The following is a 72089-nucleotide window of genomic DNA, read 5'->3' as shown; positions in this document are numbered from 1 at the left end:
AACTCGTTATGTCAAAATCGTTTATTAAACTTTATCGTGTAATCACATATACGTACCGTTAATTTCTACTAATGACAGCGAACATATATTGACTTTTAAACAAGACCGGGTTCTTGTTTTTTTTCTTTAAACCTTTTTCTATTTATTTATTTATTTATTTTTAAACGCGATAGATTCTTGTCAGACGAGATGATAAAGAGAAGAATCGAATACACGATCCCGTTTAATTTTCATAGCTCGATACCTGCTCGCAGGATACGTATGCTTGTCGTGTAATGTGTTTTCATGGTTGTTAGAATCGGAAAAGCAGCGAGGGAAGAATTTTCATTCTTTTTTTTCTCTCTTTCACGACCGTTCGTGGATATCTATGTAGATCGTGTAAATTCAAAAAGGGTCTCCGGTGGGTCGGCGACACTAATTTTTCGCGTTTCAAGTCGTATTCCCGCGAATCCACATATTCTTGTCTTTATCGCATTCCACGAATTAAATATCGTAGTACGTATATAATACTGTAGAGTATTTTACTACTCTAAAGGGTTACACCTAACGCCAGCGAGATGTTTCCATGGTTTCTAAGAACCAGTCCCATGCTCGACTAGAAAGGTGGTCGCTTTCCAAAGCTCGTGACTCGTCGTGATTCTCCTCCGAGAGGTGGATCGCAGGTTGATTCGAGGACTTGTTGGTTCCTTGTTGTGCATATTTTTTTATACATACTATTTGAACAAATTCTCTAACACTATCTAGATTTTACAGTTACTATCCGACATGTTCGCACGCAATTCCTACAGATAAAGATGTTGTCTTCACACGACGCGATTATTTTTAACAGGAATAAAAAATATATTTCTAATCTGAAAGAGAAAAAAAACATTTTTTTATCGAAAATCATGATTTTACATAAAATTACTAAATAGTAATTATTATTATTATTATTAAGAGCAACGTATGCGTATGTACATATTATATTATGTACACGTTTTAATATATGGAGTCGAAAAAACGGGATATAAAAAGAACAAAACGATGCGAATGAAATGACATAATAAGACAAGMCATGGCAACGGATACCATGGCGCTAATGATTACAAATGGCCGATCCTTGGCTATGTACTTACGCCATTTAAAAGGACGAGTCGAGTGATCGATCGATTCCTCTTCCCAATATCGCTTGATTCGATTTAGGTTTCTCTCTCTTGTTCGTGTTGTGCCACGAAATTATCCACACACTCTTATTCCGAAATACAAATTTGGTGAATCCTCCATTTGCTGACTGACACACATACACACGTGCGCGATCCCCGTAACTCGATCAACGAAACGTGTATCAAACGTATTTGCTGTTTGTTTTTTTGTCTCTTCTTCTTTTCCCCCTGCCGAAAAAAACAATACGTTTTCATTAGATACAAGTTTTCTAATTGAAAATATGTTTAATTAATTATTTGTTCGAGTGAAAAATATTGATGAACGATCACACGATGGTAGAAAATAAATCGACTCAGATCAGGAACAAGGTTGGAATTGATACGATTATTATTGAAAGGAAAAGGAAATTGTCTCTTCCGAAAAATTTGAATTTAATTAATTGTTGGAATATCATGGGACCGAAATTAGCCGAGGAATTTGAAGGTGGTGATTACACTCATATTCCGTATTTTCTCGATACGAATGCTTATAAAATTGGATATATTTTTGTACCAATCGAGTCAAAGGTATTTTATTATCTAATCTAAATTATTTGACGTTAATTAAATGCATTATTTTACTGTCACGATGAGGTTAGATCAAGTGTCTTTGCGTTACGGAAAAGATTGTCAAAATTCTCGGTCCCCTTTCCGATTTTGTTGTAAAAAATGAAACGAATGGCGAGTTTAACAATTCGAAAATAAATCTTTCGAAAAGGCAACCGGATGCACCGAATTTACGGGTAAAAAAAACAATATATTACCCACTGCAATTAATCATCATTCGTGACCCACCGCGAAAACAATTTTCCATTATTTTTAGTTGATATTGGTCAATAAAAAAAAAGAGATTGTATTCACGGGATACGACTGTCAATTTCTCGATATATCCAAAGACACGAACGCCGAAGGTAACATAATGATCGATAGATCCTCAAACGCAGGCAAGTATGAGATTTATCGATCAGTTATTAACTCATTTTTTTTTTTTATTAACTCCATTCTTTCCGTGATGTTTATCGTAGATCTAACCGAAGCAAAGTGGTTCGGTTTAATCACAGGCGTGTTCGCTGCTCAAAGTTTCGAATTGAACAGTTCTCGAGAATTAGTTTCGAGAACAACATTTATCGGTGACGGTATGCACACCGTACTTTTCAAATACGAAATTTGCGAAATAAACGAAGAGGGACTCGTAACGAGAACGGTTAGTCTTATTCCACATAATAAAAATATAATTTTTATATATATTATAATATTTAATTCATCAATTTTTGTCATTGAATCTTAAGTCAGACAAAAAATTAGAAACCAAATGGACTACTATAATGCAAGAGCCACGTGACACGCTTCCAATTCCACAATTTATTTCTCAATCCGATCGACATTAAAACTTTAAATAAATATATATTTATGAATTTATATGTGGGATTTATATAAAGAATTACAATGACAACTTTAGATGAGGGACGCGTGTGCACATGAACGTTGAACGGACTGATTTATACGTAAGATTCGAGACAGCATTCAACAACAACAGCAACGGTCTGGCACACTTTGCCTTCAGGCTTCTTCTTCTTATTCTTCTTATTCTTCTTCTTCTTTCTCTTCTTCTTCTTCGATCGATTATGGTCGCGATAGTAGAAGGGTGCGGGAGTCGTATCGGACGAATGAATTATTGCGAGATATCGGCAAAGCTCGCGAAATTCAATAAAGTTGTTCTCCGAAAGAGAAAGAAAAAGAAAAAGAAGAAAAAGGAGGAAGAGGAGGAGGAGGATCGAGTGGATGCGGGATGCCGATTGAATTATCACCATTGAATTCCAAGTTTTAAGTGAGCGTACACAACGTTGCTAAAAACGAAGATAGGATGAAGACATTATGAATGTTAATTGTAGAAATCACGACATTTTCTTTCTCTATCATTCCCCTTTTATTCATTTAACTCACGTTATTTCCTTTTACTTTATTTTTTATCTTCTTCTTTTTATTTTAACGCGCGCGCCATTTCTCTCCCTTCTACTCATGATCAGAACACGAGAAGAAGAAGAAGTAGGAGGTGGAGTAGAAGGAGGAGGGGTAGAGGTTACATTTGCATCTCAATCTCATCGTTGATTTAACAGCGGTACCTCGCCATCGTTCTTGCCACGAGAAAGGTCGACTTTCGTATTTTTACATTAACGATACCTTGCAAATCCTCTTCCCTCTTTCTACCACCATCTTCTTCTTCTTCTTGGATATACTTTACTTCTCGTGGTATACCTTTAGGAAAGAAATAAGAATGCTAAGAATAAGAAAAAGAAGTTGAAGATGAAGATGAAGGAGTAGTAGAGTAGTAGTGGCCTTAAAATAAATACGGAATCCCGAGCATGAAGCAGGAAATGATCGGGAAGGAGGTCGAGGTTTGTCCTTGAAAGGCAAGGCACTCGACGGGCACCCACCACCACCCGTGTCAGCCAGGTCGTCGAACCTCCTTCTACTCTTTTTATTTCCTCCTTTTATTCTTAATGCATCTCGTAGAGTTACTACGAGATTTCTCATAAATTGAGAGATTACGTTTAAATTATTAGATGGGTTGTTTTATGAACGATCAACTTTCTTACTTTATCTCCTATAAATGAGCTCGGTTGAGGGTAAACTTTCCACAAACGCAACAAAACTTCTTTTATTTTCTCGAATAAAGTCTTTCCCTCCTCCTCCTCCCCCTCCTACGTGGTAAAAATCGAGCTTTAGATGTATTCAGCTGTAAAAAATGAGGAAATAGAAATTGAAGGAAAATTTTATTAGAGGAGGAGGAAAACTTTTTCATGTTTTTAGACAATGATATCAGTTATCAAACTTATTACGTATTAACCGATAGAATTTTTCTCAATTATTGTTAGAAATATCTCGCAACGAAACTATAAACATCGTGAATAATTTATGACAATCGTTGGAAGAGGTGAGGAGGATACGGAAGACACGTTGCGAATTGTCAAAAAGTGTGTTGCACTCGACACAACAAGGATGCATAGGATCGACTATAAACGGCATTATAATATATCGAATGTCTTCTCTTGCATATCTTTATATTTTTTTAAAAAAAAAATAAAAGAGCAACGATAACTCGAGGTCACATAATAAAGTGGTGTTTATTATAGCACAGCTCCCGCATTGCATAGCCATTGCATTCATGCAACATTACGGAGCAATACGCTTTTCTACTATATCATCTTACAAGTTAACTTTTATGACGACCCACCTGCTTCCATCCGTGGAATACGTAAATAAACGTACCTCTTATCGAAACGATCTTTATGCACCTGCGATACATCGCGCGAGAATAAAAGGGTATATACGTGAGATAACGTAATCATTTCTATTACCACCTTTCCAAACAAAGAGACCAATCCAGATGGATTTACGTAATTTTTCTCTATTTTTTTCTTTTTTTTTAAAGGTTAACTTTCATAGTATCGATAAAAATCAGACCTTATTGCAATTTATATTAATTTATTCTTATTTTATTGATCTCAAACATAAAAAGAAGACAGAAAAAGAAACATGTTCTATTCGTTTATAGTTTTCGAAATCGTTAAAACAAATGCACGAATTTCCGTAATCGTTATTTACCTAGTTGAAATTGTAAGTAGGTAATATGTACATAACGTATATATTGTACATGCTGGCGGTTACATTTATTGAATACAAGCTGCAGTTACGAACGGACAGGCTTAGGACAACTTCCGGTACGGAGGAGGAAGTTGTCATCGAGTATAGGCGCGTGCCGGGCACGCGACCACCCGATATAGTCATGCCGTTTTACTATGAACACCATGGTAAGTCCCGAGGCTTCTGATAATTAACGTTAATGGTAGGATCGTGCCCGGTCCCGATAATAATTACGTGATCGAGTTAGAACCTTGAACGAGACATACGTACGATCACAATTAACCTAAATCCATATATTATAATTTCGACTACGAAAAATATATTTATTTTTTCTGCATATTTACAAAATTATTTGTTTATGTTTTCTATTCTTTTAAATATACAAATTCGTTAACGAATTATTTTGAAATATAAATGAAATATAGGTTGGTAGAAAGGGTAAGAGAGGGATGCAGGTAACAAAGGTGACATACGTGTTGGTAGTAGTGCATAATGAATAGGTGTATCTGCTCAATAATTACAAACGTCGTGTGTTATCTTTAAAATCGTGCGGGTAGTACCCTGCAACGATGTAAATAGGCACCTGCGGGACGCGCGTGCCAATGCAGTCTTGCACACAAATAAAATATGCATTAAACGTTGTTGATCGATTCGACAATGCAATGACGTTTTTTCGTAACACGAACTAAAATTCAACTTTTGGATTTATTCTTGAGTCGTGAACTACGTCAATTTTTTATCAAGAGAAACATTCTTTATTTAAATTTAATATCGTATTTCGGCAGATCCTTTTCGAATAACGTTATAATTAATGCATAATTTATGTGTGTGTATGTATGATTAAACACGGTTGCATCGGTTGATCCCGCGATGCTAATATTCGAGTTAATTTTATCGTTTGACCCTAACCCGACCCCTTTAACTTTTGTATGCTTATCCCACGGACTCGTTTGTTTGAGGTACTTCCTGTTACCTACCGATGCTTCTAATTCTTCTTATTCTTCTACTTCTTTTTATTATTCTGTTTTAATTTTTTTACCATCAGCCACAGGATACGGGTAGGTCTGCTGGTTTTTATTGTGTATGCTGTTATAGGTTCCATTCCCGTTCGACATTAATTTATTAACTTTGAAACGGTACAGAAACTTATATACCTTTTTCGGTTTGTCTAATGGGAAATGTCAAGAAGGATTCTATTCCATTGAGATTTTTTTTTGTAACATCCGCTTTCTACTTCTTTTTTTTCCTTTTTTTTTTCTTTGTGAGAATGATTAATAAGAATAAACGTTTCGTATGAAAGTTAACGGAATTAATGTAAATAATATTATGCGAATTCTGTAAAGAAAAGTGTTATATCGTTGAGTAAAAGAACTTAAACTTAAGGTTCACCAGTAGCAACCACCTGCAGTTGATGGCAAACTAGTAAATAAGGTCCGAAGTGTACCTGCAGGGTGGCAAGGTAACGCAACCGAGCATGATTCCTTTACATGTGCTTCACCTTCGCGTGGAACGATAGAGTTGGGTTGCTTGATGCGCGTGCCAGGAGGACCCACTGCGTATACCTTCGTGGAGGACCTGCCCGAGACTCCTGGAATCATGCAAGCATGAATCCGCCTAAGGAATAGACCTCCTGCACCTGCACCCCCAAGACAGGGTGCACCATGCCACCACCACGACCATCACCACCCGACAACTGACCGGCCGTGCGTGATTCCTTGACATATGACTCTTCCAAGAATACTTTACACTTATCTTTTACAAAATTAATATCTTAGAAAGTTTACTTATTTATATAGAAATATGTATAAGTTTAAGTAAAGAATTAAATTTCTATGAATACGTATAGAATGGTACAACAAAAAAGGGCCTGATATTTTACGAACTTTTAGTTCTCATCGAGATGAGTAAAAAAGGTTTTATTAGTATTTTAAAATTAACCCTTTCATGGCAAATTAAAATTATTTTCTTTTCTATTGCACAAATGTCAAATAATTGATTTTTAGAAAGAGACTAACTGTAACAGTTAAGAAACACGTTATTTATAAAATATGGAAATTAAACTCAAGAAAAAGACGGAAGTAAAGTAAAGAAAGGAAAGGTGAAATACTTTTGGTCTCCAGCAGCAGGTCTTAGAGGGGGGCAGGCAGTCGGCCATGTCTCCTCATGGGAGGGTGTTCTTAAAAGTTTGCGGTGGTGTGTATTCACGTGAGCGTGACAGACAGGTGACACGCGCCGGACACGCGTACGTAGCTGCCGGTTACACTCGCGCAGAAAGTTAATTTGAAAATAAACAGTTGGAAAATGGACAAACATTGGTAGGGCACTTAAACAACGACATCTTTCATCCTAACTATTCTATTCGATTCTTCGATAATTTCGCATTGAATTTGATTAGAATTCGAACGATCAAATTTACTTTTCTCATTACGATAAACGCGTGACCGGAAACATATAACAATTGAATTACTTTCTCTAACTTTTTTATAGAAAGTCACGTGAAAGAATAGAATATTAATACTTTCACGAATTTATTTATCATGAACTATATATTAAACATTTATTATTATAAAATATTCTCGAGAAGTATCGTTGATTAACAATAAAGATATTGAACTAGTGTCTTTTTCCAATCTGAAAAATTGAGAAGTATGATAAAATATTAAATTAGTCAATATTGAAAATATTAAATATCTTTTACATAATATTTATTTCACAAAAAAAATAATAAATATTTGATGATAATATACATAACAGTTAAACAGGTGTCAAATTACGGGATATACGATATACCTATCTAGACCATTAATGTTAATTCAGCATTTTATAATACAATCTAACGAAAGTGGATAAAGCTGGTAGGATAAAACGATTCGTTAAGAACACTCATAGTAGTTATAGTAATTCAGAAAACAGGTTTACATTACTTTTATCGTGTAATCGTAGACGAGCACGTATCGGGCAATGATCGAAGGGCGGATTATGTCCTCCGGAGAACGGAAGTATCAAGATGAGAATAAGATAAGGAGATGTTCTATATCTGTTCACGATAAAGCATTTGTACCGCTTACGGGGTCCGGTTTAGCCGGATAGCAGATAATCGCCAGAACAACCTATGAGCTCGTTGGACAGGTGACATATCTTTCGAATTTAGCGGGCTTAGTTTGCTCTTGATCAAAGTACAAAAAAGAAAAAGAAAAATACGAGTACATAAAAATGTCATTTGAACGATATTCAATTAAATTTGAATTTTAATATCGATCCGTCTTGTTTAATTTAATAAAAATAAAACTAAGATTTAAAAAAATCACACACACGTTATGTTTCTTTTGAACAGGATCGACGATACCGTTGTTGTGTTCTACGAAGGAATGAAATTCAACGATAACGGTTACAATAACGATGTTATACCATGAATCGTGAGTTAGAATTAGAATGATAGGTATCGTTGTTCTCTTGGATCGCACTGAAACAACGAGTAAACTTTAGCCTAGTCATTCTCGTGAATAATTGACCACCAATCGTGGTCTCCAAATCGAAAAATCTTTCCCTGTATCATTCTCTTATACATTTTTCCCCCCTCTCTCTCTCTCTCTCTCTCTCTCTCTCTTCTTTTTTTTTCTTTTTTCTATGCGACAACATAGTAACGAGAAAAGTATTGGTCATTGTTGAACTAATCTTGCTTGGACACAATGACCTCTCTCATAAATCTACATTCGCGTATCCATTGTTCAAACGTAAAGTAACAAACATGTTTTCGTGTTTTCAAAAACGATCAATCGAATCACGTCAATCGATTTTTACGTTGATTTATTTAAATAACATTTGTAAGTTGATCGTTACCAAACTCACTTTCGCTAAAATCCTTTACACAGGAGTTTAATGTATATAATCTAATCGTTAGTTCCTTAATCTATTCACATTTATCCTAATTAATGATCGAGTCTTTGTCGAAAGATAGATTTTCGCCTACGCGGAATCGAGATATCAACTAGGATCCATAGATTCGATTTAAAGTTGGATAAAATGAGACAAAGTTCTACGATCAGTGGTCATATAAACTTTGGTAGTAGATGCATGACTGGGATATTCATAAATCTATTTGATAGTAGAAAGTCCTTCCATTATATTCTCTATCTTAGTTCTACAAAGTTATCCACTTGAAAAAGAGAGAGAGAGAGAGAGAGAGATGCAAAACGCGTGCTGGATACGTAATTCCTGTCAGGTAATAAAGGTAACCAGTACAGCATCTTGCTTTATCTTTCTTCTCTTTAATTCATGCTTAAATAGATTTTCCTCGGTATCATCTTTTTTAATTAAAAAATATTTGATACAAGTTGGATGGTTAATGTTCATGAGAAATAAATATGTTTAGCAGTGCATAAATATGACGACAGTATAAAATAATCATTTGATTTAACAATCACTATCAAAGCTAGTAATTTATAAACGTTTATCATAATTCTAACTATACTTTAACTTCTTCTTCTTCTTATTCTTCATCTTCTTTAGCGGTGTTTGACCCGTTGCCCTAGATAGCCGGAAGGGTTGGAGAAGGATAGTGGGCGTAGACGATTTTCCGAGCGAATATAACGAGGGAACTCGGGTGTGCTTACTTACTATCATTGGAGAGAACAAAAAACTATAATAGAACGAGATAGATGGAAAAAGAAAAAGAGTAACTGAGTGAGAGAGAAAGAGGCCGGCGGGCTTATTGTGTGCAGGAAATATCGAATTTCCTGCACGCGGCCGCGCGTCTGTTATAACGTCGAACAATGCGGAATGACACTAGTGGCACACACACACGGTGGTCGGGGGTGGGACACGGAACGCGTTGTGCCAGCGTCTATGGTGATCAATATAATTTAGGATCGAGTCAACGCTAACATTATAAAGGAGTAGTCCCTTTCTCGTTCGATCGTAAACCTGGCACGTTTCGAAGGTGATATCACACATAGAATTAGTTTACTCGATGACACATATCTCAAACAGGATCTTAAAATTGAAGATTATGTTTTTTGTGCATTTTTGATTGAATCCGTAAAGTACTTGTTTTACGATTTGCGTTTGATTTTTCGGATCGATGAAAGATTAATTCTTTTACTTTTACGTAAATTATGAAATATCGTTCGCAGTAATAAAAGATTAAGTGTTCGTCGTAGTGTTAATCAAAGATCAAAGAAAACCTTTAGACAAATCTTATAAATCGATTACTAGATTCGCATCGTCGAACACGAGACTAATTTTAAATGAATCCTATGAGACAAATGGACTCTCTTGTTTTTAAAAAAGTCCCACGCAATTGGAAGAACCAATGATGACGATGCGATATATCTCTGGTATTGGTAACTCGCGTAGTCAATATCACAGCTGTAAGAAGAACGAACTGCAGCTGTTTTCTTTCCCCCTTCGTAGTATCATCTACGTACCTTTGATCACAAGACTCTCTTTCTTCCTTCCTTCGCACCTAGAAACGATTCCGAGAAAGGGAGAGAGAAAACGAGAGCCCTCCCTTCCTTGCACTCTCTGCAGAACCGGAGAGTTAATGCGAATTATCAACGGTGACAGGTATACAAGACTCGGAACACGATCGAGTTGGGGTTCATCGGGTAGCTACGTATAAATAAGGTGAATTACAGAAATAAATAGAGCCGTCGAACGGGTATTCGACGACGTGTGCCGGCAACTCTTGGTTTGCAGCACCGTCCTCGTACGAGGAAGAATCGCTGCCACGCAAAACTGGAGGTGGAGGAGAAGGTGGAGGTGGTTTTTGCGGAGAGGGTGGACGAGGACGGAGTACCGGAACCTCGTGCGCGTGGGCGAGGGATCGAATGTCATACAAATCGCAGGTAACTTAAGCCAAAAGCAACGCTTGCTTGGTCGCCCGCTTGCTTGGTCGCCCGCTTGCTTGGTCGCCCTTTTGCTCGCGCCTAAGCCTCGACGCGTTGTCTCATCAATAACCAACCTCTGCATCGTCGGTATCGACGATCAACCAACCAACCAACCAACCAACCGACTGCTCTTTACGATCAAACTCGATAGATCGCGTTAAACAAAAATAAACCGTCCAAGTTTTTTCGGATGAAGAAGAAGAAGAAGGATCCACGAGGTTCAAAGCCTCCAAGCGTATCGCGATCACGTTAGAATGCATTCTCCTTTTTCGAATCTCGATCTTGTTAAGCGTTACTGATCGATAGTTTCTGATTTTAGCGATACACCAATTGTTAAGTGTGTTCCATAACTCTGATTTATTTTACATGTACCAAATTTAATTATATGTAATTAATTATAATCCACTTTTTTGTTTGTAACAAAAGATATATTTATTAATGTTCGTGATCGGAATTGAAGAAGAAGAAGTTTGGTGGACGAGGAAGAAGAAGAAGAAGGGTCAAGTTATGTAGACCTGGAGGGCTCTTAAGGTTCGTGCGACGGGAAAGAAAAGGGAGAAGGGGGGAGAGGGAATGTACGGCGAATATAAACTCCATGATATTCCATCGCCTTTGCTCCCATCGTAGTTCCCAGGCAATTCTATGAATACAAAATACGAGGTCGGTCGGTTGGTTGGTTGGTTGGTTGGTCGAACTACAACGCGAACCTTGCCTTCCTTCGTTCAATCATCTTAAGACACGCCCGCCATATTGGGTTTGCATAAGGTCGCCCGCGAGCCTCGTTGATCCTTTCGTGATCTTCTATCGTGAAATTAAAGTTCGACGAGACACGCGAAGGATCGACAGTTATATGCGAAAAATCTGTTTTTTTTCTTGACAAATGAAGTTGCCCAAGAAAAATTTATTATCTATGCTAGCTATTACGAGAACACATTTGAAAATTCAATCAACTAACAGTGTAACGATCAATTTTTTAATTAAAGAAATTTATTTGATCAGTGTATCACAACGACAAATAAAATGAAACGTTTTTCTTCGTTGTTAGAACCGAAAAATGTAACTAAATTTGGTGTGAAATGCCGATACGAATCGTATTTCTGCGAATCAACGTCGAGAAATGATGCTACGTGCATGAGTGCATGTGCGCGAGCAGTCAGGTGTGACGAAGCGCATACTAACAGAGGGCATAGGCTAACGACTACCACCTCTTACAATTGTTCCCTTCCAGAACGGACGAATCATGACGGATACACCTTTGCCATCCACATTATTGGAAACTTTAGTTAAACGAATTATACTAAACGATTTGATTTGATATTTCGACTCTTTATATACGATTGTTTAAAACATATTCTTTGTTATTTTTTTCTATTTCAACAGATTTCACTGTTTAATTCTTTTTCTTATCAATTTCTCGATAAATTTCAATTGGACATTATAATACATGCAATTAAATAAACTGTATTATTTTATATATTCAATCAGCATTTTTCGCATCGTAATGGAAAAAAAGGTATAAATAATGGGAAAAGGTCGGTGACTTAAAAAGCCGAGTATAGTTTCCAAGAAAATTTCCCCGTTTTGGTCTAAACTAAATACGCCGGTTACCGTCGATTTGATTTACATTAGACCGAGTTCTCATGGAGGTCGAAACGAGCTCTGAAAGACCGAACTCGAACGTGCTAACATGGGGTTTCCATTACTCGCTTGCTTCTACAGGAGCTACGGTAAAGGTACGTTAAGGTATGGTAAAAGGGCTGGTGGTGCCATCGCTGGTTTGCCGGTGCCACCGTTTCTCCTATAAAACAGAGTTAAGATTACCGAGGATGAGAAAGAGGATGAGGAAAAGGAGGAGGAGGACTCTCGGTGGCCCTTCTCGTCTCCCTCCTCTTTCGCGAGATTACAGGCCGGGACAGAAGCTCATCTGCCGGGGGTCAAAAGTCCTGTACCTGCTTGGAAACGCATTTTCCTACCACAATCCTTGTCTTCGTCATACGTGTTTGTCCCTTAACGAGGAATATCGCATCATTCCTATATTATATAATTAGATATTGTACATTAAATCACTAATCTACCCTTACAAAACAAATTTCTTGCCCTAAGAAAGAAATAAATAAATAAATAAAAAAGATCGGGGGTGACGATTTCGAATTAACATTGAAATTTTACTAAAACCTGTTATTAATGTCATGTGGTCAAAGTATTTCTCTTGTAGCACATCGAACGCGCGTGCAAGATACGGGGAGAGAGAAAAAGAGAGAATGAGAAACTGCGGGGGGAGGTGATGGGGAAAGACTAGGGGGAGGATGGGAATTGTTAAACGTCAAGGACCATACGAATGGATACACGCCTCCATCGCTTTATTTGGTATAATAAACGCGAGGAGGAGGAGGTCGAGAGGATGCTTTAGAACAGCCCAGCGATGCTCGAGCTCGTTCCTCGAGGCTAAGACGGTACTTACCCTAATAGTTGCCATTACTCTGACGCCAGTGGACTAACGCTTAAACTCCACCGCAGAAAGAGAGTCTAAAAGAGAAAGGGAAATAAACGACATGGTAGGAGGGCTGGGAGGAGGTTAGTAAGAAAGAAAAAAAAAAAGAAAGAAGAAAGAGGGCGTCATGACGCCACCGGCTTATTTCTCGCCATTCGTGGAAACAATATTGGTGTTACGTGTTAGCAAGCGAGAAAGCCCTTAAGTTAAGTTACTGTGATCTATGATCACTGTTAGAATATTGAGCCATTAAACCATACGTATACGTGGCAATAGACGTTCAAGTAATGAATAGACAACAGTCCCTTTTTGTATATGCGGTTAGAATATACTCGTTGCGTGCACGTTAAGAATTACCTCGAACCTATCAAGGTAAACGTTTCTTCTCACTTATACTTTGATACCTTTTAAATATAATATCTTACCGGTTTATTCTTACTTGACTAAGGTACCTAACAATTTTCATCTACCTACTACCCTAACTTCTCGATACTTACTTTCATATTATACATTCGTTGTAATATATATATATATAGAAAATGAATGGAGAGAATAGAAAATTTCTCGTCTAATAATAATTTGTAAGTGCATTTAGAAAAGCAGGTGACGATGTGTCAAGTGATTTGGTTGACTCAGAACCCCAGGATAGGAGGAAAAATACGAGAGGGGAAAGAGGGGAAGCCGCCCTTCGCGAATCTCGTTTCTTTTAGCGATGTTTAACGGAGCAGAGAAAAGTACGTTACGCATTCGCGAAATAAGGACCCCCTTCTAACTGCGGGACTAAGAAGTCACGTGGGAACGAGGGTTAATTAAGACTCGAAGGAAGGTAGGAAGGAAATAAAGGAAAAAGGCAAGGCGCATGCACCCCAAGCCGTGACACAAATCACGACACTTGACTATTGTTAACGCATGCTTTTTACTCCTGCTGCTGTTGCTGCTGCTGCCTCTTTCGTAAGGGCTAAGAGAGTGAGAGAGAGAGAGAGAGAAGCTTTCATTGCTCAGAAATTCGACCGTTGAGATCTTATCGTATCTCATACGGGAGATCTGCACAACAGGATCAAACCTCGTCGTTGTCGAATCGAATTCGGTCCCTAAGAATTTTCATCATAATACAATTTTATCGCTTTTCAAAAAGCCACTCTCCTCTGTCTTAATTTTTTGTAGGTACTGCGAATGAGGTATTGAGAAAATTGCACGACCAACCGAACCAGACAACAGACCTCTACCTTGTTTCTGTGTACTTACTATTCGATCTTTTCGCTCTCCTACAGTGTTTGCTTGTTTAGATCGAAATCAGAGTTCGGTATTGTCGAACTAGCGAGACCTTAACATCAGGGATTAAAGTATAATGCATCTTTTACACACTCAGTCCTTTGGAAGAAAAAACTGATGTGTGTATTTATGCACGCACGTAAGAGGTTATACTTCTTTAACGTACCAAAACGAACATAACCTCAATAAACCTAAAAAATAACTTCAATTATCTCGCATACCAATATAATAATCTAGATTTGTCGAAAAGACGATAATATGAATTATAAAATAAAATGAAGATATTAAATAACATTGATAAAAGTTTTAATTAATATGTACAATCCAATTTATTTATTTAGGAATTACTTCATGACGTAAATTTGAAATCGCTTTGCCCGCGCATCGTATAAATATCTCGACAATTTCGTGGTGTCGATTTTTCGGTTGCATCAAACTTCACTTTCCAAAACGCGCCAAAAGAAGTATAACTTCAAAAAATGACAATTTCATCCATCCATTTTAGTATTTCTTTCAGCATACTACAAGTATGGAAATACCAGACTGCATTTAAACGTGTTTTTTAAGATAAGAATAATGATTTCTTTTCAATGCAAGAATTATTATTACGTCGAGTAGTTAACAATTCACAATGCATATTAAAACAGGATATGATCCGTTGAAGAAAAATAAATCTATACACATATATATTTATAATCGTTCATTTTTTCGAAAACGACAAGAATAATATACCGAGAGGGGGGATAAATAACGAACCAAATGAAAAAGGATTTTCCTTAGGTGGTCGGAGGGGAAAATTAAATGAAAAAAAGCATCGTCGAATGCCAATTAAATGGCCGTTGACGTTTACGTTCGGTGGCTTTTGGGGAACAAGAGAAGGCACTTGTCCGATTTCTCGATGACGTTCTCATCTCTCAGTTCTGGTTGCTCGTGCTTCTCTTTCTTTGATCCACGATGCGTGTGTTGCTACGGAAATGCCACCCTGGTGATGGTGGTGGTGTTCGGCAACCCCTAAAAGCCAGCAGCCTCTTCTTTCTTTCGTTAAAGGCTCGTGATCTCGACGGGCACGTTCGTAAACCTGAAAATAATGAACCCGCATTTGGAAGGCAAAAGATGGAAGGACTGTAGGCAGGGGGGAGGGGGGTTGTACGATCGTTGGCTCGTGGATCGATACAACTACGGGGCGGTGAATAAAAAAGGGCTCGTTTAGCATCGACTAACCGGGGGGAGGGGGAAGGAAGGGAAAAGGGTTATATACGGTGTACACACACACATTGAAGAAAATAAAAGGAAAGAATGAAAAAGAAAGTAATTCGTAATAAAAAAAAAGTCCACCGTTGTGTCATTGTGACTAGTTTCAAGAGAGTCAAGTGGCGAGTTTCGAAAAGAAACCGGCACGACACTTTTTTACAATGAATTTTTCGAACTGTGACGATTTCTGTACGCTTCGTGTCGTTCGTTCAATAGGCAAAAGCCATTTTTCTACGATATTCTATAGAGGATAAGTGGAACCCCTTTAAAGAACATTAGATGTGTATCTTTTTCCTTTGCCAAATGGACAGACTGATTTAAATATCTCTCTCTGTCTCTCTCTCTTTTTTGATTCTATTAAAAATAAATCCTTATTGTTATTCTTTTGTCTCATTTTATGAATCGGATATATTTGTAAGAATAATACTTTCTTAGATCATCCGCTACCGAAATATTCTTCTCAAGGATAGATTAAAGAAAAGGGATTAGATTATTCTCTTTAATGATTTTTTAAAAAAAGGATTTGAAAGTGTGTAAGGACTATAATAAGACGTTTATGCGTAAGAACGAGCATACGTGTCCGAGCGTGACCTCACCTACATGATGATAGCACCGAACCTGTCGTCTTGCTGCTAAAGGAAAAAACGAAGCGATGAAGAAGTAGAAGAAGAAGAAGAAAAAGAAGAAGAAATAATTCCGACAAAAGCAACGCTTCCTCCATTCATCCCTTAGGAGAATACTATTTCATATGTTAAGCGTTCTACGTCCTGTGAAAAGGAAGCATGGAGATTCGTGCGAGCTTGAGGCGTGATACTGAATCAAACGTCTGGTAATAAAGGATGCTGCCGTTTCAAAGGACCGTGGGATCATTTTTGTGTTTGTTCTCTGTCCGTATTTTTAACGAAGGAAAGAGAAGTGGGTTGTAAGAAAAAATCGAATGGGAAACAAAAATTCATTAACAAAAGTAAACGAGTTAAGGATTAAACAAAAAATATATGATACTATGGGTTCGTCTTTTATCAGGACGTTGTAATACATGCATAATAAATTTTTTGATTTGACAAGAAGATTTTTGGAAAATCTTTTATCGTAAAATATCTACTAACAAACCCGAGAATGGGACAAAACGTATCAAAACCAACAGCAACCATCTTTCGAAGAATCTTTAGAAGAATCTTTTAAAGGAATTCCTATATTCGAGTAACTTAACCCACTTCGGTTGAAAGTATGGTGCTGCTGACCTTCTCGTATGCCAAGCTGAAAACAAGGTCCAGGATATACCTATACCTAAGTCTAGACTATATACTACTACAACAACGTGTATCGACCACACGAGAACCAAAGAAAGCTGCTTGCTGTTCGGTTTCTTGCGGTAAGAATGCCTTTCGCTTAGTTTAACAGCAATAACTACGAAAAAAGTGGCAGCGGCTTCTTCAAAGGATTCGCGTGCAAATAGACAAGGTAGTAGAGGACGGCGAAGACAATGAGCCGATGAAACGGATAGTACTACAACTACGACGAAAGGATCCTCTCCTACTAGAAAGTCCGATAGATGAAAAATCTGAAAAGATGAGGGTGCTTGCTTGCTTGTTTGCCTGCCTGCTCGGGGGCTCATCATACTTACTTGTGCATGATTTCATTTCGTGTCCGATACGATCCATCCAATCGTGATCAAATGAGACGAGAAAAGAGGAAAAAGAGAGAGAGAGAGAAAAAATCATTTCTTCTAAGACGTTTTCCTATCAATTTTTCTTCCAGGATAAAAACCATCAAAACTATTAGAGCATGTCTTCCTTTTCTTTTTCAAGATACGCAAGAGATATCATCCGGGGAGGGAATGGGGGCTTTTATTTGTTGTTTTATTTGTGTGGTTGTTGTCTCCTAAACTCGTAAGAAAAGGTTTCTCCAAAGTTTTCGTCTCATCGACAGACAACCCGTCGCAAGCTTAATGACATTCCACGAAAGTTTTACGATCGAGTTATACCACGTCCGAGTATACCTACGACCTCGCAGCATGCGATTCATACGAAAGTTATTCCACTCGGGATGTTCCTCTCTTCAGACCCCCTAAGATTCAAGCAGCATATTCGTACCGAGAAGAAGAAGAAGAAGAAGAAGAGAACGGCCACGTCATGAAGCAAGTCCCCGCACCGGGGTGGCTGAACCGCAAACGTCTTCTCGTAGCACCGTGTGTGGTTAATTCCCATTAGCGTGATCATTACAATTAACATTTTTTTTCGACGCCTGTACGTCAAGTGCTTTATCGGTCGCATAAAGACACCGAGAATATTACCCCTTTTTAAATATATTTTCTTTAATTATTCGCGTAAGAATATAATATAGTTCCTTTTTCAACAAATTCTAAGAATAATATCTCAAATTATTCTAATAAACTAAGAAAATCAAAAAGATATATATCGTTAGTTAACTTTATTCGAAAGAAAAAACATAAGAATTATCAAAATGATTAAACCTTATAATAATAATAGTTTATTATACTTTATATATTCTATAAGAGCGTATACGTGTCTCTGAATTGTATTTAATCAATCATGATTTTATCTTTTCTTTAGAAACTCTAGAACGGAGTGCGACTCGAGTACGATGGATTATCCTCTCCTATTCGTCGTCATCGTCATCGCAGCGGAACCAACAAAGTCTCTATCTCTATAATGAGAATAACGATCGAGAATAGCGAAATGTCTCCTAGGATAGATCCCCCATTGGACGTTGGATTGACGTTAAAGTCAATTACACGGTTACGATATTATCGACATTATCTTTAAATGCGTTGCCTTTATACATAAAACGCACACGCGAGTAACACTGAATACTTAATGATCTTGTATAAGTAGGTGGAAGAGAAAGAGAGGGTTCAAAATACACGCGTGTAGTGTGTCTCCTCCCGGAACTTCATTAACACAAAGCTGTTTAGCCGGTCTTAACCTCGTTTCTTAACAAAATAGGTAGTAGCGTTGTTAGAAGCAAAAGCAACAGCAGCAGCAGGTCTACTAGGATGCGATAACCTAATCCAAAAAATTAATTCCCTCATATACGGTGTGCGTAGTATGTGCCAGGTGTCGAAACGAGTATTTGCCCATCTATCCTGGCTCTCGTATCTACGTCTAGAAACCTTCCTCGTGTATGTGTGTAAATACGAATAGATGCGCGAGCCCGCATTCGTGTGTATATAAGAGAAAGAAGGAGTGACGGGGGAATGGGGGGGAGTAACGGTTGCCTGTTCACGTAATTAAAACAAGCGTGACGAGGCCTAAATGCTTCCGGTGCTCCGACACCGTCTTGCACGCCATAGGGATCTTTCCAGCCGGAAGCTGGATAAAAACTGCCCGGTGGTAGAAGCCTCGAGATCTTGGATATTATCCACGTGAATAGGGAGGGTGGGAGGGAAGAGAGGGTCGATAACCTTTCTCTCAATCCCTCTCTCATTTTTCATTCTCTTTATTTATTTCAATCAAATATTCATAAATCCCAAGAGTACTCTGTGGAAAATGATTCTCACGTGTTAATTAATTTATTTGAACGATTAATTAATACACGACAATTGTATTCACGTGCAAAGTCATCAGTTACTATTATTCCGTTTAATACTGTAGACGATTTATATATATACACACAATGGTATTATATCATTTTTATTCTTAAGTCTTTTCTTTGACCAATTACGTTTCGTAAAATTTCCTAAGGTAACATCGAAACGAGAGAGAGAGAGAGACAGGGGGAACATGTAATTATGCAATTCCTTGCTCGATCATGAATTATCGATCGTAGACGGATATGTTTGCGAGTTATTACGTACGTATTTGTTTAAGCTGACGTGACGATGAAGCAAGAAAGAGAGAAAGAATAAATGAAAGAAAGAAAGAAAGAAAGATAAAGAATGACGGAGATGAGGAATGTGTTGACGCGGACGGATGATCAATTAGAATGAAATTGCGCGTTCCTTGCTTGGTGATGGGGTAGAGTGTGGGTGAAAGATGAGAAGAAGAGACGGGAGTCGAGAAGAGAGTAGCTGGTTGAGAAAATAATGGGTAAGAAGGGATCGCGAGAATCCATTATCCTCCTTAACGGCAATCATCGGCAATTGTCTTGGTGTCAGACGTCCCATCAGAATCACGGGAGGCCTCCCGTGTATTCAGATTTTATTAGGCGAGTCTCTCTAAGAAGATACGACGACGAAACCCTCAGCCCACAATCTCGTGCCACCTTCTCAGATCCTCTCACAATGATAGCATTATCGTTGAACTCGGAAAGCTTTTTTCCTTCTCTTCCTTCTCTTTCTTTTCTTTGCTTCTCCTCGAAGGCATGTCAAACGAAAAAAAAAAAAAAAGAATTCATCAACAACAACACGATCTGACACCCGGCGCTTATGAACTTTCAAGTAAATCCGGAGAAATCGTTTGACCGAATAAACGAGTAAGTACTGGCGATGACTTTCGATGTGTGTCCTTTCAACATCGATACGTCGTTATCGACTTATTGTCTCCTACGTGAATGTTATTTAATTATAAAATGGATATTACGTTTCTCTCTACTTGTAAGTATGAATAAAATCTATATGAATGTGGTTGGTTGTGTTACGAGAAGTTAGGTAAAAAAAAAAATGAATAGTAACAAATGATACCTTTTTGTAGTTTCATTTGACGTTCAGTTAAACGGTCTGTATAGAAAAGATTATTATTTATTCGTTTCCATGGGAAATAAATTCAGTAGATATTGCTCAACACACTTATTGTTATGAGAAATGAGATGAGATGAGATGAGATGAGATGAAAGAAAGAGAGAATAGAGAAGAGAGGAAGCTTCAACATGCGACAGGTCTTATTGGTGGTGGCTAGAACGGTATACCTACAGCTTCCCTCCCAGCAAGACTTCACCTTTCCGTTCCTACGTAGACTTCGTGTTCCATCTACTTTCTTTCCCGCGTACAGGTGAACGCCGATTATACCTCAGGGGCGTGCGAAAGTGTTTTCGACGTTGTTCCATCGAGTCCTCTTCCTCCGGATCGTGTTACGGATCCCGATACTCTTGCACTTGCTTGCTTTTACCTAGTTGCAATATCCATCGAAATTCTATTCTATTGCGATATATCTTTTAGGTCGAAAGTTCATTTCGATTTAATATTTCGTCTAGGATAAGTCAAGACTCGATAGATATATTAATAGATAAATTCATTTAATTTTATAATATACTTGAAACGTTTAACCTTAATCATTACTAGTCTCGCATGTTATTGTAAAAACACTTTTACTATCAACGAGAGAGAAAAATTAAAAACTGGACGAAACGTGAAGAAAGGGTTGGTCCACGAATATAATAATAATAATCATTATTAAAATTTCTATCCTAAGTATCTACGCGGAAGGAAGAAAAAAAAGGTTGAATAGAACAAAAAAATCTAGAAAACAGTCACGTAGGAAATAGATCCTTACGGTGGCGCTCATGGTGTCGTTATAATAATAAATCGAGACCGAGTTGCATTTCCCATGGAATGACCGCCGCAAGGTGGTCCACCGAGTTTCTCAGCCCCCCTTCGTCGGGATCTCCTTCGAAGGAAGGCTCCCATGGGGTCCCGTGGGCCTACGAAAGAGCGAGAACGTGAATGAGAGTAAAAGAGAAAGAAAAAGAGAAAGAGAAAGACTAGAATGGAATAAGTCCGCACCTGCCCGCGACCGGCGAGCACCCTTCTTATACGAAACTTTTTTTCCTACCTACATTTAAAGGCTCGCGCTACTTGATTTTTAAGGTGAACGCCGCGGAACTTGTAAGGGATTTTGAGAATGAATTAAAAAAAAAAGAAAATAAGAGAGAGAGAGTGAGTATGAGAGTGAGAAAGAAAGAAAAAGGTACGAGTTTGACCCGGTGAATCGATAACGGCCGCTAATTAATTCGTGTTCCTCCTACGATAATTGGAGTAGCTATCCGTTGATCGATCCTTTTCTAGTTTCCCACGTAAAGCACCGGGGCCAGGAGCAACACGATGGTTGCACCAGTGGCGGCGGCACCGGCAGTAGCAAACAGAACATCGATGTTCTCCTCCTTTCCTCTTTGAAAACACACCGCACTAACAGCAACACATCAGGGGCCTCCTCATCTCTCCTCTCCTCTCTCCTCTCACCCTTTCTCTCTTTTTCTTTAAACGTCTCTCGATCCTTTCTCACGTGTCAACGACGCAGTAAATTTCATTCCTCCTCACGTGGCTGGTGGATGAATCCACCATGTGAAACTCCACCATTATCGATGGTTTTAAACGCCTTCTGAAGAATGGAATCTTTCTTTCTCTTTCTTTCTTTCTTTCTATCGAGAGCGTAATGATTCGTATTCCACGCGAATCACGATCGAAAAGCGCGCGCATGCTATCGGTAAATAGAAGAGAGGTATAGATAGATAGAGAGAGGGAAAATGAAATAAAGGAAGAAAGAGAAGGAGAAAGAGTGCCAGGATGAAATCTATCCTCGCCCCACTTTCGGGCCCACCTACGTCGATACCAATCGTCGTTTACTACGTACACTGCTAGACAACTTGGTCATATCGAAGAAGAATTCTGCATTCATCCTTGCATTTTATATACATAATAAAATAAATTAAAAAATTATAATATTGAATTATATGCGGTTCCGAAAATATTTGAATTTTTCCTAAACCTGCCTTGTTTTGTTTCGAAATGAATCGTTTTGATTTTTTCGAAAGATTCTTCGCGAATTCTGATTTAAACAAAGAGTGACATTAAACAAGTTTAACTTTTACTCGATGATTCTTTATAGGACAATTGGAAATTTACTTCCGTTTAAACACGAACCTTGATATTTAGTATGAAAATATAAAGCTTCTGCGAACGGATGAGGAGGCACCTCACCACAAAAGGTTCGATCGTGCCAGAGGCGGCGCCTGTGGACGCAATATCGTGAACGTCTAAAGTCGCCTAACGCCGTACCGTACCTACCGCACCGTACCGCACCGTTCTGGCACGACACACCATGGACAACGAGCACTAGCAATGCCATAGATAGACCCGTGTTGATGCTGTCTCCAGTTCTCACGGGGCTACGAGAAAGCTATTCCCTCTCTCTTTCTATTTCCTTGCTACTCTCTTCCTCCTCCTCCTCCTCCTCCTCCCGACCCCTCTTTCCATCCTTCCTTCCTTTCATCAATCTTCTTCCAAACGAGAGAGAAAAAGAGAGAGTGAAAGAAAGAGATGAAAAACTCGCGCTCAGAACTTTTAATAATAGATTTTTTTTCATTATAATATACATTCTCAATTTATGGTGGTTTCATGAAAGTATTTTAACATTTATAAAGTATTTTCTTCATTGTAATAATTATACTATAAACAATATTGTACCGTTTTTATATGTACACTATATTAGTAATTTTATGTTTTATATATAATAAAGCGGCCGTGGCGCGGTGACAGCAAGAACTCCTGCTTCGATAATTTAAGTCAAGCAACGCTGAGCGCGATTAGTGTTTGGATGAGTGACCCACTTGAAGATAAACCGCGCTTCATGTGCTGTTGACGCCAAGATTCTCCGCCTAATTTTTAATACCTAGCTGGTCCTAAAAACCCAATCAAAGGAAGAGGGTTTAACAATAAAAGAAAGAGGGTTTAAAACAATAAATTGTTGTTAGGAATAGCAATAAAAAAAGAAAAAGCTATTTTATAACAGGAAGAGAAGAAGGATACCATGCAGAATTCAAATCTTCGAATTGGGCTGATCAACAAAGCTTTAATGATCTTATAGAATTTGATCATTTCAATGGGGTGGGATATATTTTTGTTTGCCGAAAAAAAAGAAAAAACTAGCGTGAGAGTTGTCGCAGAATCATAAGTGCATGCTTCCGTTCGAGCAAAGAAAGCACTTTTTCCTTATATATTTGCCCTGGGAAATGACACCTTTTCCGACGTTTCCTGAGTTAGTCTCTCACACAGGATCAAAGAGAACCTATCGAAATCGTTCGGGAAGAAGAGGGGAAGGGTATAAGGGGGTTTACAGGTGACACGAGCGAGATAGGGAAGAATAGATTAATGTGTTGTTAGGTGCCGCTCTATGGAGAGGGGTTCACTTGTTCCGGTGGGAAAAAAAATATCTTTCTTACTGACTGAGAGAGTTTTGCATATATTAATCTATTTTTCAAAAAGAAGAACCAGAAGAAGAAAAAGATGGAAGCAAGCATCATCCCCTTCTTCCTTCCCCGACCGTACGAAATCCCTTTTCAGAGAGATCCTCGAAGAGAGCCGATGATATTATTGACGAGTCGAAGAACCTCTACCTGTCGTTCAATGGAAACTGGATACCTACCTGTTACTTTTTGTGGGAAGATTTCCTCGGCTATTGCTCCTTATGCATCGAAATGCGTGAGACCCGAAGGATCGCGTGGAAGGATTCACCCGTCGCAGTTCCGGCGCGTAAGGTTCCTGGCCGTTTGTTCATCCTGTATCGAATTTCAAAGAAGATGGATCGAAATTTAGGATAGTGATTCTCACAATTTCGGATGCCCTCGTGTGCTAATACTTTTTCTTGCTCTATCTTCAAGATATTATGGTATGATTGTTAAAAAGAGAGAAAAAGGGGATTGTTTTGTTCTTAAAAATTTACCTGTCAAGAACAAACGTAATCTTTTTAACGAGCATCGTCTACTATCGATAATAATTCCCGTGTGTGTATATATATATCGGTTAGTGTTACTTTGTAGCACGAAACGAATATATCTACCCTTTGGCTAGATTCTTGAGAATATGAAAAATCGCGGTAATGCATCGTACGAGTAGAAGGCCGTGGAACGTTTCAAGAGTGAAGATTACGTGGATAATGACAGGTAAAATTCCGTAAGTTAACACCGGTTTTACTATGGAATTATATGGCGATTCGGCCGCGAGCATTGCGCTTCTCTCTTACAACCGCTTGTAAGAGGTCGTAATAAAAACGCAGGACACTTACTGGAGCGGAAAGATCGTGATATCAAGGTAAGGTTATCGCGAATAGTTTGGAAGAAGCCTTAGTTTCACGTTAGCTTTTTTTTTCTTTTTTTTTTCTTTTCTTATAATACAAATCTTTTTTTACGCTTTCCATCGTGCATAAATTTTTCTTTCCCCCCGTTAGAAATCTATTACATTTCATTATAATTCCATGAGATAGATCGTTTTATTATTCGACGAATAAAGTTACATAGGTGTCACGAAAAGTTTTGCTTATCGTTAATCGCAACGATTACTTTTTCATATTTCAATAATTCACATTTTATAGCCAACAACATTCCTAACGTTGTTGAACATTGACACAAAGCTAACAAAGTTATCTCTTAGATTGCCCGAAGGATCGTAAACGAATAGGATTGCAAATCCGTGGAACGTTAGTCGATCATTTGCATTCACTTTTCTACGTTTCGGAGCAGCAACGGATTGATACCAAGAGCAATTCTAGGCCAAGCTTACGACGCCGTTAATAAAAAATCCGAAGACCACCGACCCTGACGTGCTAATTTCGCATACCAACACTCAGGGACGCAGGTATAGATCTATGAGAATCTAACTAACTAAAATTAATAATCCATTAATCAAAATTAACGAAACTTTCAAAGATTTCGCATAAATCAGTCTCTTAAATTTATCACGAATCAATAAAATATTCATTAATAGTCAATAATATCATTAACATAATAAATTAACGAAAGATCGTAGAAAATTATTATTATTTAGAAATATTTTATAACAATTGAACGCAAAGAGAAAACAGTATACGGGGGACAAGAGAATTTTGGGCAAAAATCGCGGAGGTTAATGATCCACCTACACCGTCGACGCGTAAATCCGCCCCTGCCAACACCTGCCGCATACTCCTCCTCTCCTTTTTCTTCTCTCTCTCTCTCTCCACACGTCTTCTCTCACTCTCCATGGCGTTCTGTACGAGCTCTCGAAGCGATCGTATCTTCGGCATGCCTTCCACCGCAGATTATAAACCGACGGGATTTATGTCGATTCCTGGAATCGGGTAGGTCCGAAAAAGAATAAAACAAGAAATAGAGAATGAAGAGGAGGAAGAAGAAGAAGAAGAAGAAGAAGAAGAATAAGAATAAGAGAACGACGCGAAGTTCCTCTTATTATAGAAATTTCTTTTTTTTTCTTTCTTTCCCCCCCACCTTCCCATTCTTTTCCTTCTTCACTTTTAGTTTTTATTTTTCATCGCGGTGAAAAGAGACGGAGAGGGGAGGGTAGGGGTAGGCCAAAAAAAAAAAAGGGAATAAAAAGAAAAGGGTCGCAAGAGTACAACACGCAGTCGTGCTCACTCCTTAGCGGGTTATCGCGAGGAACCGATAAATCAAGTTCGCGCGAGCACCTACGAGATAAATATCGGCCGAGAGCACCTTAACGCTTCACAGCGTAACGCGAAGACGTTTCGTTGCATTCTCCTTCTCTCATTCTCTCTCTTTCCTTTTCTTGGCTACCTACGGATGCTGCTTGGGCTGGACCATACACCCATAAGCGCCTTATTCCGTGACGCACGACGAAACAAACTCCGTGGTTTATCTCCTTACCGATTGAAACGACGTCGGTCCGATAGTATGGTTGGTAGGTAGCATAGGTGGTGGTGTGTTGCAGCAGCCCTGTGATGCCGATCCTGAGATGCCGGGACCGGTTGCGCGGGAGTGAGTTCGAACTTTCGCTAAAGGATTTCGCGGCTGAATCCTTCGAAGCTTCTTCGATTCGATGCGCCATTAATGCGAGAATACGAAATATGTCCGCGCGAATAGCCTAAATCCTTATGCACGAATACTTGCGATTACTTTTTCAGATGAGTCCTTTTTCTTTTTATAGAAGTTATACTTCTTTTGCCGCGCATTTGGGAAAGAAATGGATACGATGCGCGATGCGCCAAGCAGCGTTAAGCCGCGCGTCTGTACAGCGATACGAAATTCAGTAGAATGAAGTTAGTCACGAGTACTTACGATGCGCGCGCACAGCGATACGAAATTCAGTAGAATGAAGTTAGTCACGAGTACTTACGATGCGCGCGCACAGCGATACGAAATTAACAGCACGAAGTTAGTCGCGTTATAGTTCACAGTTTGGTGCATTGTTTCGCGTGTTTCATTGAGTTCCCGTGTACCAAATTAAATTCTAAAAATGTTGCAGCAGTCGCATTGAATCGACGACAAAATTAAAAAGAGTAATTGACGTTGTATTTCAAAGATGTTGTCGAAAAAAAAACAAACCACAAGCGGCCCACTTCTATATATATATATACTTTGCCATTTCTTCGAAAAGTTTTGGTAAATATTTTTTATACTTTTAGCAAATAGATTTTAATGATTTTTATATTAAATTGATGAGAATGCCGAGGAATTACTAGGAATGTCAAATTTCCGGCTATGATAGTAACATATATATATGCCAAAGAAATATAACTTCTTAGTAGTCTCCTATTAAGGATAATACCCTCGTGACGTTTGTTTTATAATCGTAATAGTCTCCCTTCCATTGGAAATTCTGTCCCCGAACGCACGGGTGATCGTGTACTCCTTTCAACGCGTCCCACCTGGCCCAAGAGAAGATGCATAAAACGTGTAAAAGAGAGAAAGAGAGAAAAGGTACCGTATGCGTTCGCGGTCAGTGGTGTTACGTGGGTGTCGTTTCGTAAATTAGCCGAGGCAAAAACTCTGGTGCATCTCGTTGCGGTTGTTTCGCGGATCGTACTAGCGCATGTACCTTTGAGAGTGGGTCCTGCCAAAGAGGGTAAATTGAACGACTTGTGCGATACACAGAAGCGCAACAGAGAAGACGACACTCGTGCGTCGATTACAACCGCGAATCGCAAAAATAAAATAAAAGAAAATAAAAGTAAAGAAGCAAGCAAGCAAAGGAACGAAAGAACGAACGATACTTTCCTCTTCTTCCCTCTCGTTTGTTCCCTCATCTACCGGTTCTCTCCTATATGCATATAGGTACATCGACGCGACATCGGGAGCAGAATCCGCGCTGCAGGATTCGAGAGAAAAGAAAGAGAGAGAGAGAGAGAATGAGAGAGAGCTAACCGAAACCAGACGGCAGCAATGCCAGCAACGAGCCACCATGGCCGTTGCTTTATTTTATGGTTTTTCGAGGACAATGTTCACGACGGTCGTTTCTGATCGCGAGGAGTATATCCCACCTATACCAGCACCGAACTGACTCGACCATTGTCCCTCTTTTCTCCTCCCTTCTGTTTTTACAAGGAAACAAGAGTGAGAGAGAGAGAGAGATGGACTCTGTTCGACCCCGTCGCGACCCGGACCTTACTTTATACCTCACGACTATTTTTATATCTCTCCAAAACTTGCCAAATTTTCTTTTCAACAATCTTCCTATTTACTTTTTCAATACCACATCGTATATTTTATTATGAAACTTTGATCGTCTTGCTGATTCACACCTGCTTCTACACGCGTATTTTGTAAGATGATAGAAGTATACCCCTGAGTGTGTTCTCGTTAAGGACCTCGTTCATTCGTTTGTTCGAAATGGTAGAAAAATATTCGGACGTCGAGGACTTATCGTGCACAGTCGCGAGTAAGAGAAAGGTGACCGTCTGCGATAAAATCGGACACCCCGTATACGCGCCACCAAAAAATACGCAGCCGGTATCTACGGCCAACCAGAGGAGGAGGAAGAGGAAGAGGACGAGGAGGATCGTTCGGCATACGCGTCCGATAAGATCTAGCGTTACTTTATGAGCTGCGGGTGATTCTTTATGGCTGTTACAAGCGTGTCCTTGCTGGTTCTCGCCCTTCATACATACTTTTTTTTTTTCTTTTCTTTTTCCCCAACTCCCATGACTCTGTCGACTCGTTCGCACCAAACTTTCCTTACGTGGACCGTCGTCCTCGCGAAATTCCATCCTTGGAATTCGACTTTGGGCTCGTTGTCGTTGTTCCTTTGTAAAAATTATCTCGAGAACGTAAAGTTATTCGCATTAATAATGTAAAAATAATTATTGGAAACGTGTGGTCACACATACGTGTGGTTAACGAATAAACACACGTGTTAATTTCAATTTTTTTCTGTTTGTTTTTTACTTTACTCGCGAATATCTTGTCTTTGTTTGATTTTCCTTTTCTTTCCTGCTCGATTTCCCTTTTTGGTTTCTCTTTTTAGAATACTGACAAAAATCTTTACTAGCGTTCGTCGTTTCACATTGCGTGGGACGTACAACTCGTAGGTGGAGACGTTTTTTATACGAGACGAGTCGAGTACATTGTCTCTCTTTCTCTCTCTTTCATTGTTCAACGATTCGATGGACAATAATAGCAACTTTCCAAAAATTCTCGAAGCTGTTGCATGAACACTGGTTATCTCTCTTCAGATAAAGCTTGATCACCATTGTTTGTATTGTTCGAGTATTCCCTTTTCAAAAAGTTTTCGATAGGTGCTACTGATTCACCTGGATCGTTCTCTGTTCAAAAGGTAATTCTATTCGAATTATGAACTGTATCGTGAACAGAGATGATTATGTTTGATAATATATGGGATACATCACTCTAATATGTATCAAATTAGGAATGATATGCAGAATCTTTTATAAATGCATGATAATATTTTAGAGAACATATCTATTCGCTAAAAATATATATGCATAAAATGTCACATGATTGTACGTACATACAGACATTTTGTTTCCTTACCGTTTTTGCAATTTATTTTAAAACATTCCGATTTGCAATATTACTGCATTTATTAAAATATATCACGATACTTATAGGAATTCTTTTTATTAGAATTGAAATATACACAAGTTGTTTCATAAATCTATCTTTTGACGGAGTTTATATAAATCTATTTTAAGATTAATTTGAAAGAAGAAGAAGAAGAAGTATATTGCAAGTCAAATTTTATTAGTATTCTATTAATTTAAAAATCTACGTATTAAATATGTTAATTAATACTCACTCATACGTCTTTCAGTATTTTTCAATAAATCTTTAACACGTGCCGTTAACCCATCATGAATTAATCGACACTTAAGACCTCGTTACATCACTTAAACTTTCTAAAAACGAATATCATAAAAATGGCACTTAAAACTTCGTACAATTAGCAAAGATCATTGGAATCTACACATTTATACCGATAAGATCGAAATAATAATCATCATATAAACGTGTGACGAACGACGAACGAGGTTATGGTGGATTCAATCTTTCTTATAATCTATGGCAGATCGACGACTTTCATCCTGATTTCATCGTTCGGAACATACAAACGTAAGTTATGAATCGCTATGAGCAACAATATAAAACTTCTCGAAGAAAGGCAAAGGATCTGGACCGAGAATCTCGGACGAGGGATGCTGCGAGGCAGTTTATTTCAATCAACTGATCACAAATCTCATAAAAGCTAGTGGATTCACGTCGTTCGTCACGGTACTCTGCTACCTCGATTCGAAAATCTTCTCATCTCATCTCTCTCTCTCTCTCTCTCTCATCTTCTTCTTTTTCAGTTCTTATTTGTCCTCCTTTCTTTCCTCTTTTATTTCTCTTTATTTTAACAATTTTCCAATCTAATCAACAACATTCGAATCATGATCAACTCATATCGCAGATCTTTCGACATATTTACGGAGAGTATCTCGTAGGTGTATAATCTTTGATTGGCAAAGATGATTTTTAAAGCACCTGCGGCAAGAAACGACTACAAGGTACGATGATGGAAGAAAAAAAGAGAAAGAAAGAGAGAGAGAGAACTGTTGTACCGCTAGGTTACCGAAATTTATACGATGACCGTGCTTGGAGATTAATAAAATGTTAAGATAAATCTCCATCGAACCGATAATAAGCTCTTATATGGTAGAACGTAAGGTATACAAGCTAATGGTGTAAGTATAAACCTTATATACTGTACTGTGTTGATTTTCTATCGTATCATCTCACTCTCTCTCTCTCTTAAAGGTCTAAAATCGTTCGTGACGATGTCCTTCTCGCAGTTTACGGAAGATAGGAGAAGAGGAACACACGTTGGATCAAAAGTATTGAAAGAAGAAGAAGAAGAAGAAAGAAAAGAAAAAGGATCATGCGCTGAGGGCGACAAGGAAGTAAATCGGTTGTACGATCCAGGTCACTTCAGTCCACCACCGTTAATTATTCCATGGTTGTTGCTTTGGAAGCGGCAATGTTTTCCTCTCTCACAGATATTTTTCTTCAATCTTTTTATTTTCTGTTAGCCCCCCAGGTGACCATACCTCTGGGTACTCAGCTGTTTGCTGAACGATTGAGAGGTTATCAACGATATCACTTTTAACAACTAGCTCACGACTTGGCGCCTCACCTCTCCGCCCCTTTTCTTTTCTTTTCTTTTCTTCTCTTCTCTTTCTTTCTCACTGTGGAGACTCGATAATTGCCCTTTTCTGGATCGTATCCTATCACCGCGAACAATCGCCAGGTCGTTAACGTTAACGTCACGAGGTGTGTGGCATTCGTTCGCGCCGAGATATTAACGTCGTTAAGATACTTTGACCGATAGATAACACGATCTTAAAGAAAATATTCTATCTTTTTGTATTTCATTATTTTCTTCTTCTTCTTTCTTTGGGTAATTGATGTTCTTCTAAGGAAAATCAATGATCCAATTTACACGATTCTCGTATGAGAAAGTTTAGTAGAAATTTCTTAAGTTAATTTCTACTATCTAGAGGAGGTAATTATCTCTACAACATTCTCTCTTTCTCGCACAATTTAATACGAAGTCGATGATGCAAAGTCAAGGTGATTGTCACTAGCGATTCTCGTTTAATCGGAATTTCTATTGGCTAGAAGCTCGCGTGGCATGGGCTAAACAATAATGCATGGTATGGGGACTGAAGATATCGTACACACGTGAGAATAGTATTTTCTGATTCGAGTGATAAGTACACCGTCATGCTCCTAATGGATGGAAAACAATTTACGAAAGAAAAACACGTGACAGGATTAATATCGTTTGAATTTTATGCATTCATCCTAAAATTTATTAATGCTTACTATAAATGAGATAAATAGAACTTTAACTTGAATTGTTTATGAATAATATCATTTGAAATTGAAACTATAATTTAAAGTAATCATTGATTGACAATAAATGACGTTAAAAAATCTATCTAATCTGAAACGGAACACGTAAAGGAATGTAAACTTATTTTCAAATCCTTTCGTTAGTTCGTTCACTTCCTGCGGTTTGTATCCTACGAAGTTGAAAATAAGTAAGTACGAGAAGCAGCTTGAGTCGTTCGTCCAGGTGACTTCATCGTGCGACGCACGCGAGCACGAGTGGTAGAGATTGCACAGAGAAAGAGAAAAAGAAAGAGAAAGAGAAAGAGATGAGATAGAAAGAGAATGCTTCCAAGGTGATAAATCTTGTCGAAGTTCCGCGTGCCATGGTTTTTCATCGTCCGCGTCCGCACGGTCCTTCGTTCAGTTGGTGGAACGAAGAGAGTAGAAAATAAAAGGTGAGAAAGAAGAAGAAGAAGAAAAGGGTGGAAAGGGTTGGGCAGGATGAGGATGAAGAAGAAGAAGAAGAAGAGTGCGATTAAACTCTCCCTGTATATACATACGTGCATGCACGCTCGACCCTTTAAGATTTGTCCTATGGTATCTGTTGTACCAGGACCGAAACTTTGATATACACCGTTGAATTTAAATCTCGCGAGAGTATTCGCAGAACGAAAACCTTACCAAGTTTAGATTAGAGAATTGAAACGGAGCAAAAGTTCTGTTCCCTTTCAACTACGTATCTCTCTACTTGCCAACCTGATTGTTTCGTTTACAAACGTGCAAATGCAGCAGCTTGCAACAACGCGACATGCACTTTCCTCCTTCAACTGCATCTCAACATTCTCGTCTGAAAAAAAGGAAGAAAGAGATGGTTAACCTTCTTGAGAGAGAGAGAGAAAACGAATGTTCACGATAATAACCGGATGACGAATCTCTTTGAACTTCTTCTGTTTGCATCTTTTGCATGATTACTTACTATAAAAGGGGAGAAATGAAAGTAAACTGTTGATTACTTACTTTACTTTAGAGAGATAGAAAAAGGATAGATTCTTTTACTACTATCGTACTTTTCAAATTCAATCATTGAAGATTAAATAATCGTCAGGTATTATTCAATTAGTTATTTCTAGTTGCTGAATAAGTCCCAATAAAGGGACGAAACGTCCAATTTAATCAAAACTAAGTTCTAGTTCTTTTGAATGTCCGAATTCCTTACGATACTTATTTATTAATAAATCAGGTATTATGTTTTTAATCGGAACCGTAAAGAAACGTTGCTGAGTTAAAATTTATGATTTAGAATCGGGTCGAAGAAATTATTTAACGAAACACGAATTAAGAAATTAGGCTTTGATCAATATTTCGGATATTTCGGAAAAATTTGAAATCAAGATAGGATAAATTCGTTCGTGCTTCTCTTAAAATCTTTAATACCGACTCGATAATTCCCTTTGTAGCTTCTTCTACGAGAATTCGCGGTTCATGTAAACAGTGAAGAAGCGGATGGGGCGAGTGTCCGATTTCGAATCCTACTCTCTTTACGAGCGGCACGCAAAGATTGGCGCCTCTGCGAGAAATTCTCGAGTTACAGAGCTTGAGTCACGTTCACCCTCGTGCTTTCTCTCTTTCTCTTACACATACTCTCTCTTAAAACTCGTTGGAATCCTTTCCCTTCTTGTCGACGTCGTTGACGATCGTGTAAAAATAATTAAAAGAAGGACAAGCTATTAAAACGCGATTTCGGTGCGAGCCGAATTCTCTTAAAACATAGCAGCAGCAGCCCGTTTTAAGGGGGTGAGAAGGAGGAAAGAAGAAAATATTTTGTTCTCTCGTCACATCTTCTCTTCGTCTTCTTTTCTCTTCTCTTCTCGCACCCTCTGTTTTCGTTCCTTTCTCTTTCAAACCCGGCCAAGTGCCAAGGTGTGTTTTTACATTCGCGCAGCTGCACTCATCGTTAAAAGTCATTGAATTTACGACGCAAATATGCATGTATTATATTGGCTATATGTACGATATTTCTCCCTACGTGGATCGATTTACGATTTTTTTTTTCCATCGTTTCTTTTCTTTTTTCTGCACAGCGAAAGAAAACGAAAAAAAAAACGAGTCATCTCCGCGCACGTCCGAAATCCGAAAGGAGGATTAAAATATCGACTTGGTCCTGGTTGCATCAAGGAAACAGGATTACCTTTATTTCCGACTAAATTTCCAAGGGGGTTTATTATACGAGAAAGTGGAACGCACGAGGTCGTTCTCCATCGGATTCGCTTTAAAGTGAAAGAAGGTCGTGGGAATTTAGGAAAGTATGCTTTGGCAATGTAGAAACAGAACGATGGAGAATGGGAAAGGCAAAAATTGATGAGAAAAAGCAAATTCCTAAGACACTTTTTTCCCTCCTCCACCTCCCCAACTAACTTGGAATTTAACGCAACGAAGTTTTTACCTAACCTGCTTGGTTTTCTTCTTTCTTTTTTCGGTTTAATTTCTCACCAATAACTGTAGTCTCGAAAGGGACGTGGTTTTTTATCAGTAGGAAAAAAAAAGAGTGAATGCTCTTAGACGATTAACGCACACGTTCGTTTATATGACCAGTTCATTTACTTCCCATTTGTTTTTTTGTTTTTTCTCGAAAAAAAACAAAAAGGAACTCTATTGTTCTTAAACCGCAATACGGCAGACAGTTAAAGCTTAACATTAATCACTTGCTTAAGCAATTTTCGGCGTTATAAACGTTCCCTCGTAGCTGTTTACAACCGAACGTCACGTCATTCTCCCCCTCCCTCCCCACCGTGAAGATTTTTATTTCTCATCTTGTTTTTCTCAACTGCGATTTCGTATAGGTATCGCTAAAAGAGTGAGACTTTTTTTTCCCCCTTCTACGAAGGAAGGGAAGATAGAGGTGTCCACCCCGATGGTCCTGTGGCTCTTGAAAAAAAATCCGTTGCTTCCGAGAGAAGAAGAAGAAAAAAAAAAGAAGAAGAGCTGCTACTTGACTTTTAGAGGCGGACAAACTAAAATTACTGCCAGGATCCACTCGCTTCTTAAACTTCACGCTGTTTTTACGCGACGATACGTCATAAGTTGAATTCGGTAAAGGGTAGTGGACCCAATCTGGTAGCAATGTTAATGCCCGTTCACGGTGTTAAAGATTTCGAGGGTGTCTCTTTCTTTTTTTTGTTCTTTATTATTGTAGCAATTATTTGAAAGAGGAGAGTATAAATCTAACGTGATAGTTTTATTTTTTGGGCTATATTACAAAGTTCCTGTACTACCAGTTTATAGTATTTAAAAAAAAACCAAACAAAATTCACCAATCATCCTGGACTATTTATTTTCTAATATCATACAAATTATGACAAGCCTCCCCTGAACTTCCTTGGAGAATCGATAAACATCTTTGAAGAAGCCTAGAGAGAGAGAGATGCTACTTTTTTCATCGTCATGAATTATTCCTACTCTCCTACTCAATCAAAACTTTGCATAATTTTACTTCTTACGGCTTCAGATTTTGTTATTGCACTTACTTTACGAAGCTCGTTTCAACAATGCTTTACATACTCGTTCGTTGGGCAAATAAATGTTTACACAATCAAATACATCTTTCTCTCTCTCTCTCTTTTCTGCTTTCGAATCATTGTGATTTCTTCGTCTTTCTCACGAGGGTGTTGTTTGGGTAGCGAATCACGAAATCGAGAGTAAGTCTGAGGTTTCCTGTGGGGCCCGTTGGAACGTCGTTCGGAATTCCAAGAAGCTGAGTACGTACCCTGATAAGAAAAAAAGGAACGAAGTAAAAAAAATAAGAATAAAAATAAGAGGGAAAAAGAAGCACGGAGAACAGGTAGAAAAGGAAACTTCTTATCCGTGATGAGGACTAACACGGAGGTCGGGACTTTTTATTTCGCAAAAATATCCCATAAGTAAATGAATAATTATCGACCGAATTCTACTATCTTACTTTTGGATTATCGAACCGAATTCTACTATCTTACTTTTGGATCATTAATTCGAAGTGACATCGATCGGTCAAACAATATATAATCGTTGTTAAAACAATCACGAAATATTTTATTTAACAACTACCAACTGGTATCATTTACCACCATGAAACCACCATTGATAGCGTTGCTTAAACTCAGTAATACGATGACTACCACGATCATTCAACTTCAACGTGTTTTTTGTCAGAAATTTTAATCCCATTTATTCGATCTTTCACTTGATGCGAAAATTAATGTTATCAACATTGCGATTAATTTCGCCATAAATGACCCCCCTCCTCTTATTGAAAAAAAATTCGAGGGAGAACTGCGTTCGATGAAATGGAAGCCTGAGAGATCATGCGATACAAATTATGTGCGTTATTTCAACCGAACTACGTGTACACACACACAGACTCTTTTGTAAGTTTATGTAGACTTGCCATATTTGCGTTGAATAGACCAATAAACATAGACTACTCACAAAGACAATAGACTTATAGTTATTGTCATCATTGGTGCACCTACATGTTGTATGCACCGGTAACGGGAGCATTGTGCATTTGCGGACCTTTTAATTTAATGATCGAAATTGTTTTGGGAAAAAAATAAGGACCAATATCGACTACCACATGAGCTGACTCAAGTTCATTATTCTCTTCTCGTACGTTTAAAGGCAAACTGTATCTCTCACGTGTAAAGGTAACTACTGGACTCTGCCCAAGGCGTAGAATCAACTAACACATCATGGACACCATGTGTGTATAACGGCGAACGTGTACAGGCCCATATAGGTAGCAAAACAGTCGGAACTTTTCTTAATGGTCCGATTAATTGTATACAACAGGCTAGATAATGTCGGGAGACCAAATTAAAGTGGTCTGATATCCGAACCGATGGTGAAATCGAATTAATCGAATGCATTTTCCTGCTAATACAACAGTGCACCGCGAGAATAGATATGAAGGATGAGAAGATAAAGAAAATTAAAAAATTTGTTAAGTTTTTATGAACTAATATTGTTCCCTTCATTTATTTTGTCTTCCTTTTAAATATTATATACAGATATTTTTCGGATTATAACGATACTCTACAGTAATTTACGAATCAAAATGACCAAACTGTTATTTTAACCCCGTTTTTCTATTTTTTCATTTATTAACATTAAAATAAGTATATTTAAGTAATCGATAATTAATTAAATACGATACGAAAGTACATACATATATATATTGTATTGTCGTTTGATTAATAATTCTCTTGCTAATCCACTTTTTACTTTGTTCAAACTCATATAAGCCTAATGACCGCGAGAGGATAAATAGGTTTGTATTTGAATTTTATCGAATATATTCTATGGTAGACGATTTATAGGAGAGTATATTCACTGACGATACGAGATGAACGACCGGTTACGTTCTCAACGATTTTGCGATGGAAGTGCACGTCAGTGAACAGAAAAAGAGAGAAAGAGAAAGAGAGAGAAGATACGGGGTTATTGACAGTCGTCGAGCAACGGCTGGATAATTAACTGCTAATTAATAGCAAACGTATAAGGACACTCATGTTTTTCGTGTTTTCTTTTCTCCCTTTGCTGCAAGCTGTCCTCGAACATATCGATACAACCTCGTCTTCTTCTTCCATTTTGACTTCTACGAGGACTAAGAAAGATAATATCAATTCCCAACACCATGGCCGACTTTTCAATCGGTTTTCAGATTTTAATCCAATGCTGTTTGGTTGTCTGGGGCATGATTCCCTTATACGGTTATTTGTCTTATCGATTCCACGTCATCATTTGCCGAATAAACCTGGATAATTTCTTTCTCTCTTTTTTATCCCTCTTCTTATTTTTCATTATTCGCATGATAAATATTTCAAATTACGCGTGTATGCACCTGTGCATTCGTCGAGCTCGTTGTTTCTTTACAAAAAGCAACAGTTGTCCCCGATATGACAAATAAAATCACTCGACAGGAATATCGGATTTCTTTAAAAAACAGAAAAAATCGAAAACCGTATCGGTTTCATACTCACATGGTTTTTTCTTCCGAAAAATTGATCGTGAAGAATCGAAGGTTTGTAAGGGGGAGGAAGAGGGGAGATGAGAAGAGGGTAGTTCTCGTATACTTTCGAAAATGAATAAAATAAGTGTAATATATTTTAACCGAGAGTTGTTGGCTATCTTGGTAGATGACATAAGCGCCGACTAACTTAATCGATGACAGCTGGTGCCTTCTTAAACTCTTACTCGTGCGAGAGCCGGTGTGTTGCTCGGACGGTATAATTACGTTGGAACTTCATAAAACTTTCTTTGAGATCTTATCGTTCAACAGCGTAACCAATTGCGACTGTTAGATCAAAAGATTATCATGTGATATCATTAATAAGAGAGAGAGTAGATACGGAGTAAGAAATTTTAATAATCCCAGGAGGTATGTATGGTTGCTCATGTTATCTTTCTTTATATATACGTAAGAGAAGACATATTATTACATTTAATGCGAAAATGTCTTTTTTAAATGATACCAAATATCATATACATTCTACTTTGTATAAAATGAAACGATTAATGTAAATCAATCTGCAATATTAAGAGATGAAACTCGCAGTTGCTGATTTTTCGTCTGGAATATTCCCGATAATGATTAAATCAAATTTCTTTTGAAAAATCAGTCGATAGATTTAAAAAGACGAAAATACAACAAGCACAGGACGTTCCTAAATATATCAGATATACTTACATACTCATGCTTTTAAAGACTATACACATTCGTATATATATTCCTATATAATACTCTGTAGAAAAGGAACATACTTCCGAAGTAAGAATTCATGCCAATTTGTTTGGCCTCGTCGCATTTGATTTGTGCCCTCGTTATATGTTCAACGTTTGCGATCGATCTGACTATCTCTTTTCCTCCAAGCGAACTCCTAATTTCGTATTCCCGTTCACGGCGGGCCACGAGCGCGTAATTCCGCCCTAACGAATCTCGGAGCAAGCCAAAGTCGAGTAGGAGGCAGACAGGTAGGTAGGTAGGTAGGTAGTAGCAGAAATCAGCGGGGGCATTGGTATGAGTATCGACGAGTAAAACAAGAACAAAAATAATAATAAAAGAAATAAAAAGATAAACGAGAATCCTAAAAGGAAAACGAAGACCAACAGATGAGATGAGAGGAAGGAACAAGAGGAATAAAGCGAGAAAAGAGGAGTTAAGAAGTTGAAAGAAAGGGAAAGGGGGACTGAGGGGGGTGGCTGGGGGGAGGAGGCTTCCTGTTGGGGGCTCGTTAAATCCCGTCTCGGGCATCCCGAGAGTCGAGCGTTAACTCTGGCCCAATTAGCATACACAGCGCAGGCTACATCGCGGAATACACCTGCTTATTCCTTGCCTCCTCTTTACCTTCTGTCTTTTTCCTCTCTCTCACATACTCACTCTTTCGTTTCCCTCTCTCTCCGACTAGTTTCGCCATCTCGTTCTTCCGGACGCACCTCTCTCGTGGCACTCCGACGCAGGTGCCCCACCTGTTGTTTCATCGTGGCGCGTATGTAAGTCCCCGGGCCCCGATTTACGTCCTTTCTCAAGAAGAATCCACAACGTTCGAGGCCAGACACGATACCAGAACTGTAAAGGAAAAGAAGGCCCTTTAAAAACGACTATTTTACATCTTTTTCCCCCCTCAGCCTTTACATCAACATGTTTTCTTTGAATCAGGGAAAACGTGATTTTGGAATGTCGTATTATTGCAATTGTCTTCCACCGAAAATTGTTTTGCCTTTATTCATTCTGAATTCTATTTTATTTTTATTTCTTCTATCAACACGTTTTCTGCAGGTGTCTGCTGTAACACCTATCGAAACATAGAAAAAGAAAGAAACGGAATGTAAAAATTGTTGATGCTTGCAGCCAATTCCGAGATCATTGAATTGGAAGCTGAGAAAAAGAAGGAAATAGAACCGGACTACTACCCACAAAGGGACCTGATAATGAATCATAATGAGCGCGCTCGCGCACACCTTCAGAATTCTCTCTTTCTCTCTTTCTTTCTCTCTCTATGAATCTTAAAAGTTTTGCATCGTTGGGAGAGGGCGTCACTTTCATATGCAAAACGTGCTGCCGTTCTGCCATGCGTGCATGCATACATGCGTGCATATGTATGTATTTATATGTTAGCAACTACATATATTACAGGTATGTTAAGCTCGTTACACAACGCGAACCATTCGAGAAGAGAGGTCAAAACGATTGGAACGCGAGGACAGCAATTCGAATCCGGGGGCCAGGTTTAATTTCTTTTATGCACATCTGTCCTTTACTAGTACGGGTTTGCAACGCACGGCATGCACCTGACTTCAATTAACGGCAAACCAAGTAAGCCAGGAGGATGAGGTTTTTTTTTCTCTCTCTCTTAAAGTTTCCTCTCGAATGCATGGTTATAAGTATATATGTATGTATACGTTACACATATATACATACATCGAATTTTCGCTTAAGGCAATGGGGATCGTTCCCGTTTCAGACGGCTTCTCCAGCATCCGCGTTTATCTGGCTTCTATCGAAGGTCGGATTAAAACAAGAAAAACAAAATGAAATAAAAATAATAATAATAATAATAATAATAAAAAAATAGAGGTGCCGCCGGATCGATATGATTTAATTGACCGCAACCGTGCACAATGTTATCGAAGGAGAAAGTCCTCGATGAGAAGACGACGAAAAGAAGGAGGAAAGGGAGGAGGTGGAGGAGGAGGTGGTGGAGGTATCCTCGAGAACGAAACGATTTATCGTCGGTGAATCGTCGCTCGAAAAAAAAAAAAAAGTATAGACGATTAATAACATTTCATAGTCCACGAAAGGATGCTGCTGCATCATAAAGTGGATAAGTTATAATCTCTCTCTCGGGACGAGATTTCTTCTTTATCCTTTCTCGGATGGATGGACGGACGGACGGACGGACCCCCGGAAGGAATCGACTAACGTTGATGAAGATGCAGCGAATCTCATCCACCTACTACATTAATCAACGGAATTATCCTCGTTTCTCGGATCTCGATTAACAATGGAAGATAATATCGGGGTGGAGAAGGGGTCTGGGGGAGGAAGAGGAGGAGGAGGAGCGGGGATCAATGATCTCGTACGTTAAAAAAAAATGGCCGAACGAAGCTTATCGTTCAGCCAATTACGACGTACTATTTATAAGTGATATTTTAAAACAAAACAAAAATACAATAAAAGAAGGAAAAAACTTTTGGCAAAAATTCATTGTAAATCGGTGCTCGTATGATGGGACTTATATATCGTTGAATTTGGATTTTCAAAAGGGCAGTAACGATCCCTAAGATTCCCCAGCCCCCTCCTCCTCCCCCGATGATGCACGGGTTAATATCCATCGTCGTGGGCGATTATCGATTGGCCACGCGCCTCGGCGCCGCCCTTTGGATGATCGAACCCATGAAACAATTCGGCCGTGCGCCCATAAAAATCAAGAGAAACGGTTCGGTTCGGTTCGGTTCAGGGTCTGGGGTCCAGGGTCCGTTCTACGGCTGGCAGCAACAGCAGCAACGTTGTTGTATTGCACGTTGCGCAAAACGCCCACGCGTTTCTCTCCTCGACTGAGAGAAAACGATCCTTGGGCTTGGGTTTACGTGTGTTAAGTATATATATATATATATATGTTCAAAGTGTTAGAGAAAGAGAGAAAGAAAGAGAAAGAAGAAGATAGGTACTGACCGATTTCACCTGTTCTTCGATCTAATTTGGTACCTAGCCTTGACCCCCTTTTCGAATAAACCTCCTACCTTTGAGTACCTCTATTTCAACGAATATTTAACATCCCTGATAGAAAAACAAAACAATATTAAATATAATATTTCGATTTATCGGAGAAAGGAACGGAAGGTGGTGGTGGTGGTGTCTTTGTTGCGGTCAAGTTAAACGAGAACGCTTTAAGATTATCAAAGATTTCATCGTACAGATAGAGACAGTTTGATATTTTTCTGGTTAATATATGCATAGTTCGCGGTTATTACGGTGCAATGAAATAGCTAAAAATGCGTCAGCTCGTGTGCACACCAGGTATATATATATATATATATACTTCGGCCGGATTTTCTCCGCTCGCGGACGCTACGCATATGGCGTTGTAAGTAACTGTACGTACACGTGACTCCATGTGCCGGCTGGTTTGCACTCCACATACCAAAACGTCCGACCATTCAAACCGGATCGAATTTTTGGATTTTTCCAAATACTCAGAGAGGTTGTTGTCGTACCGATAGTATTCAACGTATCTGGTGACGACTGTTAATCAAATACCACAGTTAGACACTTCTAACGAGATTGCTAAAGGAAAGGGGGAATTTTCTTATTACGATTACGCACCATATAAAATATGTAATACTTTCGACTAATACTGCACTTTTTAAGTTTAGTTTTATTTATGGTATATTACTTGTTCTGTTACTAGCTAGTTCAATGCCGATCATTTGGTACCACTACATTCCACTTTTAACCGCAGCCATAGAAAATCATCTACTACACTAATAACAAGATCACCTGCCCGATGTAATCGTAGAAGAAGAATTTTTTTCAAGAATATTGAACTCGCGTCTGTAACGATGTACAGGTGTCGGTGGTACTCGTCTGATACAAACTAATAACATGCATACTTATGCACATCCTTACAAGTGCGAATAACCGTCATGACTTGACGCGTTAGATATGTTTTACGTTTCTAATTACCTTCAACTCGCGAAGGTAGACTTTCATTGGAATATTTTCTGAATCGATATAACTGTATACTTGCTGCTGCTTCCTTTTTTTCTTCCCCATTAAAACAATTATACCATCGCGAATAAAACAAAGTAAAATATCACGATATTGAAAAAAAAGAACTATAGAAAACAGTTGTTCAGGTATTCTTCTATAAAAAAATATCGAAATCGAAAGTATCTAAGATAGATAGATAGATACTTATCGATTTGTTGTAACGATTTGCATTCTCATAGAATATCAAAGAGAAGATGAATCATCGATTCGCTCGGTTGGATATCTACATCATGGAAGGATTACATAAACGAAGGAAGAAGAATAAGAATAAGAATAAGAAGAAAGTATACTACAACGAAGGTGGATACCAGTTCACGATCGTTTAAAGAAGCAGCACAGTTCGAAGACGTGCCCGTAGCTTTCCCTCTTCCCTTTCCCTTCCTTACTGAGTCGGTAATTGGGCCCGAGTACAGGCGGGTTGGTTGGTTGGTTAGTTGGTGGTGGTGATGGTGCCCACGTTGCACAGTTTACCCTTACCGAACTCTACCTTCGGGCCACACTTAGCACCTTATCCACTTAGCCGCTTCTCACGGCTGCTCCTCATCTCTGTTTCGCCTCTCTACGGCATGTCTCGTTTTATAAGGATTTTTGCTTCGGGGGACGTGACACTGTCATGCTTGCTGCCTTCGAACATAAGAAGGAAAGAAAGAGAGTGAATGAATGAGAGAGAAAAGACGACTTTAAAAGGTGGAAGGCGCGCACGAGGCCTGAACAATCTCTTCCCCTGTGTTCTCTCGAGCGTCACCGAACGAAACGAGACGGGCAAGAAATAACGAAAATACTTTAAAATTTATTTTCTCTCCTTGTTCACAAGAAATGTGCACACTTTCGTTTTTCAGAAGAAAAGAAATACTCAGGCGCGTGTCTTTATATATATATATGCATGTGATATCTAAAAGAAAAATGTATTTAAAAGAGTATATAAATATTTTATTTTATTTTATATATATGTGTGTGTATATAATAGAATATCTGTGTGTGAGAGAGAGAGAGAGAGAGAGAGAGAGATAAAAGCGACGAGTGACAGGTAAAAACGCAGTTTAACAAGTAAAGAAGTAGATTCTTTTACCTTAGTGAGCAACGGGCAACACGGGGCTGCCTCGTTCGTGCAGGACCTGTCTCTCTCTTTCTTTCTTATTTTTTTCTTTTTCTTCTTCTTTCTTCTCTGCTCACGCACGCGCTCACAAGAATCCATTACGGCGGAGAGAAACTCGGAGGAATAAATTTCCATAATATTTGGCAGGTTGACACGCCTCGCGAAAAGACTGACCCTGCTTCGGGCTACAGCGATCAGCTCCGAACCTTATTCCCCGTGTCTTCCTTCCGTGTATAGTAAGTACGCGTGTCATGAATTTATGAACTTTTAACCAGGGAACTCGCGTAAGGCCCATTCTTTCTCTTTCCTTTTCTTGCTCTCACGATCATTACTCGAAGAAAAACATTTATCTCGTGGTAGAGAATTATTTCAAACGTTGCGAATAAAACGATCTCAAGAGAAAAAGAGAATGAGAGAGAAAGATAGAGAGAGGTCTAAACGTGTGTCGTAGAAACACCATAGTCGTCCCTGAGAGAAAAGGAAAGACTATGGTATTATTATAGCATCTTATTTATAATCATACTATTTCGAAGAGGGCGAAACTCTCAAAGGTGGACCTCCGACAATGGGTCTGGTGGGCCGCGTTCGGGATCGGGTCGAGGGTGAATTAATAACCAGAAATCGGCCTGAGAGACCTCCTCGACGTTGTACCCCTAATTATACTCCTTGCTCGGTCGCCCCGCACTTCGTTCGTTCGTTCGTTCGAGCTTTCCTCTTACATTGAAGAGGGAAGGAAAAAGGGCCCACACGATGGGCCCCACTCGCACAAGGCGTTCTCGCGCGAATACAAAGTTGGCCAGCGCGCGTACGCGCGTGGGTTGGACGTGCCGAGCATAAGACTTGATTCTTCAACCGCGACTCCGTTGTATTCGGATGTTAATAATGTTAATGGGCCGAAGGTTAAGCTTATCTGTCATGCAGAGCCTCAATAGAGAAACGTGTTTCCTTTCTTTGCTCTCTTCATCTTCATCTTCATCTTCATCTTATTCTTATTCTACTCTTCTTTTTATTTTTCCTCCTTTTCTTTTCCTTTCTCTTTCTATATCTAGCTGTCTCTTTTAGGTTCTAAAAGACTATATTAATCTTAAAAACTCGTTCGTTTAAGGTATTATACAATTAGTTGTTTTTCTCGTCTTTCCAAAAATAAAATTATTAATAAATAAGTATCTTAGGGAATTTGGATATAAAAACGAAACGTCCAATTAATCAAAACGAAGTTCTACTTCTTTTGAATATCCAAATTCCCTAAGGTATTATACAATGTTATTTTCCATTTAATATATGTATATTTCTTTTTAGATTTATCAAGAATCAAGATATTATCTCCTATCATTCTTTCGTAGAACCTAATTTATCCTTATTCGAAAGGAATTCGATTGACGATGAAGAATAAGAAGAGATAACAAAAGTGGTTTTCGGTTGTTTCGTGGGTCCACTCGAAAGTTCATCGATCGATGTTGAATTCCGGTGCGATTCGGCTTGGTGGGCCCTTTGATCGTACGAGGTCTCGCGAGTTCGAGGCCCGAGGCGACGTCGCAACCTCTGGGACCTACGTCCTGAACCCTCTTTCCCCTGGGCTCTCTCAGCGAGAGGTCCCACCATGGTCCACGAAAACGATGCCGCAACTCTATCGGCCGTGGCAAATCATCGAGATTGAATCTTTCGAAGATCCGCAAATTTTTCTCTTTCTTTCTTTCTTTAAATCTTTTTTTTTCTTCCCCCCCCCCGCTCCTTTACGTTTCCCCTTTATTCTTCTTCATTGTTGTTGTTGTTGTTGTCGTTAACATTAACGCTATATGAGAACAAGAAGAGACAACCAAGGAAAAATATTGCTTCGAAGACGTATTGCACTCTCCGTTTTAACGAGATCGCCTAATAGCGTTCATTACTTATCCAGCCGTGTACTAATGCCCCTCGGAGTCGCCAGTCAAAGGGCCCTATCGTAACAGGATAATATCTTTAATGATCATAATGCCAGTGTTATTTAAAAATCCATTCGTCAGATATCATCTTGGGGTACGTTGAAAAAATTATTACTCTAAGGTCTAAGAAAATATATTATTTTTTTTATAATATATAAATAAATATTCTTTTAATATCAACGTTATTTTTTTCCCCATAACAATTTTTTCCTATCGTTAATTTTTTTTATTTATCCCCCAATTCACCGATGAAAATATAATTTATTTTATATTTAAAAAAAAGAAGTGCAGAAAAAAAAATCGAGAACAGGAAATATCTCTGAGGATGCATAATATCGAACGCACATTTGTTCCCCAGCCTTTTTTCCCCCGTCCCCATTTCGAAAGAAAGAATCGTACGGCGTATTTCGAAGGACGCTTCTGGGGTTCTTGAAAACCCCCAAAGGCAAAGAATATCGACGAGGAGATCTTCGTCTTTCCCCCTTTCCCCTACTTCGCGGATCAGAGGGAGCAATATGGTGTATGGTGGTGCTGGTGCGATTTATGCACTCGCTTTTTTTTTCTTTCTCTTTCTCTCTTTCTTATAGACTTACGCACACACACAGACACACACAGACTCAGACACACATATTCGTTTTAACCATCGTACCGAGAACGCGTATTATACGCATGGCAAAGCTCGGTGAACCGATGAAACACACACGCGAGACTAATGCACTATGCCCGAGTACATTGCCGGATTCGAGAAGAGATCGAAGAGAATCGGCAACGCCTCCTCTTTATCTTATACGAGGAATCACTTGGTTTCGTTGGTTTCGAAATAAAAAACCAACCGAGCGTTCGAGTTAATACGGCCCCAGGTGTGTATGTGTATGTGTGTGACCATGTGGTAGCTTTTCTCTGCCAGATATTATTCGCCGTCATCATTTTCTTGCCAGCAATACTTTTATTCAGGGGGCCTCGTCCTTACTTTTATTCCATTACCCTTTTTTTATCTAACTTTCTTATTCTTTTCTTTCTCTCCTGTTTTCGTTATCTATTCTGCTATATCTTTGCATAATATCACCGTCTCTTTCTAACCGTTAGTAGTAAGTTAGAGTACCGTAAAGTGGAACACTGTACTCCGTTCACGGAACAATGTAGGAGCATAATTAGGATTAATAGACAGTTTGGAGATGGTATCTCTATTACTGATTTTGGTCCTAGCCCAGTCACGATCGAACCGAACGTTCAATAGGGAACTAAACTTGGTAATGAAGCTGGCTGGCTGGCTGGCTGGCTGGCTGGGCCCCGATAATAGTTGGTTTTAATGGACGAATAAAAATCCAGAGAGTAAATTCCTAAGATTCTATTTTTTAAAAGGAAGACGATTGAAGGAAGAAGCGACAAGACCACCCCGTCATCGATATGTTACTTAGATCTAAAATATGCATAATATCATTGGGTATAAATAATTCTCCAATCTTTGTATATATGAATTATACTAGATTTTCTGCCTTCATAATTCATATACCGCTTCATCAGTCGATTCACGCGAAACAACCTTAATGTTAAGTGATATTCAAGTACGCGGTTTAATCGTTGACGATAAATAATGATCGGTTTTGTATCAAGTTAACTTTTGTTGCCGGTAATTTCCTTCTACCGTTTGCACGTATATACATACGTATGTGTATATGTATGTGAGAAAAAGAAAGATAGAAAAAGAAAAGGATGGTTGTCTTGAATGATAAATCATTCGTCTCTTCTGCTTATTTTCTCGATAAAGACTCCCGTACCGCCCGCAATCAACACACGCTAATACGAATAATCCAGAGTTTCTTGTTGGCAGGTAATTAGAATGGTGAGGGATGTCCACGAGCCACGTATGATCGTTAATCGTCAACCAACCACCACCATACGTACACATATCTACGTTACGTACGTATATGATACAAGAGAATCAAATCGCGTCCGATCTTTTCAGAACACTTTTATGCGAAATCTTATATATTGTACACTCGGTACAAGGTACCACGAGGGTAATTTAAACTGACGTATGAACGACGATTGGTCGAGTATTTAAAGATCACGCAATACTGTACTACGAATGGATAACACGTGAACGATATACCAAGATTTTTTCTGCACTTCAAATATTTTCTTCCTAAACATTTAACTCACATTTTATCATTAATATTTCTATTTTATCATCATCTTTATATATTCGTATCTATAAGTAATTTGAACGTTTTCTTTCGAAACCCACGATATCCTGAGATCATCTTTTAGGTGCGAATATTCAACGCCGTACATCAAGAAGACAGCTTAAAGGACACGCTGCACGATCGATTATCTCTCCACGAGCGGGCCCGAGAAGAAGCTGTGTAAGAAGAGAAACGAGTGGGGTTAAGGGGGGCAAGAGGATGAGTCGAATAAGACTGAAGAAGAGAAGAGGAGGAAGGGAGGGGTGGGCCCCGTGGCCGTCATCCATGGAATGTATAATCAAGATTCCGCGGGGCAAAGCACACACTTGTTCTTCGGCTGCCTGTTTTGTCTCGTGCCCCGATGATTTTAAATTACGGCAGTATCGCTGGACGATCAGTGCCACGGCCACGGAGGTACCTGCTGGACCGGGCTAAGAAACCTCGGCTACGGCTCTTTCCAACCGAGATACCACAATCCCCGTGATACCCCAGGGACGTAATACCTTGCCATTAATAAAAAACTATTGGAATTTTTGAAAAAAAAAGAAACAAAGGTATCCTTATTAAGAAATTTTAAACCATTATCGTTTGTCAATATAATCAGTCTTATTTCAATTGCATATAATTAATATTGTTTTACTAAAAAGGAAAGAAAATGAAAATGAAATGGCGTTTGGTTTTAATATGAATATTATTTGAGAATATTATACGCGACAATTGAATAATTGAAAAGTTTCTAAATTATATATTTGTCAATATAAATGCATATGCATATTGGGTTTTTATGAAAGTTTCTGTTTCGCGTATTTCCGAATACGGCAGGATACGGCCCTGGAAAAAGGTTGTCCGGTACTACCTCCCGGTTAGTGTGGTGGGAGGCGGGGGAGTTGAGAGTAAAAGAGGCGAGCGAGTTAGGTATGTTGTTTAAATAAGAGCAACGCGAATCGGCCAAGGGCGAAAGTTGTTGCAGCTCGTTCGGCCGGTGCACACCGCATGGCACGCTCTCGGCAAATACGAATGTCTGTCTACTTTCGTGAGAGGAGAAACAGAAACAGAGAGAGAGAAAGAGAGAGAGAGACAAGTGGAACGGAATTTTCGGTATTGGTTGCATCGTCATGTTTTTTTCGAATAGAAGAACACACACAAACAGAACTCGTGTTTAGGAAAATTAAACAAATTTCAGATTATATTTTATTAGATACTAAAAATTATCTTTTTTTTGATTTACATACAAGTTTACTAGGTTTACTTAAAATTCATCGTTGTCAAATCCGAATAAAAATCCATTTCTGACGAAGTTACTCGTTGCTGTTGCTGCTGCTGCTGCCCACGTTGTTCGATCTCGTCGTTGTATACAATAAGAGAAGAGTATGAAAAGCTGATGTTACGCGTGGGTCGATAACTGAGACTATCGAGGATCAAAATCGAAAGATGACAAACGCGAGTTATACTCCATTTATCTTATCATATTTTTTTATTCTTCTTCTTCTTCTTCTTATTGTTATTGTTGGTTGTATCCTCGCAAAAGAGACGCAAAGAAGCTTGATCTTTTCTCGTCGAGTTCGATTGAAACACGATTGCTCTTCGATAGATCGAAAAGTTCTATCTATCTTTTTCTCTCTCCCTCGCATAGATGTCGATGAAAATCTTATCTAATTTTTATCAAAAATGTTCAAACGTACCGCCAATGAATGATATCGCGATAGCTTCACGTAGAACGTGCGATCTTTATCGAAACGGAAATATCGACTAATGGCAGAGAACGAATGAACAAACGTATGTGTCTGTGTGTGTGTGTTATGTAGATATAAGGTACCTGTAAATTCTCGCTACTTTAAAGTTCCACGCTTGCTTGGCATATTATTAATGTAACGCGATATGATTTAATGTACCGCGTTGCGATCGAAGTTTGCGCTATTTTTATCACCTTTGTATGCAAGTATACTGGTAACAGGTAAATGACAGTTGCAATGAATCACCCGAAGAGAAGGAAAACGAAAGAGAGAGAGAGAGAGACTAATCGGACACCTCTGATACGATCCTTTTCATCTGACAAATCCTACGAATCCGTACCTTTATCATCTCATCGATAAGAATCATGAATCGCGAACCTAACTTTCCTGCGTTTGCAGTGTTGGACCTATTTGGGACAACTGGAGGTAGTAGTAGTAAGTATCCTACCACCTTCTTCTCTCTCTCTCACTTATTCTCTTTGTGGAATCTTCTAAGAATGTAGAAGATAAGATAAATAAGATTTCATTATTCGCAATGGCAAGTATGGCCGCGGCCGAAGGGGATATCGTGCATCGCGCTCGTTTCCGTGCATCCCGCGGGATGATAAAATATTATGACCGTTTTATAGGTGAACAAGACAGTACGGTAAATCATTGGCGCAAGTAACACGAGCCAGAGAAATCTTAACGACCGTGTCACAGTCGAGCCGCGGCTTTTTGATGCGCCAGGAGACGCTTTTGTTTTTGCGAGGGGTAAGACGACGTGTATTCTCTCTACGAAGAACGTATTCGCAACCACACGTGTATAGTATTATTATATATATACACCATCATATACACATTGGATACATCGAACGTATATTCTCGAATATTTTACGGGAGATGAACTTGCAATGCAGAATACGTAGCCCTTAAGATCCGAAAAAATCAAAATGAAAATCATTTGTTTTGTAGATTAAAACAAAAATATATATTCAATATTCAATTATTTATTTCTCCCTTCCAAAAATAAAATTATTTAGAAATATATATCGTAGGGAAAATTGGACATTAAAAAGAACTAGAACTTAGTTTTGATCAAATTGTCCAAATTAAGTTCTAGTTCTTTTTTGTTATTCCTGATCAAATTGTCCAAACTAAGTTCTAGTTCTTTTTAATGTCCAATTTTCCCTACGATACATATTTATTAATACATTCAATATATTAATAATCTATTTCTGTGATATATATTATTATTATTATAATTTGTAAAAACGTATTTCAAATTAAAGCAATCGACAAATTTAGACGAGGAATATAATCGAAAGACTTTAACGAGATAAGCTTAGTTAAATACAGCATCGATTCCAAAGATAATTTCAAACATAACTAACGTAAGTCAGAATTCTGCGTAATGGAAGTAAGTTGTTTCAAACTTTATTGGCCAACGTTAGATTATCGTACGGATTATTATACGTCAACGACGAAAGATGAGGGAGGTAGGCACACACTGACTACTCGTACGTCGGATAATTAGTACTGGGCCCCCCCTGGGCCCCTTATTCTCGATGATACTAATGACTTTATCTATAACGTTGCATAAATACGCACCTCGAGCTATCAACGTCGCAGTTGCTCCTCCCTCGATCGTTTCTATTCAAAATTATTTGCACGAACACAGATATATGCACGCATACTGCATAATGCATGAAAAAACGGACACCTTCCATTTGTTCGCAATGCAATAAATTCCCCCCTCCCTACCCAACCCTGAAACGAACATGCAAAAAAGAAACGTGTGTACCTCAATCGATTGATAATGATCTTAAAAACCGCTTCTGAATCATCGTTTCTAACATAAGTAGGTATAGTAAATAATATATTTACGAGAGCGAGAAAATAAGGGACCGAAGGTATTAAAGAAACGAAGAAGAAGCAACCCAACCTTCGTTTAAACGATCGTAACCATAAACGTGTAATTATAGTTGCCACTAAACTCTTATCGTTTTATAATTTTCCATCGAGTTGGAAGTACGAACGATTAAAATCAAACTTACGAAGGTGATTATAATACCGAGACGTCTTAATCTTTGCATCGATACAAAATTCAGTGTAATCGTTTTTGCAATTCTTATTTTTCTGTCAGATGCAAACGATTTCTCATTTTTAAAGTGTTCAAATTCACAGAGATTAGATTAGAATAATAGGTAAACTTACGTCAGATTTATTCTACCATAGAATGGTAGACTAAGATGTATTCTCATTCACAGCGGGTCACCGTGCTTTCTACCAATTAATGGAGAACCTTCCGGTATGACGTATAGTCAGAGCCAACACCCACGATTTACCAGAGTTGACCCAATAATATTTCTGCATGTGCATATATATATATATATAGTTTCTTGTCTCTTCGGTTAGTCGGTCACTACAATACACCTCCACCTCCACCTCAACCTCCTTCCTCCCCCTCACTCTTCTGATATTTTTGCATCCTGTCGAGTAAGCATGATGCATAAATCAAGGACGATCCTTGGTAAGTTAGAAAAGGTGTCTCTTTTCTTACATACCACCACCACCACCAACCACCACCTACTTTTCTTTCTCTTTCTTTCCTTTTATTTCTCTTTTTCTTCCATACCCAGTTATGATCGGAGTACAGAACGCGACCATTGTTCGAAAGCCAAGGAGGCTATGGTTCGTCTCGTTATATGAGTGCAACGCTGCCATAGTCGAGAGATAAACAACGCTATGGGGGCTCCTACTGCCAACTGCACGAACAAAAATAAAGAAAGAGAAAGAGAAAAGGAAAGGAAAGGAACGAAAGATATCCATATACCGAGACCCATGAGAGGTGCATCTAATGGGGCGACAATCGCATATCGTTAGGGATACAGTCTGTTGCAAAAGGTTGTTTCAAGACTACGTCGGAGGTCTGATCGTAAAAGAAGAACTCAGTGCTACCTGCTAGAAATCGAAGACGAGAATCCATCTACCTTTCTCTCTCTCTCTCTTTCTATCTCTATCTTTCTTTCCTTCATCACCGACGTCTTCTCTCAGAATCGATCCATCCTTTTCCTCGTCCTTTCCAACCCATCCCCTCCCCCGCCCCACCCCCAGTTCGTTTCACTCGACACGTTCAAGGATCGCGGAACGAACGCGAAAGAAGAACAAGTGCGGGGCCCTTTTCTTTTCTTCTTGACCTTCCTCACGCCACGACTCGTAACCGTGCTCTCATCAATCTCACTGTCTCTCCTCTCCTCTCCTCTCCTTTCCTCGCCACGAGAATTCTCTCCCAGTTCCCGATTATCTTCTTCTTCTCTCTCTCTGCATCTTCCTTTCCTTTCGACACTTTGCATTCCGTTGCTGTGTTTCTATTTCTTTCAATGGATACCTTTTAACCTGTGCATCATTTTAAAGGGGTTACATACATGGGTTTGGGACTCTTTTAAAAATCAATTTTTTTGTTTTTTTATCTTATTAAATTCTACAAATTTGTCTGTAGAATATTGTATTAAATTTTTAAGTTGATAGGAGTAATAGTTTAAGAGATAGAACCATTCTTTCAGCATCACTCAATACTTTAAATGCCAGTTTTTTAAAGTCGGTTGTCAGGATTTCTCGAAAATTATTTAACCGATCTTCATGAAATTTTTGCTACACGTTCTTCGAGATATTATTGACAAGGACTTGGACGAAGGATTGTTTTTTTTTCTCATCAAATCTCAGAAATCAAAATGTGGTACAAATTGTAGCGAGATTTGAATGTTCTTGCCGAAAAACGTTCCTAAAAATCCAAATTTCAATTTTCTTTTTCTTTTCCTTCGTCCAATTTCTAGTTTTAGGTATTCACTAAAAGAACCTATCTTTTCCACTGAAAAACCGATGGGGTCACCGGGGAAATTATTAAACCAAATTATATATGTAGTAATTGAACAAACGATTAGTAAAACGCATCGAGGAGGAGGGTGATAGGACGATAATAAAACAACACACACTCTTGATCTCGCGTAGGTTTATCGATGATAGAAAGAGAGAGAGAAAGAGAGAGAAAAAACGACAAGAGTAACAATGAGGGAGGTCGTTTTCCTCGATTCAACGATGCTACGTTGCGCGTTAAAGTGGGAACAATGGCATTGTCCAATTATTAAAGAGAAACGAGGTCCCGTCTCGCACCGAGTAAAAAGCGGGCCCGCAAAAGAGCACCGTCCGGCATAAGTCCCCAACCCCCATACCCCCTCCTCCAAGTTTAGATTCACCGTGGTGGATCAACCTGTGATAAAGTATATAATTTTCGATGCACCACGCGATTCGCAAGTAAAGGTGAACGTCGTGCTTGGTTATCGTTGGTTAGAAGGAAACTTGGCCAGCACCTAATTTATACCTGTCTTCCGCGCCAGGTAGATTATCTACAACACTTACCAGGAATCCTCCTCCTCTTTAAAACGCGAGCCCGTATTACGGGCATTTAATTTTATTACAGCGCAGAAAGGAATCGTAACGTATCTCACTTGTTGGGGAGGGTTTTATATACACGGTATACAAATTACTATTACGATTCCGGTAGTGCGTGACTTGTGTTTTCCAAAAAGGATAGAAATAACAACTAACGTTTTACCTATGTAGATACATGGAAACATAACATGAATTCAGTTTTCTTTCGCGAATCTTTCGAACAGAATATTCGAATCATCTCTTTCTCTCTCTCTCTCTTTCATCAAATATATACGTATACATATGTGGTAAACGTTATAAAACTAATCAAAGTTATCGAGTGTCATGAAAATTTTGCATTTGAAAGGAAGCCGATAGAACTAACGGTGCCAACAAGATGACACTTTTCGCGTTCTATTATCACTTCGCGACACAAATGCGTTTACTCTTACAAGAGGATACCAAAGAAAAAGGAAAAAAACGAATAAGAAGAATAATAAAATGATGGTGATGGTGGTGGAGAAAGAAAGGGAGAGGAAAAGGAGTAGGAGAATCGTGTAAAACGCGAGCATTAGATAAGTTACGACTCGTACCGTTCGTTCTTTCGCACTCGTTCTCGTTGTAAACGGAAAGAACGTACCCATAGATACGTAGTATACATATAAAGGCGAGCATGATGCAGGCAAGGAAACCATGTACGGAATATCTGTATGGAGTGCAGTTACCTTCTTCTTCTTCTTCTTCCTCTTCTTCTTCTTCTTCTTCTTCTTATTCCTTAGGAGGCGAACTACCGCTTGAGAAAAAAGAAAAAGAAAAAAAATGTCACATTATTTTCCTATATGGTGATGCAGCACGCCGCTCACTTAGAAATTTATCCTCTTATATATACCGTTCGAGCCACGGGCTCGACGTCACGGAAGAATCCTCGAGGAAGAGGAACAAGAGGAAAGAAGAGGACCATGCTCAAGGGGCAACACGCGGTAGCCCGCAGCCGGATTTCACTTATACGGTCTTGTGGGAGTACTTATGGGGAAACCTTAGGATCGTCTAACAACACTATGCGAATGAATCTACAATCGTTCACGGTTTCTTCCTACTTCTGCTCGATATATTTCAATACTTGAACCAAAATCATTATGATTTTTTTAATATAAGTAAACTAATGTTTTTCTTCATTGTTCAATGAAGTTGTTCCTTAAAATCACTGTATAAAAATCATGTTAAATGATCTCGTATGTTGCTGTTTTATTATTTAATTATTATAATCTTTTGTGTTTATTATAATGTCATAATGATGGTTATACTGTTACCTCTTAAATCCGAAAATTAGGTGGATTGATAGCACATAAATATGATCGAGTATTGTGAGAGGAGTAAGTGGAACGAACAACGATGATTATCTACCTGGAGAGGAAAAAATAAAATAAAGGAACAAAGAAAAATCCAGGTGCGAGGAGAGGTTAAAAAGATTTTATTAACGAGCGAAATTCGTGAAGAAAAAGGGACGAGAGTATAGTAATCGCAGGGTTAAAGATCGTATATAAGTATAAAAACAAACGTGCGACTTCTTTGGAATTTTCCTCTTCGTGAAAGCGAAACCGCGTGAAAAATATTTTCGGATAGTTCGTCAATGTTAAAAGTTACGAAAAGAGGAGGAGTGACAGATCGAATTTGACTCGTCCCACATCGTGTACATTTGATCTCACCCACGCAAGCTCATTCCTTGTCCTTTTCTTCTTTCACTTTCCTTTTCTGTTCTTTTCTTTTCTTTTTCGGCAAACGTCGAAACGCGTTCTACCGAAATCATCGATAATATTAAAACGTACAAGAATAACTTTAGTATAAAATCTGTTTAACTATAATGCAACGTTGCAAATAATCCTTCTAATGATAGTTGTTACGATCGATCATAGTTATATTTAGACGAGATCACCGAACTGTAATTTTCCAACATTGATAATTGGTTACGGATCGTTGAACGTTACGTGACACATCATTTCATTTATGATTAATATTAATTGCGAAGGATGTTGTCCCTTTTTTCCTGAAATAAATTCGATTGATCGGTAAACACATCGGTGAGTAATTTTTCTTTTTTAAATCGTAAATTAACCAAAATATCTGGTTAATTCAGTATCGTGTTGTCGTAATCGATTTGATTCGAATGTATTCTTCTATTTTGTAGAACTTGGACGGACAGATCAACGAATGATCGCGTGACAGAACTTTTCAGATCGATTGTTTTTTATTTTTAAAGGTGCATCAGAAAGGTAGGTGCCGATTCTCGTCTTGCACGAACGAAACGACGAGGGTTGATTGGTTCGATAGGTTCGTTCGATCGATCGATACATGCCGCTTGTATAAATTCGATTCTTTTCTCTCGTTGAACAAACGAATGAACGATTGGAACCAACGGATAGTTTCTTCCACCTTCCTTCCTTCCTTCCTATCGAAACACGCACGTGGTTTACGAGATTGACGCAGGTCGGCATCTCTTTTAATTACCTGTCTCGCGAGTGTCATCATTCCTTGGGATAAGAATTGTCTGCGATTCAAGAACGTTTTCTATCTGGAATGAACAATCTAAGTGTCGACTTTGTATCTTGAATACCAAGTTTCCTTGCTGTTTCCTCAGGGTCATCTTCCTTCTTCTTCCTCCTCCTCTTTTTACTTCTTCAGTAACTCGTATTTTCCATTAAATTTTTGCGCAATCGTGTTGCACAGCTAACTACTAATCGTATGTTTAATGTCAGTCACGAATTCGATTCGAATTTTCGTAAATTAAACTTCCCCACGTAAATTCGTTCACATTTCATCCGAATAAAGCTAATATTGTATTTGAAGATAAATCATATACATTTATGCATATAACGAGTTACTAAAATTATCGAACGATCATTTTTATCTAAATTCCGAGTATGTTACTACTATTCTTCAGTAGTAATATGAATCGCACGATAATTCCTTAAGAGGAGGAGGAGGAGGAGGAGGAGGTACGTGCATCCCGGTCAAAGTACCGATGTTTCTTCGTTATACCGTAATAATAATACGTGACGTTACAACTTCGTTCTCATTCGTATATATGCACGAGAGCAAATAACTTTTCGTAATCGGGATTGCAAACGTAAGGAATATCCCCCACCGACCCCATGTGTGCCCACGCACAACGATATTATATTCATTTATTTCATACATCTCATATCATTTCTCTATATTATAATTGAAACAATATTAAAAATCATTTATACGAATATATATGTTTAACGAAATTATCAACACGTTAAAGGTGTTTATTTATCGATAGATAAAATAATTTTACAACGCTTAAAAAGAAAAAGGGTCAACCTCCCAGCTACGTTGAAGTCTTATTTATCGAAGTTCACGAACACGTTCCGATATCGGTCGAGTGTCAGCAGGGTTTGTTGCCCACCCTTCTCTTCTTTTACTCTCTCTCTCTCACTACCTTTCTCATACTCTTTCTCTTTCTTGTTGAAGCATCCATCCCCTGGGGCGATTATCACCGCGAATTATTATTACGTCGGTGGTTTCTTTCAACAGCGGTTAAAGGTTACGTTCATGTTTCGATAAGGGTCACTCAGGAACGAGTCGGTGAGCAGAGTTAAACGAGATACGAGTACAATAATTCAGATAACACGGAACCCCTCCCCTTCCCATCCCCTCACGTGAAGTCTCAACTCAAGATCAGAAGCCTCGTTCCTTGCCCTTGAGTCATGTAGTACTCCTGACCCGGTTCCGCGATCTTTAGTTTCTTGAATTTTTTCAACGCAGAAACGTCGATCGAATCCGATCATCGAATCGATCATCGAATCGATCGATCGAATCGCGATAACAATTGCTGTGTGTACGCCCGGTTATAATCGAATCAAAGAGATCTTAGCGAACTTTGAGAAGATCGAAGATATATCTTCTCTCTTGCTGTTGTTATTATTATTATTCGCTTGGAAGATATGGGACGATATCGTTTCATCATTTTTTTTTAATCGTTTACTTCGAAGAGAAAAAAAAAATAGACAACGAGTAGATACTATTACTATTATTATTACGATGACGACGATTATTCACTTTTTTATTCTCTGTATTCGAAATCTTACTCACGATTTAATAAACTGTTATCTTTCTTTAAAACAACCAAACTAAGATTCACGAAGAGTTGTTCAGAAACGTTGAATCTACCTAAGTTTAACGATCAACTACTACTAGCGATTTGATCAGCCCGAGAGTTAGGTTCGGGTTCGGGTTCGGGTTCGCGTATATATCGACGGGCGTAACCTCAACGTGGCATCGGCCTGTACCTCGTGCAAGGACAATTTCTATAGTCGGTTGGCCTAACATTTCCGTGCCATTACCGTTAATACGATCCCAACTCTTCTATTTCTATTTCTTTCTATCTATCTATCTTTCTTGTTCTCTAAACGGACCTAACAGATTACGGATCTTCCTTCTTCGTTCTTTCTTCTTCTTCGTTCTTCGCGAGAACGGAGAATGGAAAAGAATGAAGGTTGAAAAGAGAGGGAAAACGGCGCCGAGATAGTGCATATCACGTTGGTAGGAGGGCCCCGGTAGGAGTGTACCTTTGCACGACGTTTGCGTGGTACTAGTTAGAGAAATCATAACGTACTTATCGAACCAATACGAGAACCATTAAAGTAAACCGAGCGGGGAATCGATTCCATGGGCTTTTATCGAAACGATCGAGAGATACGCCCTGGAAGCTCTTCTTTCTCTCTCTTTATTTCTTTCTTTTTCTATATCGTTTCCTCCTCCTCTTCCTTCTCTCATCTCTTTTCATCTTTTTCTTTTTTTTTATACTCTCGCAGTTTATCCATTCGAAAGTGGGTATATTCAATAGGAACGAACGATCAGGTAGAAACGGAAAGACCGCGAACCTGTCTATATAATCTCTTTCGACGAACGAGTTTTAACGCCGTTTCGCATTTTCATTCGATAGAGGCATTGCCATTGGTTCTACTTATGCGTTATCAACGTTATCCTTACCTACTACTATTCGAGAGAGATGTAACTTTGTGCATCGTTACGATTCCAAGTAATTTCTTATCGTTACACCAGTGATACGATTCGAGTAAGTTCACTGCAATCTCGTTAAATTTGTTTTTCTTTTTCTTTATCTCTCTCTTACTCAATCTTTTTCTTCCTTGTCTTTTCCTAGTTTTGCGTTAATTTTAAATAAGCTCACCCCATTGACGTAGATTACCGATCAAGGAAAATCCGACAAATTATTTTCAATATTTTATTAATAAATATATAAGGAAGCAAGGAGTAATCCCGGTAGTATCTAAGTGCAATCTCTCGTGCAATAAAATTTTAACGAGCGTACACTAGCTTGTTCGCTTGATCCTGAACAGAAAAATATGCTTTCAAGAGGATATATATATATATATAGAGATGACATACGTATGTTCCAAAGATAAATCTTGGAACGATCGGTAGTCGGGTTTACAGCTTCGTGCAAGGATGATCGATTCTCAGAACGAACTATATCTGCCTACGTGGAAAACGATGTATAAAGTGTGTATGTGTGTATGGGTCTATTTGAGAATATATTATAGGATAGCGAGAATTTATTTTTGTAGAGAAAAAGAGAAACATTTAAAACAAGAATTATTGATTTACGATATGAACATTTTCCAAAAAACAAGGGAATAATCAGAAATGAATTAATCGAACTGTAGAATTTGTGCATAAATTGAATTGTTGGCATTCGAAATCACTGATCTTTCATTTTTTAGGCAACTGTTCTTACCCATTGACTCCTCCTCCCCACCCCTATTACCTGTAATTTCCATTAAGTTTCATTGCCACTTGATGGATGTCGTTTCTTTTATACCTCTCAATCGAATTTAATCCCATCGTCTATCCATCTAATAGAAAAATAACTTTGATTTCGGTCTATCTGTATTTAACGCCAGTTTACGATTATTGACTCACGAGAAATGTTATTCATAAAAATAGAGAGAAAAATGACGAATCAGAGATTGAAAAGCTCGTGGGATGATCGAAAGGTTAAAACGAGAAACAGCTATTTGAAAAGACGCACGATTTCCGTTCACGGTGTGGGTGTATTAAGGTACACCATTAAGGTTCATTTTGTAGGGAATCACCTGTGCTCATTCGAGCGTCGGAATAAGATTCATTTGGACGGACACCTCGTCTCTGACTGATGCTCGTCTCTTATCGGGCTGACATACTGAACGGATTGAAATATGTCCGCGTTCTCGTTCCTCGGTTATTGAACCTCAAGACCGACCGTATATAAATTCTCCTTCCATTCTCCTCCCATCACCTCCCTACGAATTCCACCTAATGTTCGGTTTTGTTAGCCACGTGAAGTTATGGTGCCGTACGCTGCGGGACGTCGCGATGCTTGTAGAACACATCATCGGGGAATTAGTACTCTTCACGAAAACCCCCCATCACCATCACCGAAATTCACTTCAATTCCTACCCCACCCATAAATATCATCGATATAATAATATTCACAAAAATTCACTCTCGATCAGAATAATTTTCTTTAATTTTTTTAACTAACCGAATTTTGAAAAATGTAATTCTAAATCCCGGTTAGGTTTTGGTAATAGATATAAATAGAACAAAAAAGAAAGATAGAAATTGTTTTTTTATCTCGCAACACCTTGCAAAAGGATGTAGCAGACGATATCTCATTCCGATTATGGGAAGGCACGACCCGGCTTAATTTACGAATGGGCCCTCTCTCTCTCGCGTGGGTCCCCCGAGAACGAATGCAAATACAAGTGTGGCGAAACCGCAGGGGTCTTACACTCCTGGGGACAACTCCGGCGAGCTTACAAATGGATCGTCTCTCGTTCCTCTTTACCTGTCCTCTAACCCCCTTGTTGTGTCTGTCTCTCTCCTCCTCTCCTTCTCAAAGTGTTACTCGTGAAAGAGAGTAAGGGAGAGATGTCCATTCCTTTCCTTCGCCATTTGAAAACGGCTCACGCACCGACCCCTTGCGCGATAATGCACTCTGAAAAATTGTATTATCATTCATTACGCTTTTATCTTTTGCATGATTCTTACCTACCGGTAGCAACCCCCTTTTCGTCTAAGTAAATTCTCACAAAAAGAACGTGGGAATTTATTATGGTCTTCCTGAATTTATTCCTTACTTACTCGACCGATTTCTTTTCTTTCTTTTTCTTTCTATCTTATAAAAGATATTTTATTTATCTTTATAGATTACTAGTTAAATGAAAATTTAATTACGATTACGGAATTAATATATTCGACCGCGTATTCCCGTTAAAAACGATTGAAAATATCGCAAAGGGTGCATCATTATCATCATCATCATCATCATCATCATCTTCGAGTACCCAGTACCGAATACGATTTTAATAAATTACAATTTTTATTAATTATCCCCGCCGCGGGTACGTGCTGCCCACGTGTATTCGGCCGAGATATATGCGGGGGTCAATCCCACGCCTGGCCGGGTCAAAACGGACGAGTGCGGCCCCATTAAGCCAGTACGTTAAGCGCGTAACAACAGCGTAAAGAAAGCATGTAATGAATCTAATCAAAACGCAGTAAATCAACGTGTTCTCTCTCACTCACTCATTCATAGTCTCTCTCTCTTTCTATCCTTCTATCTTTTTTTGTCGAAGTTGTTCGCGTACCCACCTACACCTTCGGGCATATGCCCCCCTACGCTCTCTTTTCCTAACGTTCATGAAAACTCACTAGATCTCGTATCTGTTCATATCTAGTCATTCGATATATTTAGCGTTCTTAAAAACATGAAAATATATCGGATAGTTTGATCGTAAATTCGAAACATTAAGTAAAAACCATAAAAAGAAAAATTCTATCGGGATCTTTTGCAATGTCTCATTCCCATACGTTCGTTCGATATCACTTAGAAATAATCCAGGTAAAGGTGGGTGAGTTTAGCTAATCGAGTCTCTCTCTCTCTTTCTCTCTCTCTTCTTGGTTTCTATATCGTGTTGGTTCCGAGCACACGCCACCGAGAGTGGACATCGTTACTCGGCGTGCTCGTCGTTGAATTTTTTTCGCGATGTTCCTACCAACTCCTTGTAGTCGGCATCGAAGATCCTGAGTTCTGTCGTGACCGGTGCCACGCGTGGTATCTGATGTCTACATGTGTACAACCGCCCGATCCCGAGCTCACGCGATCCCAGTCCTCTCTTTTATGCACTACCATCCACCTTGGCAACCTAAACCACCTGTGCACTACTCTTCCTCCTCATCCTCCTTCTCCTCCTCTTCTTCTTCTTCTTTGCCGCACCTTTTCTTTTCCCTCTTTCTCTTTCTCTTTCTCTCCTACCATTTCAATGACCATAAAAAGGATAGAATGATCGTGCAACAACGTTAACAGTGTCCCATTCCCGAGCTTTAGAAGGAAACGAAGAAGAAAGAAGACGCGTTCAAAGTATCAGCCCTCATTCCCAAAGCGGGTAAAAGATCTATCGTTTGGACTCTGTTCAAAGGGATCACGAGGAATCGCATGTCCCAAAGCATTTATCAGCATGTCGGTCGAGATGCGCCCTTTTCGAACGAACGAACGAACGAACATAGGCACCCGTTTCCTTTTCTAACTTCTTCTTAGATAAACTCGACGTAATGAAGAGGCAACCGTTTCTAAAAAAAACTAACTTGACGTTTCAATTTTGTACCATCTAGTAAGGGACAAGAAAGAAAGACACCTTCTCCCTTTCTTCTATCCCTCTCGCTATATTCCTTCTCTGTCACAATTTACCTATTCTAAGTGCATCCCTTTTACTTCGGCTTCGATTACACGCTTGTCTCAACTCCGCCTCCCACACCCCGACGACGTATATTACTGTGTTTATCTTTTATAAAAATATAGCCACATGAAAATGACTTGTGCTCGGCCGATCCTGAAGGGGGCTCCCTCCCTACCGAGTGATTATTCGCAAATGTCGACACACTTTTTTGTTTCCGCCTAAGTATCCTTTATACATTGCTTCAATTCGATCAAGAAAAATTTTTTTCGGGGAATAGATTATCACGATTTAATTAATACGTCCCGGTGGCTCCACGTTGGTGCCATGCGAAAAATTTCGGTCAAGTGCCGCTGGCTCCAAGTTGGTGCTATGCGAAAAATTTCGGGTAAGTGCCGGTGGCTCTACGTTGGTGCCATGCGAAAAATTTCGGTCAAGTGCCGCTGCCTCCACGTTGGTGCCACGCGAAAAATTAATAAATAAGCAGTGCAACACGAAAAAATCTGGATTAGACGTGTGAACAGCATAGTGTTAATTAATTAATTAAAATTATGCAGTTCCCCGATGACTCCACGTTGGTGCTATGCTTAAAATTATGCAGTTCCCCGATGGCTCCACGTTGGTGCTATGCGAAAAATTTCGGTCAAATGCCGCTGGCTCCACGTTGGTGCCATGCGAAAAATTTCGGGTAAGTGCCGCTGGCTCCACGTTGTTGCCATGCGAAAAATTAATAAATAAGCAGCGCAACACGAAAAAATCTAAATTGGACGTGCGGACAGCATAGTGTTAATTAATTAATTAAAATTATGCAGTTCCCCGATGGCTCCACGTTGGTGCCATGCGGAAATAATTGTCTTCCTTGAACCTGAAAAAATCGACAGCGTTAAACGAAAGAATCAAGATTAGACGTGTGGATGGCATAGTGTTAATAAAGATACGTTTTTTCAGAGATCGGATTGTTTTCGCAGTACGATTTTTCGTAATCCTCGAATTCGCTCGGAGCATTATTTTAAAATCAGGAGAACGTATACGAGAAAGATACAAAGATAAAAATATAAAGAGCAACAGAGAGATAGATAAACGGATAGAGAAGACGTAAAAGGTACGAAGCTATATTCTCCTTTCACCATAAAGCGCCGTACACGTGGAAACAGCATGGCAGCTATTTACACCACTTAGCAACGCTGTTACGTTAAGGCCTACGAAAGATAAAAAGGTCAATCGTCTTATTGCTACCAGCCAGTAATAGACAATAGTCATCTGCTTTAACGATATTACGTTTCAACCTTTAAGGCACCGCCGTTCTCTAAAAGCCGGCTTCATCTTTATTCGACGACGGCAAGGAGGTTAAACGAATTTAAAAGTGTAGAATAGTCGGTAACAGTGCCCGCGTAATAATAATCTCTTTCCGTAGGCATAGAATTAAAGAAATTTCATAGACAATTTTCATAGCTTGGGCCAACGCACGAGAAATTGATTCAACAACGAGAAGAATCGTCGTCGTAGTCGTCGTTGTTGAATTTACAATCGAAGAACCACCTAACGATTCTATTTTAGCCCATGGAAAAGACCAGGTAATCTCTCAATCGACATTTTGCACGACACGCGGCAAGTATGCAACGATTAGTTTCTCTCGTACGTTAATGTTAACGTTCGACTATATAACGTTAAGCTAGCTAAACTACATTGAACGAACATTGCCGTGCGATCGTACGGCACGATAGCATTCAATAAATGCGACTAATTATTGCTTATTCATTCCGAACCAGTCAAGAGAGTTCTATCTTGCGACGGATATAGAAAGAACAAAAAAAAAGTGGGAAGTGCTCGATTACATAGATACGTGCATCTAGATATGCGAATATATACACGGATATATAAATATACATACATATATACATATATATATGCTAGCAGAAGAAAAGACCACACCTGCGGAGGAAAGAAAGAAAAAATAAAAGAAAGAAAGAAAGAAAGAAAATGGAATGTCAGGTAACACGGTTATTCCTCGTATATTATATTGTATTAAACGTTCTTATCTGTTTGATACACGCGTATATACGTAAAAGGTACAACTAGACCGAGACAATCTTCGACATCGACCTTTCAATCTTCGTAACTTCACGCATCTTACACGACGATCGAAGACGCGTGAACTCGCGAAACACGTTGAATAAGAGAGAACGTCCTGGACACGTCCTGCTCGCTCACGAACAGAATCGTACCTTGGGAAATGCAACGATTATTCGATGCAAATGAGTGCCTCGCGTTCGTGGTTACGTCAGAAAACGACTGACGGTGAAGTTGGGTGGCGAGGTAAAGGGAGAAACGTTCTAAGAGAAAGAGAGAGAGAGAGTGTATGTGTGCATGTGTGTGATAGAGATAGAAAATAACCGAACGAATCAAAGAGGAAAAGAAAACATGAGTCCTCCCACTGTATTCGGTCGAACCGAAAAAAGGACCCGCAAATAGGAGGACACGCTTAGTAATCCCATCGTAATCCTTTTACGTAATTTCGCGAAAGTGTTATTAGAAGGCATTGTTTGTCCTTTCGCTTTCTAACTTAAGGACTCCAGCGAGGGGTTAGTGAAAATTGAAACACGTTTTAGGAGGATCGAGAAAGTGCCGAGACTCGAAACCCCATGACATTTTTCTTCAGTCTTATAAATGTTATTATTATATTAAGAAAAATATGATTTATGCGTTCGTAGTTTCTCGAGTTTGGTCGGTCATGAGTTAACATGAGTTTATTTTTATCTTATTACACGTATTACTCTTCGTATACCATCTGAGATTTAATTGTTGTGATTTACGCCCACAAAACGTCAGGGTAGGCCATCTCATCTGGGCTCTTCTACGATGACGACGTAGTAGGTAGGTAGATAGGTGCTACAACTCTCTGACAATATTTTATGGAGTTAGAAATAAATATAAGAAAAAAAAGAGAGTAGGGGGACAAACAAATCAAGCGGAATCGATGGAAATTATATGCGCGCATAAACTTGGTATTCACGTTATCTTCATCTAGCATCTGTAAAGATTACCTGTTCAGCTTGAAAGAATCATAAGCGTAGATGTAAAGGTGTCAGGAAACTTTTACCTGCCGCATCCCTGCTCGCGTTACGGTACCAGCCTTCTTAAGAAGAACCTTATGCCATACTTCATCGATCTTCTTGACTTGTAACGAGTAGTCGCGACTAGTAGTGTATCGTTTATGTTTCCGGAGCATAAAGGGACATTGACCAATGAAGAACCGTTCTCTTTTAGTCTTGTACTCATTTTCTTTTTCTTGAATATAAAATAAAATGATAATACTTTGTATACAATTTCTTAAATAAAATATTATCGAACAGGTGTAACGTGTGAAAAATTTATGCACATGACGAATTGCGATTGTCATTTGCATCATCATGATTTCACGAATCAAAGTATCGATAACAACATTGACGATGAACAATATATATATACAATCAGTTGTTTCTCTCGTCCAAAAATAAAATTCTTAATAAGAAGGTATCATAGGGAATTTAGGCATCAAAACAAAAGAAGTAGAACTTAGTTAAGTAGACTTCGTTAAGTATTAATCCGAATTAAGTGTAGATGTTTTGTGTTTTGAATATTATAAATAAAAATAAAAAATGTATGTCTACTTAAAGAAAAAAGACGCTGAATTTTAAAGATTAAGTTGCTGAAAAAGTCCGAATAAAGGGACGAAACGTCCAACTTATCAAAATTAAGTTCTACTTCTTTTGTTTGATGTCCAAATTCTCTATGATACCTTCTTATTAAGAATATATATATCCTAAAAAGAAGAAGAAAAAGGATGAACGCGTGTTCTCGTTCATTTGGTTAATCAAACGAGTCTGTCTCGTTCTTAGATACTCGAGATGTCACCAACAACAGTGCTCTCTCTCTCTCTTGCTGTAACTCAAAACCGAATCGTGGTCGTTGTCGTAGTTCGAACGTATTTTTTACCGTGTCGGTTAAGTCGTAAGTTTTCCAACGTACGACCAGACGTTTCCTTCGTGTTCTCCACCCACATGGCGTGCTCGCCCGTCTCGCGGATTACGTAACGTGTCTTGGGAGGAGCTGGATGAGGAGGAGGTAGAAGAGGTAGAAGAAGTGGTAGTGATGGTGGTTGTAGAGAAACGAAAAGTAAAGAATAAAGAGGTAGAGAAAAGAGAGAGAAAGAGAAAGAGAGGGAAAACATGAGATCAATATTCACAAGAGACGAGGAGAGTTCGCTGGCCGATTAGGACGCAAATCATTCAGGTGGCCCATTGGTTAGGTAAGTCAAGACTCCATCGAGATATGGGATGGGCCGCAGTCACGTGTGGCAACGTACCTTCGCGTTAGATCGATGCCGACCACGAGAAGGTAGAACGGTGCTGACGTGGGGACAATCCAATGGGGAGAGAGAATCAACCAACCTCGTCTACATCAAGCAATCTATATAGATATATTATGGAACATGTCATGTACTCTGGCAGAACACACTGCACCGGGAAACAGGCTCGAAAAGGAACTCTAGCTAGATATATTAAAGAAGGATAAAGAAATAAATAGAATGAGAAAGATAGAAAAATCTGTTCAGTAACGGAACGAGACGCCACCCGTCGCAACGAATTTGCTTCCTTAAGAAACTCATCGTGATTCTCGATGATACATATCTCCCGCCCCCCCTGTTCACGATGGTGTATTTGAAATTTCCTGGAATTGGATCTCCTAAAATTATTCAAAGTAACCGAACAGGAAGAGTGTCTTGTGTGTGGTTTTTGTGCAATTGAAAATAAAAGAGTTAAGAATGAAATACGAACAAAGCGAAAAAAGAGAGAGAAAGAGGTTGGGGGATGAAGAAAAAGCAAGAAAAGATAAAAGAAGATACGGAGGGCCTCTTTGCCAGGACCCCCATGAATCACGCCCACGCGACCCGCGCCTGCTCGATAATTAATGCTCATTTAATTCGGCGTTCATCATCCACGCTGTACGAGTATTTACAAAAGTCTGGACAACGGTGCTGCTACGGTGGGCCAGGTGAACATTCAGCCAACCAGCCCAACCAACTTTGGAGTAATCCGTGTTTGCAAGGGTTACGTACGAATACTAATGCAAGAAGCACTATGCATGTCTGTACCCTAAGGAAGAAGAATGACCACGATACGATTCCCCATTCATTCTGATTGTCACCGAACTTGCCACGCTACCTTTATCCCCCTCCCCACCCCCTCCCTTCCTTCCTTCCTTCTTTATTTCTTTTCCCTTCTCATTCGATAAACCGATCGTCGGATGATCTATGTTCAGCTTGCTTAATGGGACCTCATCGACGAGGTGGGGCCAACAAATAGCTGGTAGCACCAAGACTGGTAACCGAAAAAAGACGCGATCGAATCAACCGGTCCTCTCAGAAAGAAAAGTAAGAGAGAAATCGAATCTCTACGTTCCATCCATCGACGAAATTCCAAAACGAAATTAATCATCTCTCCGTGCAACCACGAGAACTTCTCAGATTCCCCGACTGGAGTGTTTCATCTTTCTACCGATGGAGATTTATTTTCTTTTAGTTTGGGTAGACTAAAGAAGAATTCAACATATTTCCTTTTGTATAAATGTCTTTTATCTTATTTATTCATTCCTTTTTTTTGTATACTCCTTTTTATAATTATTTATTTCTTTTTCACTATATCCTTTTTCTTTCTTATAACCCTTTGCACTGCTAAGGTTAACTGTGTTCTAATCCTACGTTCACTACCACAAATGTCTATATTTTATCATTTGCAGATACAAGTTTTGATAAATTTCTAATCTACAGCACGTTTCTATAACTTTTCTGACGTATTTATGATCATTAATTTATTTTATTTTTTCTCCCATTATTTGTTGGTAAAATTTTATTCGTGACCCCGTTGCCCTCCTGAGATAAGAAATTGAATAGATAATATTTGAAAATGAACTCGTAAAAATGTTTGGGGAAGTACAAAAAAGTAAAGCATTCGAAGGAATTTTGATGTTCGAGTTTCGATCATAAAAAAAAAGGAATAAAGCAATCGTGCAAGGGTGATAAAATGGAACGATCTTCTTGGGATTGATACAAACGCTTAGATGATGTTCGAAGAAGTTTTCGTGGACGATGAACCTGCCGAGACATTGACAAGTGGAGCACACATTAACGATTCCAAACGTGTCATGCTTCTCCTGGGAATGCACCTTAGTAGCTGCGGGTCCATTGGCGTCCACCCCCCATTAATTCGAAATTTAGTCTCATGTCTAAGAAGAAGAAGAACAAGAAGATCACTGAATTTTAGTTCGGGTAGATTACTCAAACGTTTAACATGCTACGCCAATGAGGAGTGCGTTACCACTGTTCGATAACAATGGTCCACTGTGTGTAGGTACATGTAACAGGAACAACAACCAACCAACTAGTCGAACTCGAGCGTATCTTTGTGGACCTGTCATTTCTTCGTTTCTTCGAATATACAATATACGAGTATGGTTTCATGAACGAAGAAGAGATTTCGAATAGGGGGAGAAGGGTAGGAGGAAAACGAACTGACGAGAGGAAAGAAACACTTTGATTTCCAGTCTCGATTTTCGAGAATCTTTTGCGTCAATTTTATTCCCTTCACGCATCTCATTTGCTTTAAGACGAAATAATAAAATCTCGAGAAGAAAAGAAAGAAGAAAGAGGAGGAGGAGGAGGAGGTGGAGAAGTAGAAGGAAGAGGAAGAAAGAAAGCTCTGCTCTTTTAGTTTCTCTCTCTCTCTTTCTATCTGTTCCTCTTCTCCTCTCCTCCTCACCTCTTCTTCTCTCACCTTCTTTATTTCTTCTTTCGTGGAAGGGCAAAGACATTATTCGAGATCACGCGAGTCCGTTAGGCTCTCTTATTCTCGAGTTTCTTCGGCACGGGAACAGAAGAGAGAAAGAGAGAAAGAGAGAGATACGACAACGCGATGAAATTAATGCATTTATGCAGCCTACTCGGTATGCGGTATGCAGTGCGTTCTGAATAGATTTTAGATATCGTTCTTTGTCAACGTTCCGTTATCGAAACCGATGCATTTTGATCTTCGTCGTAGACGTCTTTCACACCGCGCATGACGCGGTCGGAGACACGAACCCGGTCATTGAGCTCAGTGACGTTCAATGAATTACCATATTTTCACGTTTCACGATTATTTCAATCTTTATAGAACATTCGCGTGTTCATGCTTCCTGTATTACGTTCGTTAATTTGTATAATGCTTATATTTAATCTCTCTTTCTCATTCTCACACACACACTGTATTGTTACTTTATATACGAAAAATAAAAAAACACAGAAATCATTTTAACAAAAGTATATTATACATTTATATGTAATAAAGATATCGTAGAAACCATATCAAAGAAGACAATATTCTTCATTGATCATTGAGGTTTCTACTTATGGGAACCAACCGAACGAATGAACGAATGTTCGAAAGTATATCGAAGATAACGAAATATCTGTTCCAGTTGAAACGTTACATGTTTTTAGGCATGTATATAAGATCCTTGCCATGGTGGAAAGTGACGGGTAAATCGTCACGAATTGCCTCAACGATAAATCGAGGTAGTGGCTCATGGGGTTTTTTTTTTAGCGAGAACAAATGTTAAGGAATATATACTGGAAATCGAATGGATCGAGACCACCAGCCGCGAGTGAAGACCGAGTAGTTTTACCGTCTCTCGACCTCCTGACCTCTTCCATCTTGACGTCCTGTCTTTAGATTATGCGCCTTAGTTCTTCTCATTGTGCTTAAACTTAACTTCTGTGTTCATTCAATCGACCTAACCAAACGTCGTCCATATCCAGTTTTTTTCTACCATTGATCCAAAGATCTCGTCTAATTTACGACTAAATTTAAGTACATTTTATGCAAGTATTATTTTGCATAAATATATATTAACTTGTCCCATAAGTTCTTTCCGCGTAACGTTATATTTGTACACATGCAAACTTATCTATTGTCCATTTATCATCTCACAGTTCTTTCAAAGTACATTTACAGTTTCTTTTCAAATCTTTTTTCTATCGAGGTTTAACATGAATAGCCAAAAAATGAAACATTTACAAGTAAATCTCAAGAATTTTGGAAAGAGGATATAATTAGGCTTCCTGAGTGATGGAAGAAAATAATAAAACAGAACGATTCATTTTTCTAACACAGTTAATTAATTTTTTAACAATAAATATCGTCTATTGATTTCGCATTCCAAAAAAAAGGAAAGGAAAAAACTTATGGGACAACCTAATATATACGTTAGAAGAACGAGAAGCACTTGCGGCAGAAAAAAAAAATAAAAAAAATAAAAAAAAAAGGGAACGAGAGAGAGAGAGAGAGAGTTCGATGGTGTTTCAAAGGCAGCCAGTCCGGAGTATATTAACCTCGAAAAACGAAAGGCTCGTCGAGAACGGTAACGTGACACCATGAAACGGAAGTCGCGGGTGCGTTGCCGCTTCCGCAGTGACAGATGCGATCTTTCGGTCTCATGCCTCTCGCGAGATAGACCTTTACCTCTCTCTCACTCTCTCTCTCTCCCTGTCTCTGTCTGTCTGTCTGTCTTTCTTTTTCTTTTTCTCTGTGGAAGAGGAGGAAGTCTATCCTTTGGCCGGATCAAGTTTGCCGGCAAAAAGGGTACCTCGACGGTCAAACGGACAAGAAACTCCCGTCGAGCTGAGAATACACGGAAATGAGAATCGGTAAAGGGAAGAAAAAAAAGTTCCGTAGGTAAAGAGAAAACGATGAACGAATAACTGAGGGAATAACGAAGGCAGTAAAAAGATCATGGGTTGGACAATATTTGGCCGAGAGAATCTTTGAATGGGACTCGGAAGCGAGGAATCCTTCGAATTGGAAGTGGGGAGGATACCCCGATTTCCCCAACCCCACCCCAATGTCGTAAAATAATATTTCAAGCAAATAACGTTGAGTGGGCAGATCGACTAGCTGTAATTCGTGACTTTCGGTATTGTTCGGAATTTTTCTTTGCTACCTAATTTTTTTGATCACGAACACGAATGATGATGATGATGATGATGATGCGAATGCTTTTCAAGGACTCTTTAATACTTGTTTTTATAATAATCGATATACGATATCGATATCTTATTGAATTTTATTACCAATTATTTTCTACTATCGCTTAATCATTCGTAATAATTAGGTATATTTGAAAGTGTTATTCCCGTAACACGTTGTTGTATCAGCAAGAACTTGTTCATAATTTCTCGGGTTCTCTCTCTCTCTCTTTCTCTTTCTCAACGTGTTCTTCCGTGCACCACGTTAGAGAGGTAACAGCCCGTTATCTCGCAAATAATGGCCAGAGTTAGTACGATCGAAGGACTTACCAGGATTTCTCGATCGTGCGTAACGTTTTAACACCGTAAACCCCTAAATAGAAGTAGAGACAA

Source organism: Polistes canadensis, unplaced genomic scaffold (genome assembly GCF_001313835.1).
Source record: "Polistes canadensis isolate GaletaPanama2010 unplaced genomic scaffold, ASM131383v1 scaffold_110, whole genome shotgun sequence".
NCBI classification, from domain to species: Eukaryota; Metazoa; Arthropoda; class Insecta; order Hymenoptera; family Vespidae; genus Polistes; species Polistes canadensis.
Note: the sequence above shows the minus strand (reverse complement) of the source record.